The following is a 72,089-nucleotide window of genomic DNA, read 5'->3' as shown; positions in this document are numbered from 1 at the left end:
GTTGAAGACTTTTGTGGTCGGTATATATAATACTTTTGACCCCATATAAGTAGTGCCTCCAAGTCTTTAATGCAAAAACAACCGCGCCTAATTCCAAATCATGCGTCGTATAACTTTGTTCGTGAATCTTTAATTGTCTAGACGCATAAGCAATCACCTTCGTTCGTTGCATTAATACACAACCGAGACCTTGCTTTGATGCATCACAATAAATCACAAAATCATCATTCCCTTCAGGCAATGACAATATAGGTGCCGTAGTTAGCTTTTTCTTCAATAACTGAAACGCTTTCTCTTGTTCATCATTCCATTCAAATTTCTTCCCTTTATGCGTTAATGCAGTCAAGGGTTTTGCTATTCTGGAAAAGTCTTGGATGAACCTTCTGTAGTAACCAGCTAGTCCTAAAAACTGGCGTATGTGTTTCGGAGTTTTCGGGGTTTCCCACTTTTCAACAGTTTCTATCTTTGCCGGATCCACCTTAATACCTTCTTTGTTCACTATGTGACCGAGGAATTGAACTTCTTCCAACCAAAATGCACACTTTGAAAACTTAGCGTACAATTCTTCCTTCCTCAATACTTCTAACACCTTTCTCAAATGTTCACCGTGTTCTTGGTCATTCTTTGAGTAAATAAGTATGTCATCAATGAAAACAATGACAAACTTGTCAAGGTATGGTCCACACACTCGGTTCATAAGGTCCATGAACACAGCTGGTGCATTAGTTAAACCAAACGGCATGACCATAAACTCGTAATGACCGTAACGTGTTCTGAAAGCAGTCTTTGGAATATCATCTTCTTTCACCCGCATTTGATGATACCCGGAACGTAAGTCAATCTTTGAATAAACAGACGAGCCTTGTAGTTGATCAAATAAGTCATCGATTCTCGGTAGTGGGTAGCGGTTCTTGATGGTAAGTTTGTTCAACTCTCGGTAGTCGATACACAACCTGAATGTACCATCTTTCTTCTTGACAAACAAAACAGGAGCTCCCTACGGTGATGTGCTTGGTCGAATGAAACCACGCTCTAAAAGTTCTTGTAATTGGCTTTGCAGTTCTTTCATCTCGCTGGGTGCGAGTCTGTAAGGAGCACGAGCTATTGGTGCAGCTCCTGGTACAAGATCTATTTGAAATTCAACGGATCGATGTGGGGGTAATCCCGGTAATTCTTTCGGAAATACATCGGGAAATTCTTTTGCTACGGGAACATCATTGATGCTCTTTTCTTCAGTTTGTACTTTCTCGACGTGTGCTAGAACAGCATAGCAACCTTTTCTTATTAGTTTTTGTGCCTTCAAATTACTAATAAGATGTAGCTTCGTGTTGCCCTTTTCTCCGTACACCATTAAGGGTTTTCCTTTTTCTCGTATAATGCGAATTGCATTTTTGTAACAAACGATCTCTGCTTTCACTTCTTTCAACCAGTCCATACCGATTATCACATCAAAACTCCCTAACTCTACTGGTATCAAGTCAATCTTAAATGTTTCGCTAACCAGTTTAATTTCTCGATTCCGACATATATTATCTGCTGAAATTAATTTACCATTTGCTAATTCGAGTAAAAATTTACTATCCAAAGGCGTCAATGGACAACTTAATTTAGCACAAAAACCTCTACTCATATAGCTTCTAACCGCACCCGAATCAAATAAAACGTAAGCAGATTTATTGTCAATAAGAAACGTACCCGTAACAAGCTCCGGGTCTTCCTGTGCCTCTGCCGCATTAATATTGAAAACTCTTCCGCGGCCTTGTCCATTCGTGTTCTCCTGGTTCGGGCAATTTCTAATAATGTGGCCCGGTTTTCCACATTTATAACAAACTACATTGGCATAACTTGCTCCGACACTACTTGCTCCGCCATTACTCGTTCCGACACCATTTGTTCCTTTCGTTCTATTAACCCCTGGTCCGTAGACCTCACACTTCGCCGCGCTATGACCATTTCTTTTACACTTGTTGCAAAATTTGGTGCAGAACCCCGAGTGATACTTTTCACACCTTTGGCATAGCTGCTTCTGATTATTGTTGTTGTTGCGGTTATTATTGTTGTTGGGATGATTGTTGTAGTTGTTGTTGTTGTTGTTGTTATTGTTGGGCCGTTTGTTGTAGTTGCGATTGATGTTGCGATTGTTGGGATAATTGTTGCGATTATTGTTGTTGTTGTATTGGTGATTCTTATCACCGTTTTCCTCCCACTTTCTTTTGCTTGCTTCACATTGCCCTCTTCAGCAGTCTGTTCTTTAATTCTTTCTTCAATCTGGTTCACTAGTTTGTGAGCCATTCTACATGCCTGTTGTATGGAGGCGGGCTCATGTGAACTTATATCCTCTTGGATTCTTTCCGGTAATCCTTTCACAAACGCGTCGATCTTCTCTTCCTCATCTTCGAACGCTCCCGGACACAATAGGCACAATTCTGTGAATCGTCTTTCGTACGTGGTAATATCAAATCCTTGGGTTCGTAACCCTCTAAGTTCTGTCTTGAGCTTATTGACCTCGGTTCTGGGACGGTACTTCTCGTTCATCAAGTGCTTGAATGCTGACCACGGTAGTGCGTACGCATCGTCTTGTCCCACTTGCTCTAGATGGGTATTCCACCATGTTAACGCAGAACCTGTGAAGGTATGCGTAGCGTACTTCACTTTGTCCTCTTCAGTACACTTACTTATGGCAAACACCGATTCGACCTTCTCGGTCCACCGTTTCAATCCGATCGGTCCTTCGGTTCCATCAAATTCTAAAGGTTTGCAGGCAGTGAATTCTTTGTGGGTGCATCCTACACGATTTCCTGTACTGCTAGATCCAAGGTTATTGTTGGTATGTTGCGCAGCCTGTACTGCGGCTATGTTTGAAGCTAGAAAAGTACGGAATTCCTCTTCATTCATATTCACGGTGTGTCGAGTAGTCGGTGCCATTTCCTTCAAAATAGTTAAATGGAACAAGTTAATCATACAGAATATTAAGAGTAGTTAATAGTATTTCGTAGCATAATATGAACTCATTTATAAAAGCTTTTTCTTCATATTAGCGTTTTATAAGTTTAAATTCGGGTAGTACCTACCCGTTAAGTTCATACTTAGTAGCTAATATACAATTCAACTACTACAATTCTATATGAAAAACTGATTGTAATAATATTTCGCGTTCAAACTTTTATACAATATTTTACAAACTTACAATACCGCTTATTTTACATAAAGCATGAAATATAGCACACAATAACTCTGATACAAGATAGTTGTGAAGATAATTCTAGCTAGTACACAAGTCGTTCAGCAAAGGCAATAAAGACACGTAATTCATACGTCCAGAAACAAGTCATGCATTCTGGTTTTACTAGGACTACTTCCCATCCTTGGTCTTGTGGAACATAACCGTTATGGCCGTTGATAAGACAGCGTGTTGTAACGTCGTCAAAGGGACGAGGGTTACGTAATGTCCAACAGTCCCGTAACAATCTAAAAACCTCATTTCTTACCCCAATTACCGACTCCGTCACTTGTGGAAACGTTTTGTTTAATAGCTGTAGCCCGATGTTCTTTTTCTCACTTTGGTGAGAAGCGAACATTACTAACCAGTAAGCATAGCATGCTTCTTTATGTTGCATGTTAGCCGCTTTTTCTAAATCATGAAGTCCTATATTCGGATATATTGAGTCAAAATAATTTCTTAACCCGTTGCGTAAAATAGCATTTGGGTTCCCCGCAATATATGCGTCAAAGTAAACACATCGTAACTTATGGGTTTCCCAATGTGATATCCCCCATCTTTTAAACGAAAGTCTCTTATAAACCAAGACATTCTTGGAACGTTCTTCGAATATCTTACAAACTGATCTCGCCTTAAATAGTTGTGCCGAGGAATTCTGACCGACTCTAGACAAGATTTCATCAATCATGTCTCCGGGTAGGTCTCTTAAAATATTGGGTTGTCTATCCATTTTGTGTTTTTAAACTGTAAAATAGACAAGAGTTAGATTCATAAAAAAATACTTATTAATACAAGCAATTTTTTTTACATATATCATAAAGCATAAGCACACTATATTACATATATTATACCACACGAATACAACTATCTTATTCCGACTCGCTCATTTCTTCTTCTTCGGTTTTGGTTCGTTTTGCCAAGTTTCTAGGGATATATGATGTTCCCCTAATACGAGCCGTCGTGATCCACATTGGTTTAGAAAAACCTGGTGGTTTAGAGGTTCCCGGGTCATTGTTACAACTTAAGGACTTCGGGGGTTGACGATACATATAAAGTTCATCGGGGTTGGAATTAGATTTCTCTATTTTTATGCCCTTTCCCTTATTATTTTCTTTTGCCTTTTTAAATTCAGTTGGGGTAATTTCTATAACATCATCGGAATTCTTGTCGGAATCCGATTCATCGGAGAATTGGTAATCCTCCCAATATTTTGCTTCCTTGGCGGAAACACCATTGACCATAATTAACCTTGGTCGGTTGGTTGAGGATTCTCTTTTACTTAACCGTTTTATTATTTCCCCCACCGGTTCTATTTCTTCTTCCGGTTCCGATTCTTCTTCCGGTTCCGATTCTTCTTCCGGTTCCGACTCTTCTTCCGGTTCCTCTTCGGGAACTTGTGAATCAGTCCACGAATCATTCCAATTTACATTTGACTCTTCATTATTATTAGGTGAGTCAATGGGACTTGTTCTAGAGGTAGACATCTATCACATAATATCAAACACGTTAAGAGATTAATATATCACATAATATTCATATGTTAAAAATATATAGTTTCCAACAAAAATGTTAAGCAATCATTTTTAAAGAAAACACGGTCGAAGTCCAGACTCACTAATGCATCCTAACAAACTCGATAAGACACACTAATGCAAATTTTCTGGTTCTCTAAGACCAACGCTCTGATACCAACTGAAATGTCCCGTTCTTATTGATTAAAAACGTTCCATATTAATTGATTTCGTTGCGAGGTTTTGACCTCTATATGAGACGTTTTTCAAAGACTGCATTCATTTTTAAAACAAACCATAACCTTTATTTCATAAATAAAGGTTTAAAAAGCTTTACGTAGATTATCAAATAATGATAATCTAAAATATCCTGTTTACACACGACCATTACATAATGGTTTACAATACAAATATGTTACATCGAAATCAGTTTCTTGAATGCAGTTTTTACACAATATCATACAAACATGGACTCCAAATCTTGTCCTTATTTTAGTATGCAACAGCGGAAGCTCTTAGTATTCACCTGAGAATAAACATGCTTTAAACGTCAACAAAAATGTTGGTGAGTTATAGGTTTAACCTATATGTATCAAATCGTAACAATAGACCACAAGATTTCATATTTCAATACACATCCCATACATAGAGATAAAAATCATTCATATGGTGAACACCTGGTAACCGACATTAACAAAATGCATATATAAGAATATCCCCATCATTCCGGGACACCCTTCGGATATGATATAAATTTTGAAGTACTAAAGCATCCGGTACTTTGGATGGGGTTTGTTAGGCCCAATAGATCTATCTTTAGGATTCGCGTCAATTAGGGTGTCTGTTCCCTAATTCTTAGATTACCAGACTTAATAAAAAGGGGCATATTCGATTTCGATAATTCAACCATAGAATGTAGTTTCACGTACTTGTGTCTATTTTGTAAATCATTTATAAAACCTGCATGTATTCTCATCCCAAAAATATTAGATTTTAAAAGTGGGACTATAACTCACTTTCACAGATTTTTACTTCGTCGGGAAGTAAGACTTGGCCACTGGTTGATTCACGAACCTATAACAATATATACATATATATCAAAGTATGTTTAAAATATATTTACAACACTTTTAATATATTTTGATGTTTTAAGTTTATTAAGTCAGCTGTCCTCGTTAGTAACCTACAACTAGTTGTCCACAGTTAGATGTACAGAAATAAATCGATAAATATTATCTTGAATCAATCCACGACCCAGTGTATACGTATCTCAGTATTGATCACAACTCAAACTATATATATTTTGGAATCAACATCAACCCTGTATAGCTAACTCCAACATTCACATATAGAGTGTCTATGGTTGTTCCGAAATATATATAGATGTGTCGACATGATAGGTCGAAACATTGTATACGTGTCTATGGTATCTCAAGATTACATAATATACAATACAAGTTGATTAAGTTATGGTTGGAATAGATTTGTTACCAATTTTCACGTAGCTAAAATGAGAAAAATTATCCAATCTTGTTTTACCCATAACTTCTTCATTTTAAATCCGTTTTGAGTGAATCAAATTGCTATGGTTTCATATTGAACTCTATTTTATGAATCTAAACAGAAAAAGTATAGGTTTATAGTTGGAAAAATAAGTTACAAGTCATTTTTGTAAAGGTAGTCATTTCAGTCGAAAGAACGACGTCTAGATGACCATTTTAGAAAACATACTTCCACTTTGAGTTTAACCATAATTTTTGGATATAGTTTCATGTTCATAATAAAAATCATTTTCTCAGAATAACAACTTTTAAATCAAAGTTTATCATAGTTTTTAATTAACTAACCCAAAACAGCCCGCGGTGTTACTACGACGGCGTAAATCCGATTTTACGGTATTTTTCGTGTTTCCAGGTTTTAAATCATTAAGTTAGCATATCATATAGATATAGAACATGTGTTTAGTTGATTTTAAAAGTCAAGTTAGAAGGATTAACTTTTATTTGCGAACAAGTTTAGAATTAACTAAACTATGTTCTAGTGATTACAAGTTTAAACCTTCGGATAATATAGCTTTATATGTATGAATCGAATGATGTTATGAACATCATTACTACCTTAAGTTCCTTGGATAAACCTACTAGAAAAGAGAAAAATGGATCTAGCTTCAACGGATCCTTGGATGGCTCGAAGTTCTTGAAGCAGAATCATGACACAAAAACAAGTTCAAGTAAGATCATCACTTGAAATAAGATTGTTATAGTTATAGAAATTGAACCAAAGTTTGAATATGATTATTACCTTGTATTAGAATGATAACCTACTGTAAGAAACAAAGATTTCTTGAGGTTGGATGATCACCTTACAAGATTGGAAGTGAGCTAGCAAACTTGAAAGTATTCTTGATTTTATGTAACTAGAACTTGTAGAATATATGAAGAACACTTAGAACTTGAAGATAGAACTTGAGAGAGATCAATTAGATGAATAAAATTGAAGAATGAAAGTGTTTGTAGGTGTTTTTGGTCGTTGGTGTATGGATTAGATATAAAGGATATGTAATTTTGTTTTCATGTAAATAAGTCATGAATGATTACTCATATTTTTGTAATTTTATGAGATATTTCTTGCTAGTTGCCAAATGATGGTTCCCACATGTGTTAGGTGACTCACATGGGCTGCTAAGAGCTGATCATTGGAGTGTATATACCAATAGTACATACATCTAAAAGCTGTGTATTGTACGAGTACGAATACGGGTGCATACGAGTAGAATTGTTGATGAAACTGAACGAGGATGTAATTGTAAGTATTTTTGTTAAGTAGAAGTAGTTTGATAAGTGTCTTAAAGTCTTTCAAAAGTGTATGAATACATATTAAAACACTACATGTATATACATTTTAACTGAGTCGTTAAGTCATCGTTAGTCGTTACATGTAAATGTTGTTTTGAAACCTTTAGGTTAACGATCTTGTTGAATGTTGTTAACCCATTGTTTATTATAACAAATGAGATATTAAATTGTTATATTATCATGATATTATGATATATAATATATCTTAGTATGATGTATATACAGTTAAATGTCGTTACAACGATAATCGTTACATATATGTCTCGTTTTGAAATCATTAAGTTAGTAGTCTTATTTTTACATATGTATTTCATTGTTAATACACTTAATAATATATTTACTTATCATTTAACATAATTAACCAAGTGTATCAATATCTTAATATGATTCATATGTACCTAGTAAGACGTTGTTATAACGATAATCGTTATATATATCGTTTTCGAGTTTCTTAAATTAATAGTCTCATTTTTATGTATATAACTCATTGTTAAAATACCTAATGAGATACATACTTATAATAAAAACATGTTAACTATATATATAACCATATATATGTCATCGTATAGTTTTTACAAGTTTTAACGTTCGTGAATCACCGGTCAACTTGGGTGGTCAATTGTCTATATGAAACATATTTCAATTAATCAAGTCTTAACAAGTTTGATTGCTTAACATGTTGGAAACATTTAATCATGTAAATATCAATCTCAATTAATATATATAAACATGGAAAAGTTCGGGTCACTACAGGTTATACCACCTGAATTATATTTCTGTAATCTAACTTTTACTAACTTCACTAACATTTATATTTATGTTATTTAAGTTATATATGGTCGGTTATACCACCTGAATTATATTTCTGTAATCTAACTTTTACTAACATTTATATTTATGTTATTTAAGTTATATATGGTCGGTTATACCACCTGAATTATATTTCTGTAATCTAACTTTTACTAACTTCACTAACATTTATATTTATGTTATTTAAGTTATATATGGTCGGTTATACCACTTGAATTATATTTCTGTAATCTAACTTTTACTAACTTCACTAACATTTATATTTATGTTATTTAAGTTATATATGGTCGGTTATACCACCTGAATTATATTTTCTGTAATCTAACTCTTATTAACTTCACTAACATTTATATTTATGTTAATAAGACCTCATGATTGTACGCAACACGTCATTTGACAACACGGTACATTATGTACGCAACACGTCATTTGACAACACGGTACCATGGGTCGAGATTAATTCCGATCAATACGAATACGACGGGGTCTTTATATGTTATCTAACATTTATGATTACTTATGCAATTAATCATTATTTATTTCATGCATACTAATGTTTATTCTTAAATTTATAATTTTAAAAGTTAAAATAAAAAAATAGTTTGTATTTTTATTAAAAGTAAATCTTAAAAGTTAAAATAAGAAAAAGTAGTTTATACTTTTATTAAAAGTAAATCTTAAAAGTTAAAATACAAAAAGTAGTTTGTATTTTTATTAAAAGTAAATCTTAAAAGTTAAAATAAGAAAAAGTAGTTTGTATTTTTATTAAAAGTATATCTTAAAAGTTAAAGTAAGAAAAAAAAGGGGATGGTAAAATGGAATAGTTTTTTGTCAAAAATGAAGTATTGAAAATGAAGTGGTCTCCTTCTATAACTAAAAAAAATATATACTTTTACCAAATGAATTTTTTTGTGGCCGACAATTTCAAACACGAGTCCGTGTTTAGTTTATCAAGAATATCTCTTGCTTTGGTGAAAGGTCACGATCACGATATCAGGTGTTGTGAAAGAATTAAAAAATTGGTCAAGTGGCCTTTTAAAAACTAGAAAAAAAAATTTAAACAAAAAGTTTTTTTTTATATATTTATAATTTACGGGTAACGTAAAAAAAGGAAGTTTTTTTTTAAAAAAAAAAAAAAAAAACAAAGAAAGTGTTTAAATGAGTTTTACAGAAAGGGGGAAAGCAAAGTAAAAAAAAAACTTTTTTTCCAAACAAAGGTAAATGAAAGTAGGACTTAATACAAGAAAAAAGTAAACATCTCCTAGACGTGATAAAATCTATCAATGATAAGTATTAGACTTGATGAGCTAAATGTGACAAAAATGTTTCAACATGTCTTATGTTAATTTTCTAAAATAAGTTATTATTATTCCGAGTTTAACACATATACATATGTTAATTAAAAACAACCTTTTTGTTCTTATGTAGTGTTGGGTTGCAATTTTGGTTGTATGCCATAATTCCATCCAGTAGAGTGACAATAGAAAACTTTTGATGATAATCAATAAAAAACTTTTTTCCAAACTTGTCAAATGTTTTGTTAAAAACGTGACCGTTGAAAAAAGGAGGTTGAATAATAAAACTTAAAAAACAAATTATTTTTTTAAGAGTGTGCATCAAAATGGCCCGTTTAATAATGGGGAGTAAAAATATAGTCAAATTGTTTCAACGAACAAGGGTTCAATTGGATGTCTCTTAAAAAAAATCCGCGGGTACGGGTGATGGATCCAATGGATCCGCATCCACGACCCGCGGGTGCTATCCCTAATTGTGACAAGTACAAATCAACTAAAAGTCTAAAAAATAAATGCTCTTATAGGGACCAAATGTTCACAATAATTGCCTAAGCTAGATATGAAACAAATAGTTCATTAAAAAAAAAAAAAAGGTCGTTGTGCGTTTTCGGGATGATAGCCGAAATACACTTATAAAAGTAGGTCAGCCGTCAATTCTTTATGGCCATATCAACGTAGATCAATAAAATCATTTATGGTTTTGATAAAAGATTAATTAAAAATTAATTGTTTTTTGATCTTGGATTCTCGGTAACAAAAGCAAAGGTTGTTTTTGGTTGCCACAACAAACAAGACAGAGGTTGTTGACTTTTGTTGTTAAACATGGCACAAGTGAACAATAACAATAGATTATTGTTTTTGAAAAGAATAATGATGCGTTAATTTTATTGTATAAAATAAAATTAAAGAAAATGGTTTTCATTGATGACTATGAACAAACACAAACAAAGTGTTTGTGGTATTTGGTGATTAAAAAAAAGTGCATCTAAAGCTTCTACTGAAAATAATATGCATCTAAAGCTTCTACTGAAAATTAATGTGCAAGGTACAACGTATAACTATATGGTCAAATTCATTTGAGCCTTCGGAGTCACAAGTATATGATGTATATATATATTACTCAATTAACAAAATAGTAAATCTAAATTAATTCATATGAATAGTAAAACGAAATTAATTAATTTACTATTCATATAAAAAAGCGCATATGATAAAAAGCGCATCGCATATGATAAGCGCATATGATAAAAAGCGAATATGATGAAAAGCACAACGCATATGATGAAAATCGCATATGATTAAAAGCGCATATGGTGAAAAACACAGCGCATATGATTAAAAGCGTATATGGTGAAAAGGATATATGATAAAAAAAAAAACACATATGGTGATTTATAAAAAAAAAAAAAAAAAAAAAACACATATGGTGATTAATGGAAAGCACATATGGTGATTAATAAAAAGTATATTGTGAAAAAGAATCACAAATGTTTCTTGAAAGAATTCAAGGTAAGATATATGAACCAATTCATCCATCATGTGAACCATTTTGATATTTCATGATTCTAATAGGCGCATCTAGCGGATGGTCTCATATTTGTATGTTATCAAGCCGTAATATGGCATTTGCAAAGTTTCTTGCACAAATTATTAAATTGAGAACACATTATTCTGATTACACCATTAAAAGGATGAGACTTGATAATGCTGGTGAGTTAACATCTCAAGCATTTAATGATCATTATATATCTACAGGGATTGTGTAACGACCCGACCAAAACCGTTATTGACGGCGCCGTTAACTTAGGTCCCGTTGCGTGGTCGTAGTCCCTATATGAGACTCGTTTGACCAAAATTATGTCGCATTCATTTGAAAGGTACAAGACTTGCAAGTTTAGTTTACAAAACCGTTCGACAACAAGTCTAAGTTTACAAAAGTCATAAAGTATAAATGAAATAACTTGTGACATAATTAGTTTAAAAACACAGTTGCTATAAATAGTGTAAGTATGTAAACAAAAGTTTGAATCCAAAAGTGTTATCCCTAGCGTATGCATGCATGGTTGACTCCAATCAAGTAATCAAAGAGTGCGGAAGCATGTATCAAGTAGCCAAGTATGAACCTGAGAAAACATGTAGAAAACTGTCAACGAAAAACGTTGGTGAGATCATAAATGTATTTGTAAAAGTATATTTTGAACCACAATAGTTTGTATAGATGATTATCCAAATCGTATTTATTCCGAAGAATGTAGTTTGTATTGCGAGCACCCAATTACCAAAGCTTAACTGAATCTTCCCTCTGAATTTTGAATATAGTGTTAGAACATACACTATGCACGTTGAAATTATATTTCATCCACTAACGATAGCGAACCGTCTGAATGAGGGTTCGTTAAACCCGTATGGCCACACAACATAATCACTCGCTTACACTTACACCCTGCAAGTGGAACTAATGATAATTGGATTGAGGACTTTTGTTCTAACTCGTCTGTATCTTTGTATTCGTATTTGTGTTCAAAGTATAAAAGTATGAAAAGTATATATACATGTGAAATGTATATAAGTATGTAATGTATATGTTTCTCAGCCCACGATTTAAAAGAATAAAAGTTGTTGAAAAGGTGGGACTATGATCTCACCTCGAGTGCACGAGTATAAAAGTACTTCACAAAGTAACGTATGCATGAAAGTTGCTTAGCCTTGACCTAAACAAGTAAGTTATATCAATTAACCGGTTACGACACAAGGTCGGGTGAAATGTGTTCAATTAGTCCTATGGCTCGTTACGACTCGATTAAGTATAGCATGTGAATCACGTTGTCAAGTTTCATACAAGAAACAAGTATAAAAGCATGTTAGAATGATTGTATAAAAGTTTGGTTAAGTTTGACTAAAAGTCAAACTTGGTCAAAGTCAACGAAAAAGTCAACGCGTTCGGGTCGGGTCCCGAACTATTTTTCTATGCTAGTTATTCATATATAAGCATATTAGAACAAGTTTCATGTGAATCGGAGGTCGATAGCTAGTCAAACATTTCGCGTGAAAAGTGACAAAGTGAGCAGAATCTGGCCAGACCCATTTGCGCGCCGCGCGGGGTGAGGTGCGCGCCGCGCACAATGCTGTTCAGCTATTTTCTGCAGTTTTCAACTTATGCACGAATCCAACTTCAAAAATTCCTAACTCACAAACCGCAAATCTCCTAAACATGTATCTTATATCGTTGGAAAGGTATTTTGACAAGGAATACAACTAAACACTTTTCATAGATCATAACCGACAATTTCCAAATCGAAAACATCATCAAAGTTCATCATTTTTAACCAAAAATCAAAGAAACGCATTTTAAGTTTCAGGAATCCAATTCACACATATGATATGCCGTTTTGAAGGTAATGAAGCATACATTACTACTAAACACTAACAATTAACATTTCATGGCATTCAAGCATCAAAAGTTCATGTCAAGAACTATCAAACCCTAGTCAAACATCACAAAATCATTAATCGGGTTTTTGAAGTTTTCTTAATCAACCTACACATCAAAATGTGGCTAATGATACTAGTAACACAATTAAAACATGCACTTTAACAATCTAACAACATTAACTCATCCAAAATCAAGGATTAAGCAAACCCATTTCAAAAACTCAAACTAGTTACTCCAAACCACAAATCGAGCAAACAAAACATATATTCATATTATACACGAGCCATAGACACTAACTAACACAATTTCAAGTCAAAAACACGAATTTAAAGAAAATTAGTGATTTTAGAAAGTTACCCAAAATGGATGAAATTGGTACCAAATCGAAGAGGATGATGAGAGGATCACGAATATGTAATTTGTTTTGTTGTAAGCCTCCTAGATCGAATTTAGATGATGAATGATTGAATTGAGTGTTTGTGTGTGTGTTCTTGCTAGAGAGAAAGAGAGAGAGATGGAGATGATTGAATGGTGGTGATTGGGGTGGACTAGTTGACCTAGTCAACTAGTTTGCCCCGTGTCAATTTTAGTCCCTCGAGTTTAGAAGCGGGTGCGGGATTTAACCAAACGAGATATTTTTAAAACGCTCGAGTAAACGGGTGATATCAAAATTAAATAGCGGGAATATAATGAACGTTACTCACGGAAACTATTAATTTAAATACGAAAGATTATGTTTAAAAAAAAAAGACGGTGTTAAAATTAAATTTAACGGAAAAACGCGGGATGTTACATTATCCACGCCTCAAAAGAAATTTCGTCCCGAAATTTAGTTGGAAGTAGTAGTTGTTGAATCTTCCTCGAGATCTTGCGTTGTAAATTCTACGGATAAGTGAAGGTACGTCCTTGGGCATTTCAACGAACTTCGACGGTCGGGATTTTTACGTTGGGTTGAAGTTTGGTTTCACGATTCATAATTTCAACCGGTTCTCCTAGGAAGTGGAGTGTACCATCGATAGCAAGCTCATCGAAGGGAATAGCAAGTTACGTCTTCAGGTTCTATGTAGGATGAACGGAGACTCAAATGAGTCGAAAAATCTAAACGGCTAGTAACGGGTCCGAAACGCCCCCAGGATTTTAAAAGGTTTTGTGTATCGCGGATTTAGCTTTCTATGTTTCCCGAAACGGATTACACCTCCTCAAAGTGCGACTTTTAACGTGACGCGGTTTCCCATGGAATTCGAAAGGTTTACGTGTAACATCGGCATAGCTCCTGGTGATTACGAGTCGCGTTGGGTCTTGCTTGAATATGAATAAATCCTCTCGATTGCTCATGAATAAGCTCGGCCCCGGTGAATTGATCATCGTTTACTTGGTTTCGACAAAAAGGAGGATGACGTTTCCGGTCACATGTGGTTTCAAAAGGTGTGACGTTAAAACTCGAATGAAAATCATTGTAGTACGAGGATTAAGCTAAAGGAAAATACTTTTCTCAAGTAAATTTGAAGTTAGTAATACAACTCGTATTATGGATTCTAAGGTTTAAATCGTATGTTTGTTCGGTCCGTCGGGTTGTGGATGGTACGCAGTACTCATGTCTAAACGTGGTCCCGAGGCTTTTTGTGAGGCACTCCGAAGTCTAGAAATGAAACGAGGATCTCGGTCCGAAATGGAGTACATTCCGTAAGGTATATTTGAACAAATCCGTTAGGACTCGAAAACGTTAGTTAGAACAAGTTTCTCAGGAAATTTGCGTTGCGGAAGATTTATCGGTTTCCAAAAACGTTCGTCGAGACTATTCACCCTCAAGGCGAATACTAGTATAACGTGAAGAGTCTCTCTCCATTGAGAATTTAAAATAAAAGATTTCCTGAACCAGAATTACGAGTGTAAGGCGAGAGAAGTTTCCGCCTCGATGCGAGCATAACGAGTAAATTGTAGTTAGTCAATAAGACTGTGCGAGGACGAGATAGTATACACGTGTAACATACGGTTGAAGTCGAAAGGAATCGGTAATTCATTCAGAAGCATAAGTATAGTTCGACAAAAATCGAAGGTGTGTCCCCGGTATGGTTGTTATCAATATTCTCGGAGTTTTCAGATGTCCAACATGAATAGATGAAGTCATGTACATGGCTCATGGTGGTGTTTAGGTTGATCGAGTCTAACCACCATCACGTGTCACTAGAACTTTGGTATGTCTTACCGTAATATAACCACGTTGATCGAGTGTCGTTATATTACGCTAACTCATACCTCCATTCCCACATCACTCTATAGATTCAAGTTCGTGTAATCGTGAAGTTTAAAAAATAAACAAAGTGTAACGACGTCTCTAACGTGACTCGTATTGAATCGAAAGAATTAGTGCAACTATAAAGAAGCGTTCCCCGAGGGAAGTGTATAAATGATTGTTCACGTCAATGTGGTTCGAGTCAGACAATAAGGTATTCAGGTATGAAAAGAGTAACGAGTCATGATAACGAGTAGCACGCAACCGTAGTGATAAATGTTGATGACGATACTCACCTAGAGTAGTGATGGTAGTAACACCAAAAAGTAGATAGTAAGAAACACCAGCGGGAAACCGATAGTAAGTCGAAACGGTGGCAAATAACAATCCGGGAGACAGAGTTCCCGAACAAGTGTGACTAATGAAGTCGTCGTCATCCATACGTGTATGAATCATGAATTTACGTGTGTTACCAAAAAGTGGCGGAATACGAGTTCGTAGGATGAAGGTTGGGTACCATTAAAAAGTTTGCCTAAGAATGATTCAAGTATAATGCACAAGTAGTCAAGTAAGTGCTATCTATAGCAAATGTATGTCAGAATGCAAATGCTAACTATCCGGTTGTAGTCTAGACTCACTAATGCGTCCTAACGACTCTGTTAGACACACTAATGCACGTCCTAGTTCCCTACAACCAACGCTCTGATACCACTTGTAACGACCCGACCAAAACCGTTATTGACGGCGCCGTTAACTTAGGTCCCGTTGCGTGGTCGTAGTCCCTATATGAGACTCGTTTGACCAAAATTATGTCGCATTCATTTGAAAGGTACAAGACTTGCAAGTTTAGTTTACAAAACCGTTCGACAACAAGTCTAAGTTTACAAAAGTCATAAAGTATAAATGAAATAACTTGCGACATAATTAGTTTAAAAACACAGTTGCTATAAATAGCGTAAGTATGTAAACAAAAGTTTGAATCCAAAAGTGTTATCCCTAGCGTATGCATGCATGGTTGACTCCAATCAAGTAATCAAAGAGTGCGGAAGCATGTATCAAGTAGCCAAGTATGAACCTGAGAAAACATGTAGAAAACTGTCAACGAAAAACGTTGGTGAGATCATAAATGTATTTGTAAAAGTATATTTTGAACCACAATAGTTTGTATAGATGATTATCCAAATCGTATTTATTCCGAAGAATGTAGTTTGTATTGCGAGCACCCAATTACCAAAGCTTAACTGAATCTTCCCTCTGAATTTTGAATATAGTGTTAGAACATACACTATGCACGTTGAAATTATATTTCATCCACTAACGGTAGCGAACCGTCTGAATGAGGGTTCGTTAAACCCGTATGGCCACACAACATAATCACTCGCTTACACTTACACCCTGCAAGTGGAACTAATGATAATTGGATTGAGGACTTTTGTTCTAACTCGTCTGTATCTTTGTATTCGTATTTGTGTTCAAAGTATAAAAGTATGAAAAGTATATATACATGTGAAATGTATATAAGTATGTAATGTATATGTTTCTCAGCCCACGATTTAAAAGAATAAAAGTTGTTGAAAAGGTGGGACTATGATCTCACCTCGAGTGCACGAGTATAAAAGTACTTCACAAAGTAACGTATGCATGAAAGTTGCTTAGCCTTGACCTAAACAAGTAAGTTATATCAATTAACCGGTTACGACACAAGGTCGGGTGAAATGTGTTCAATTAGTCCTATGGCTCGTTACGACTCGATTAAGTATAGCATGTGAATCACGTTGTCAAGTTTCATACAAGAAACAAGTATAAAAGCATGTTAGAATGATTGTATAAAAGTTTGGTTAAGTTTGACTAAAAGTCAAACTTGGTCAAAGTCAACGAAAAAGTCAACGCGTTCGGGTCGGGTCCCGAACTATTTTTCTATGCTAGTTATTCATATATAAGCATATTAGAACAAGTTTCATGTGAATCGGAGGTCGATAGCTAGTCAAACATTTCGCGTGAAAAGTGACAAAGTGAGCAGAATCTGGCCAGACCCATTTGCGCGCCGCGCGGGGTGAGGTGCGCGCCGCGCACAATGCTGTTCAGCTATTTTCTGCAGTTTTCAACTTATGCACGAATCCAACTTCAAAAATTCCTAACTCACAAACCGCAAATCTCCTAAACATGTATCTTATATCGTTGGAAAGGTATTTTGACAAGGAATACAACTAAACACTTTTCATAGATCATAACCGACAATTTCCAAATCGAAAACATCATCAAAGTTCATCATTTTCAACCAAAAATCAAAGAAACGCATTTTAAGTTTCGGGAATCCAATTCACACATATGATATGCCGTTTTGAAGGTAATGAAGCATACATTACTACTAAACACTAACAATTAACATTTCATGGCATTCAAGCATCAAAAGTTCATGTCAAGAACTATCAAACCCTAGTCAAACATCACAAAATCATTAATCGGGTTTTTGAAGTTTTCTTAATCAACCTACACATCAAAATGTGGCTAATGATACTAGTAACACAATTAAAACATGCACTTTAACAATCTAACAACATTAACTCATCCAAAATCAAGGATTAAGCAAACCCATTTCAAAAACTCAAACTAGTTACTCCAAACCACAAATCGAGCAAACAAAACATATATTCATATTATACACGAGCCATAGACACTAACTAACACAATTTCAAGTCAAAAATACGAATTTAAAGAAAATTAGTGATTTTAGAAAGTTACCCAAAATGGATGAAATTGGTACCAAATCGAAGAGGATGATGAGAGGATCACGAATATGTAATTTATTTTGTTGTAAGCCTCCTAGATCGAATTTAGATGATGAATGATTGAATTGGGTGTTTGTGTGTGTGTTCTTGCTAGAGAGAAAGAGAGAGAGATGGAGGTGATTGAATGGTGGTGATTGGGGTGGACTAGTTGACCTAGTCAACTAGTTTGTCCCGTGTCAATTTTAGTCCCTCGAGTTTAGAAGCGGGTGCGGGATTTAACCAAACGAGATATTTTTAAAACGCTCGAGTAAACGGGTGATGTCAAAATTAAATAGCGGGAATATAATGAACGTTACTCACGGAAACTATTAATTTAAATACGAAAGATTATGTTTAAAAAAAAAAGACGGTGTTAAAATTAAATTTAACGGAAAAACGCGGGATGTTACAGATTGTTGTTGAACATCCAGTTGCTCATGTGCATACACAAAATTGGTTTAGCTAAATCAATAGATAAACGCTTACAGCTAATAACTAGACAATTGATAATGAGTACAAAACTATCAATATTTATATGTGGACATGTAAATTTACATGCTGCGACATTAATTCGCATTATACCATGTGGAAGTCATAAATATTTTCACTTACTACTTGATTTTGGCTAAGAGCCAAATATTTTTCACCGTAGAACATTGGTTGTGCAGTGTATGTTCCAATTGTATCACCACAACACAATAAAATGTTTTTTCAAAGAAAGATGGTAATATATTTTGGATATAAAACATCTTCAATCATAAGATATACTGAACCCATGACGGGTGATGTTTTTACAGCACGTTTTGCTGATTGTCATTTTAATAAAACATTGTTCCCTAGATTAGGGGGGTGAAGTAAAAAAAAATAATAAAATGATGCTTCATGATGTGAACATCAATTAAGGTATATTGAACTCGCACAAAAGAATGTGAAACGAAAGTTCAAAAAATAATTCATATGCAAGAACTTGCAAATTAATTACTTTATGCATTTACAGATATAAAAAAAAAGGTGACTAAATCATATATACCAGCGATAAATGCTTCAGCTCGAACTGAAATTCCAAAAGCTGGCAATAATGTCACTGTTGAGTCTTTGCCACGCATCAAACGTGGAAGATCAATTGGTTCCGAAGATAAAAATCCTCGAAAAAGAAAATCAGCTGATAATGAGGTAAAAGAAAGTGTTCAAGAAGAACCACAAATCAATATTCCTTCTGCAGAGGATATTGATAAATGTAAATACTAAAATTGCGATAAATTATGCAATATTATGGAACCGAAATGAAATTAAAATCTCTATGAGATATTTTCATATAATGTTACAATGACATCATGAATAAAGATGATGATCTGGAACTAAAATCTGTCATTGAATATACAAAATGGACATGATTGAGCTCAATGGAAAGGAACAATACGAGCTGAATTAGAATCGCTCGATAAAAGAAAAGTTTTCGGATCAATCATTATCACTTTTAAAGATGTGAAACGTATGGGATACAAATGAATTTTTATCCGAAAAGAAATGTGCAAATGAAGTTACAAGGAAAACTAGACTTGTAACTCAATATTTCCCACAAAGACCATAAATGAATTATGAGGAAAACTTATCCTCCTGTAATGGATACAATTACTTATTAGATACTTAATCAACCTGGTAGTTATTTAAATGCATCTCATGAATGTTGTTACTACTTATCTGTATGGATCACTTAATAATGATATATATGAATATACCTAAAGAGTTAAGGTATCATAAGCATCTAATGTAAAACCCAAGGGAATATATTCCATTAAATCACAAAGATTTCTAAATGGGTTTATACAAACGGGACGTATGTGGTATAACCGATTAGATGACTACTTGATAAAAAAAAGGGTATAAATATAAACTTATTTTGCACGTATGTTTTATAAAAACAATGTTCGGATATGAGATCGTAGTTGTTTATGTCAATGTTCTTAACATCATATGAACAAATAAAGAGATCTATGAAATCATTCAACTTCTAAAGAATTATTTTGAAATGAAAGATCTTGAAAAAACCAAGTATTACCTTGGATTGCAAATTGAGCATATGCCTAATGATTTACTTGTACATCAAACAACTTATACCGAAAAGATTTTAAAACATTTTTTTTAAAGACACTCATTGTTGTTAGATCACTCAATATTGACACTGATCTATTTCATCCCTGCGAAGATCATGAAAATCTTAACAGATCGGAAGTTCCATATTTTAGTGCAATTGAGGTTCTTATGTATCTTATAGATTGTACAAGACCTGACATTTCTCTTGCAGTTAATTTGTTGGCAAGATTCAGCTCAAATGACAATGGAGCGGGATCAAACACATATTTTGATACCCTTGAGAAACTGCTGATTTAAAATTATTTTATTCTAACGTTTCAAAACAAGATTTGGTTGATTATGTATATACAGGTCATTCATCAAATCCTCATAAAGATAAATCTCAAACTCGATATGTATTCCTAAATGGAGGTACCACAAAATCATGGCGTTCTTAAAACAAACACTTGTTGCAACATCATCAAATCATGCCGAAGTGATTGCATTACATGAAGCTACTCGGGAATGATTTTAGTTAAGATCAATGATACAAATCATTATTGATTCTTGTGGACTAGAACGCTATAAAAGCGTAACAACTATCTATGAAGATAATACAGCTTACATAATACAAATGAAAGAAGAGTATTAAAAGTGACTGAACAAAATATAAATACTGACGAGGCGCCAAAGCCATAGACGGTCTTAATGGTCATAAGTTTGATGGAAAAGAATGGTATATTGGTAAGGCTCAGAAAAGACTACAAGGGAATAGGAATTGAAACAAGGGTTTGAGCAAACCATGAAGGAGACTGTAGACAAATCACAGGGGCTAAACTTGTACATAAAAGATTTAGATGATACAGTTTCAGATGAAAACCTCAGATTCTTCTCATATACTCAAGATCTCGTAAAAGACAACCAGATTAAAATGAGATACGTTCAATCAACAACTCTGCTGATCTTTATACCAAAGCACTGCCAACTGCTATTTTCAGAACACACGTTCATAATATTGGCATGAGGCATGTTCAGAAGATGTAACAACTCAGGCGTTGCCTACTTGAGGGGGAGTCAACTCTATACTGCACTCTTTTTTCCTTAGCTAAAGTTTTATCCCAATGGGCTTTCTTTAGCAAGGTTTTTAACGAGGCAGTACTAGTTATTCTCTAATAAAATTGTCATCCAAGGGGGAGTGTTATAAAATATCTAGATTGTGTTATAAAATATCTAGATTGGATGTTAATTTTATTATTATTATATTTCTTGCATAGTAATATTTTATACTATAAATAGACTTGTATGGTAACCATTTAAGGTGCATCATTTCTCTTGAAATATCAATATCAATATTTCTTCTCTCCTTCTTCTCTCTTTTTCTCTCTTTGTTCTTATAACCATTAAAGGTAGTTATAAGCCTACTGAATTATAACAATATCATATTTCTTACGGAGTATTATCATTTATCATAATATAATATTTTATTATATTATTTATTTATAATATAATATAATATATTAGTATAGTATATACTTATTATGGAATCCTCTATCCTCTATATATATTTTATACTATATTATATTAAGTATATATAATATATAATATATATACTTATATATACTTATGGTCTTATGGAATCCTCTATATATTTTAGCTCTTTGCATGCACGTAAACAATAAAAAAAACCCAATCTTTTTAATCAAGATTCATCTGTAATCCCTTCATTCTTGATATATAGTTGCATTGAACATACAATAATTTCAAACAGAATTTCAAAAACTCTCGATCCACCTCTTTGGCCTTAAAAATTTCCAAATTCCTTCCTAAATTTCTGAAAATTCAAACCGCCATTGATTCACGTGTGATTTATTAAACCTAATTCTTCGTTCAAACTCTAACAACATATCACACCTGTAAGTTTGATTCAGTCTCCCATTTATATCTCTCGTTCATATATATCATTGTTTCTTGAAATTCATAAAACTTCTTGGCAAATTTTAATAAGCTTTGTATATTACGTACATTAATTTTTGTATATTACGTACTGATATTTGAAAATTGGGGTTTAATTTTTGGGTAGAGGAATTTAGAATTTTATGGAACAGAGTATGATGAAAGGAGATTTAGATGATCATAGTTTAGAGAGTGAGCTTGAATTAATTTTCAACCAGAGACAAAATCGGGTCGCGATCGGCGATCAAGAACGGGGTATGAATATGCATAGGAGTGGTAGTGCCCCACCAACGGTTGACGGGTCGTTAAGTGCAGTTGGAAATTTGTATAGAAACAATGGTGATGTGCATATTGAAGGTAGGATTAATAATAATGGTATAATTAGTACTAATGATCAAGTGTTAAGTGAAGAAGAATTAATTAGGTCTCATCCAATGTACTTATCATATTATTATGATCATGGCAATTTTAACCCAAGACTTCCACCGCCATTGTTGTCGAAAGAGGATTGGCGCGTTGCTCAAAGATTTCAAGTTAGTGGATCTTCGTCTTCTGATTGGTGGAAGACGAATCTTGGTAATGATCATACTGATCATAGTGGTAGTTCTTCGTTGTTTTCGATGCAGCCCGGATTAGGGTTACATAAGGATGCAGAATCTGAATTGATTGAAATGAGGAAAGCTCAGAAGAATAATCGTGAATCGATTGTTAGAAACGATGGTTTGATTGGTTTACCGACTCCTACGATTGGTGGTCGAAGAAAAAGCTTTGCAGATATTCTTCAGGTAACTATAGTTAATCATCTAGGGTTTAGAATCTTAGCTGACCCGTTTTGACCCGTTACCTAAACCGACCCAACCTGACCTATTTGGACCCGTTTAAAAATTTGACGCGTTTGGCCCATGACCCATTTCAACTCAAAACCATTTTGACCCGTTACCCAAACCGACCCAACCTGACCCATTTGCCATGTATTGTTTAGATCAATTAAAACTTATATTGTGTGATGTAATGTAGAACTTGTTGATTCTAATTGCAGGTTTTTTTTTGTGATTTGTTTAATGTAGGAAGGGCTTGATGAGCCTGAATGTTCTTCGAATCGAATTTCTCGACCTGCAAGCCAAAATGCAATAATATCTAATACTCATTCATCAGTATTATCTAATGAAAAAGAAACTTCAATAGTTCAACATTCTTTTACGCCAGTTGTGGGCCCGTCCAGTAAAACACCTGGCCTTCCTCCTATGGTTCGCCCTGCTGACGTTGCGTCTTCATTATCTAACTTAAGTCTATCTAGAAACCGTCTTCCAGATGGACAAAGTTATTCACGTTGCGATTATCTCGATTCTATAAATGATCAGAGGTTAAGTTTTCAGCGTGATAACTCGAGGAATAATAACCTTGGACCGATGAACTTTCACAGGAGGGCAGTTTCTTCTGCTGATTTAAATTCTAACAGAAACACGTTTGACTTTTCAAAATTTGAAGGTCCCAGTATACGTAATCATGTCGATAGTTACCCTGGAATGGATTTGTCAGGTCATATGCCTACTAGATATTCAGCTGCACATAATCACACTGCTTCAGGTAAACTGTAATTTCTTGTTCTTCCAGTTGCATTGTTCGTTATGCTTGTGAAAATATTAGTAAACGGCCACTATGGTTTTCAGAATGACCTACTTTAGATAATTGTATGATTGCATAGATCATTGTAATTAGTACTTTCCTTTACCAAACTGTCGATGCTTGCAAAATCGCTTAGTGTATATTACAAAATTGATGTTTAGTTGCGTTAAAAAGCCACGTAGGATGGTACAAAAACTAAATTATTACAACAAAATATGCAGATTATGCTTTTTCTCTGTTGACACGTTTGTTACCCAACCGCTCGACGCACCTCTATAAAAGAGATCTAGGTGTTTGCTTTTTACTGATATTTTTTCCGCAGACTTTTTTTAAGACATAAATCAAATAATATCTTACTTTGTCTGCAGTCGCGCATCATTAGAAATATGCTTTCAGACAAAAACATCTTAAATAACAAACAACAGCTTACACTTATTTCATTGTTTTGTACTATGTATATTCAGCTTCAAGTATAAATACTGCTGGATGGGAACAATATCTGAGACGATGTAACTACCCACCAACTGCAATCGATTCTCGACATGGTAATCTTCATCAAGGAAGAAACAATTACGTTTCAAACGCGCATGAAGATATGCGAGCTCTTCCCAAAGTGTATCTCGAGGCGTTACTTGCTCAACAGAATCAACAAAACGGTTCACCACTTTTTGGTAGATCTGGTAGCTTAAATCATATACACGGGAATCATACATACGATCGTGGTGTGGCGTATCACGGAAACTTATTGGAAAAGACTAGACCTTTGTCAAAACAAGAACGAAAGATGCAATTTTCTCCTGTTTTAAGAAATTCAGTGGCTGGATCAGTAGCTGAAATCAGCTTAGATCGAAGACCTGTTTTATCGTTGTTAGATGAGCTCAAGAACAATAAGAACAGATCTTTGGAGCTATCTGATGTTGTTGGTCATGTCATTGAATTTAGGTAAGCTAAAGAGTTCTTTGGATCATTAAAAAAAAGTATTTTTGTTTCTATACATATTCATAATTGCGTGTGTGTATATATATATATATATATATATATATATATATATATATATATATATATATTTTGGCTGCAGTACGGATCAATATGGAAGCCGATTTATTCAGCAGAAGCTTGAAACAGCAACAATTGAAGAAAAGAATTTAATATTTCCAGAGATTATTCCTCATGCTCATGGTTTGATGACTGATGTCTTTGGGAATTATGTCATACAGAAGGTAGTTTCACTTATTAATAATGTCTTTCATTTTAATGGCTTTTTATAGAATTTAAACCTTAAAACTTTATAATATCAATTTGCAGTTCTTTGAGCATGGAACTGAGAGTCAGAGAAAGGAGTTAGCTGATCAACTTATCGGTCATGTTTTGCCTCTTAGTCTTCAGATGTATGGTTGCAGAGTCATTCAGAAGGTGATCTTTCTAGCTAATTTTGTAATTTTTTATGTTAAAAACAATATTTGCGACGGTTTTATCTTTATATGCATTATTTTTTGTAGTAAATATCCTAAATCTTGATAAAGAAATTTAGTATTTAGCCGTTTAACCATGAAAGATCCTATCTTGATTACTATTTTGTAGTAAAGATCCTATTTTGATTACATTTTTTGGGTATTAGTCCTGTACCCATGATTAGTTTGTAAAAAGATCCTATCTTGATTACTATTTTGTAGTGAACATCCTATCTTGATTACATTTTTTGGGTTTTAGTCCTGTACCCATGATTAGTTTGTAACAATGATCATATCTTGATTATAACGTTCTCTTAGGGATAAATAAATAAATAAATAAATAGTCGTATATAACGAATCTTTATCTATTCAGGCATTAGAGGTGGTTGATGTTGATCATCAAAAGCAAATGGTTGACGAGCTTAACGGTTCAGTGATGAAATGTGTTTGTGATCAGAACGGTAATCACGTTATCCAGAAATGTATCGAATGTGTCCCACAAGATCAGATACAGTTTATAATTTCATCGTTTTTTGGGCAAGTTGTTTCTCTTTCGTCACATCCTTATGGTTGTCGGGTCATACAGGTAAAAAGGTGTATGTATTACTGTAGTCTATTTCTTCTGTTTATATCATCAATTTTCTAATATATAAACGTTATCCGATATCGACAGAGGGTTTTGGAGCATTCTGATGATCAAAATACACAAGTGGTAATGGATGAAATCATGACCTCGGTTTGTTCTCTAGCGCAAGATCAGTACGGTAATTACGTTATCCAGGTACTCAACCTTCTTATGAACATAGCTCTATTTAACTTTTTAATAGTTAAATGTCTTATTTACCCCTTGATAACGCTGACGTTTTGGTATGATTAGCATGTACTGCAACATGGTAAGCCACAAGAACGATCTGCTGTTATCAGTAAGCTTGCAGGACAAATAGTAACGATGAGTCTTCAGAAGTTTGCGTCAAATGTTGCCGAAAAATGTTTGACTTACGGCACCCCAGAAGAACGTCAACTTCTCGTGAAGACGATGCTTGGTTCCACGGATGAAAATGAGCCGTTGCAGGTAAGAAACGTTCTTTTCTTATTTCCGATATTACCCTTCTGTCCTTGTCTAAATCATTTTATTTGCATGTTGATATATCCACCGCTCTGATTGATAAATCCACCACACTTGTGCATTAAATACTTGTACAGTACACATATTTAATACACATGGACGGTTGATCTATCAATTTGAGTGGTGGATATATCACCATCGTTTTTTTTTTTTTTTTTGAAAGGCAAATTCACAACACTCATTAACACGAATATTTACAATCACGTATATCACCATCGTTTTAGTAAACTTTTGTATGGGTCAATATACAGGCAATGATGAAAGACCCTTTTGGGAACTATGTGGTGCAAAAGGTTCTCGAAACGTGTGATGATAAGAGCCGTGAAATCATACTGTCGCGTATAAAAGTCCACTTGGCTACTCTGAAACGATATACGTATGGTAAACACATTGTTTCTCGTGTAGAAAAGCTCGTTACTTCAGGAGGTGAGAAAAATATTTATAAAGCTCATAACTTTATGAAAAATCTACATATTCTTGATTCTTTTATGTAACTTTTTTATTACTTCTGTTTGCAGAAAGGCACATTGCATCATCAACTTCTTACAGTTCTTGAGATGTCCTGTTTTGGTAAAGAAATAATAATGTGGTGTCACCATGAACTTTGCTAGTTTTATTTCTATGTGAATATGAGGTCTGATTTTTTTGATCCGATAGAGGTTTGTAGATGGAGTGTTGATTTTGATAGTTAGTCATATGTATCGTTTTTATATCTTGTAAAGAGTGAGTGTAAATGATCGCTGATTGCTTTTGGTGAGAGTCAGATTACTAAATGCCCTTAAAGTTTTTGTTTCATTCGTGTAATCTGGTACTAGTACATAACATAATGACCATCCACGTGAATTTTTGACATTAAAGGAACATGGTATGAAGCTATCATAGGACCTGGTTTATATGTAAATGGTATGGATCTTGATTCTGAAGAAATATACATTTTTGGGGCCTAATTTCTGGTTTATTTTATTGTGATTCTTGATGAGAACAAACTGCTAGCAACTGGTTTTGAGCATTATATTCTATTTGTTCAAAATACATTGCCATCTTAGTAATCTGCTCCCAAAATAAAATATCAAGTAGTTAAAATACTACTCCCTCAGTCCCATACGCTGGGCAAACCAAATGAAGGATTTGCGGATTCGCACTAAAGCTTCGTTCGCATGAGCCGGCCAAACTAAATGTTGAAAATTACAATTATTTAAGGTGGTTAGTGGGTGGTGCTAGTTTCTACTGTAACTCATTGTAATATGTTAATCAAGTAAAAGCAGTCATGTACCTCTGGTTCAGTTGTTTATTTTAATTTTGCATATCAAAATGTAAAAGAATGAAATTCATTCAAAATATTTTATTGACAAAATTGATCATTTCGTCCCTGTATTTTTCACTTTTTGCCCATTTAATCCATGTGTTTTATTTCTTGCATTTTTCATCCTTAAAATCATATTAAAGTCCCAATTTCATCCCTCAATTTAACGAAGGTTAAATATCCGTTAAGTATGGACAATCCTTGTGAAAAAAGAGAGTATCAGCTCAAAGCTCAAAACAGAAAAGAAAAGGAAAATCATTTGGTAACTCAAATAGTAATAATTTCCCCTTTCCCACTCCTTTCTTCCTTCACAAATATAACTTGGTAAAAGAGTTCGAGCATCCTAAATGAAAGTATGCAAAGAAAATGGTATTATTAATATCCATGTGTGACCGATCCTCATATCTGTGTACAACACATATGACCTCACTTGAAAATATTAGACTATTCCTAAACCTGACTGTGACGTCAGAGTCGGATTGTGCACTTTTTGGTGAAAAAGTGAGTTTTTGACTGTGAATGTATCTGACCCTCGTTAACCTAAAATGTCAAGTTTTTGTGTCAAATATTTGGAGGGTGATGTGGTAAAATTTGATTGAAAATTAGGTATGGAAAAATAAATAAATAACAAATATATATTCTCTCTCTCAAGCTGATTGGTCTCCTCCTAGCCTCACGCTCCCTCTCTCTTCCATCAAATAATCGACTGACGCCCTCATCCGTCACTTTCTGACGCTGCGATGGAGGCGTCAGATGCCGTCAGTCGCTGCCACCTCACTTGACGAGATGAAAGTGACGCCGCTTTATGGATTAAAAAAACAGTCTAAGCAAGCATTTGTTCTTGATAGGAAGGATAATTATCTCTCATTTTCACCAAAATGTTTAAAGGTTCCCTCCCTTTTTCCTCTTCTCCAAAAAAACCTCTTAAAATGTTACGAGTACCTAACATTTATTCTTAGTTTTTCCCTATCTGCAACCTCCCTCATTCTTTTTTCACAACCCACTACACACGGTCACGAACCACGACATTCTCTTGTGAATCTCGTCTCTCATATCTTAAATTTGCTTCTTGTTGTATTTCAGTTTCTTCATCGTAAGGTAAAAATTGATTATTTTCAGTTAATGTTTGCAAATTAAATATGAAAGGTATTAAATTAGGGCTTTTTAATTGTCTATAGTGAACTCGAATTAATTGATTATGTTTTTCTCATGATGAATCCTTAGCTTAACATCCAACAAAAACACCAAAGATCACCTACTTTTCACGCGAACAACACTCTTTCGTGACCTTGATGTAATTTATGATATTCAGATTTATGATTAATTACAATCAGATTTGTGGTTTAGATTTATGAGTATTTATAATTTAGATCTAGATTGATTAATGATTTGCAGGTTTGTTGAAGCTTGAAAGTGGGTATTGTAATAGAGGAAGTTGAAGAAACAGTGTGAATGACATTTTTCCAACATATAATTGGGTTCATCTTCATGTTTTTTACTTCTTCCAGAATCCATTGAAGACACATGCTAATATTGGAAGTTGCAGACATGTTAGAATTTTGATTTTGGTTTCCTGCATATGTGTATTATATTAAAGACCCATCAATTTTTACAAGAATGGTCCATACTTAACAGACATTTAACTTTTGTTAGGGTGAGAGATGAAATTGGGACTTTAAAATGTTTTTAAGGATAAAAATGCAGGAAATAAAATACAGGTATGAAACGGTTAAAAAGTAAAAAAAAATAGGGACGAAATGAGCAATTTTGTCTATTTTATTTTTTGTGTTAATTTGTGTCTATAAATGACATATCCAACAACATTGTTCAGTACTCACGTTATTATATGGTATTCTCCTACGGGCAATTCGCACACTCGCGAACACGAATTCTCAGACGAAACAACAAGAAGGCATGAAAAACCGGCCATTCATTGTGATCCTTGATAACAATTTGGTTCGCACAGTTTCACACGCGCACGAACGTAACGAAGGGTGTAAATTAGGAAAAAATTCAAAATATTGTATTTTAATTAATTTAATTAAAAATTTTACAATAGAAGAGATATAAATTTTATTAAATGATCACTGTTGAAAAATATGTATATTGTTCCCAAATACTCCGTAGATATTAAGAAATTACATAATTTATGTTATATTTTCATTATATAAAAAAAAAACATATAATCATATGTTAAAGGTGAATTTCAGGCTTTTTTCAAAATATAAAACATAACTGAATTTGGCTTATTACATTTAAAAATATCTACGAGTATAATTTAAAAATTCTGTACAGTAAACACCTGGTGGCGTGAACTTTAACGCCACGTAATCACAGTTAAACGGTGCCGTTTAAGGATCAATCTCCTTCTGTTCATCTAAAAAGGGTCCCCACACACGTAACCGATTTTCAGGAATGCCGCCGATATGACCGATTGGGGCCGAACTTCCGCCGCATTTTTCTATACTTTTTGTTTTAATTACACATTCAAATTTCTTCACGATTAATTTAGAAACAATTCTATGGTGGCGCGTTCACACTACGCTCCTTATTCCTTCCTTCTGCCTAAAATATTTGCCGGATAATTTAAAGGTATTTTTAAATTTGTTTCGAGTGCTAAATAATCATAATAACGGTATTCATTTCTGTATTTATTTAATTATATACGCGGTGATTACGTATATATTTCAAAAGTATACAGTTAAATATTAGGTGCACTTACTCCGCGTTGTTGAAAATTAGTTTTGAATTGAATTAGGTTAGGGTTTCTATAATTGAGGGAGGGAGATAAATAAATGAATTTACAATTAGCTGATTAGTGAAGCTTGTTAAATTTAGGTTTAAAAATTGTAGATGAAGATGGCTGTTCAGGAACAGGATCCAGATGTTGTTAGATGGGGACTTCATCATCTTATGGAAGTATGCCCGGTAACGAACAGAGGACCGCCTGGCGTTTTTACTCGTTATGACGTAGATTTATCTAGTGTTGAGTATGTGAGTGAAGGTTATTGCGAGCCGAATATTGAGAACAATGAAATTTCAAATTATGATAGTGTTGTTGAGAATGATGAGCATTTGAATAATGCGAATGTTGAGAATGATGAGATAATTGCACGTGCGTTTCAAGAAGAACTGTCGAGACTTGCGGTTGAGGAGGATCACGGATCATCGTCCGGGGAGAATCATCAAAAGGAGTCTGTACTTGCACAGAATTGGGTTGCTCCTTCAAAAAGACATGGTAAATTTTTGTTCTTGCTAAAATTAGAAATCGCGATGTATTGTGCATTCTGATGTATGTGTATGTTATGAACTGTAGAGCTTGAGAACAATCAGGAACAAGAGTTGGTTAATGAAGAGCGATTATATTATGACGAGGATCAATCGTGTTCGCCTGAGATGGCAGACGAGTCTATTCTTGATGGTGAAGTAGGAAAGAGGATAAATAAAATGTTTCCCATTCGTGTAAGTTTATGCTTCAGGATATGCAAAGTTGAACTCGTATTAGGTTTCATTCAATTCACTTGTTTCTTTTGCTGTTCGGTTGTTTTCCTTGTAAATGACTTTCTTATCTTTTTTTAAGCATTTTGTTAGATCATTTTCAAAGTTATGTAGTTTATATGTATGAGGGTACATAAATCAATTGTCTTTTCGTTTCGAGTATTAAAGTTGATTGTGTAATGCAGCATGTACCTAAAGTAAATGGTGAAATGCCCACTGCTGATGAAGCAACATCGGATCATCAGAGGCTAATGGACAGGTCTTTTTCTTGTACTTATCCATTACAGTGTTAGGGTTTTGCAGGTTTTTATTATTATAACTTTTGTTTTCTGTTATGCAATATGTCTTCCTCTGGTAGTTATTTTATTTATTTATTTTTTATTTTTCAGATTGCAAGTCTATGATTTAGTTGAGCTAAAAGTTTCGGGTGATGGTAATTGCCAGGTTTGATACTAATTAGCTTTCACTTATATAGTTTGCATGTACCATTTAATATATAATAATATAATTGTAGGAGCAAGATACCTATACATTTTATAATTGAAAGTTTCTCTAATCATACATCCTTGTTTCTTGTTCAGTTCCGGTCCTTGTCAGATCAAATATACCGTTCCACTGAGCACCATAAGCTTGTGAGAGAACAAGTTGTTTATCAGGTAGGTTGAATAACTAGAATATTATGTCCACTGAGGACCATAAGTGATGTTTTGCTGTTCCATTATTTTATATTTATGGTCCCCTTTTGTCTTTGTTGGCAGCTTAAGCTTCATCCTGAACTGTATGCGGCTTATGTTCCCATGGCATACGATGAATACTTGAAGAAAATCAGCACGTATGTTACAGATTTAATTGATCTTTTACTATTTACTTTTCTCCCTTTTCCTTTCTAATTTTTTAAACAAAACCATGATAGGGTTGGCGAATGGGGAGATCATGTCACATTGCAGGCTGCTGCTGATGTGGTATTAATGATCATCTTCTATACAGAAGTCACTCTAAAAACACCATTTCCCTTATTGCAATTGATCTTATGTCACTTAAATGTTTCTGATGACCGCAGTTTGGAGTCAAGATATTTGTCTTAACTTCATTTAAGGACACTTGTTACATCGAGATTCTACCATGTGCTCAAAAGTCAAATAGAAGTAAGTATTTGGAAAAAGTTTCATTTTATTTTGAATTGTCAAACCATGTATTGATATATCAGCAGTATTTAAAAACAAATTCTATCTAGTAGAAAATAACTAATAATTGAATAGAACGCATGCATTTAGGGGCTTTTAGTTGCTCCCTGAGTTATTCATCTTTCATTCTTTCTGATAATTAGCTTGTTTCACTAAATACCTTGTGTCCTGAATTATCTGCAGTTATCTTCTTGAGTTTTTGGGCCGAGGTGCACTATAATTCAATATATCCTGAAGGAGGTAAGCTGCAATCAGTATAAATTATACCTGGAAAACGGGTCATGTTGGGTCATTTTGGGTAACAGGTCAAAACGGTTCTGGGTTGAATCGGGTCATGGGTCAAACAAGGTTAAACGGGTCAGTTTGGGTCGGTTTGGGTAACAGGTCGAAACGGGTAATGGGTCAAACAGGTCAAACGGATCATATACTTTTACATTTATCATACTATAAATCACCATCCCCAAGTGTTTATGAATTATTCATCTTGCATTCAAAGACAATGTTTGACTTTTTTATACTGTTTAAGACCATAGTTGTATTATGGTGTTATACTGAATTCCTTCATCATACTTTTTCATACACAGAGCTACCAATTATGGAGTCCAAGAAGAAGAAAAAATGGTGGATGCTTGGGAGTTGAATCGCATTCGACATGAATAGTGCACACTAACTATTAGCATACGAGTATTAGGATATACCATGTATAGATTTCATTTTCTTTTGTAACTGTTCCCATTCTTTCAGCTATTTGTACGCTTAACCGTTTTTAATATATTGAGCTGGCACTTGGTTGTTAGTACTACCAGTCTACCATAGTAAGTTTTGCAGAACATAGGAAAAACTAAAATATTGTATGTTAATGTTGGCTTACTTGTTACAGGTGGACATGAGATTTTTTGGTTTCACATACTATACATCATCTGTCCTTTAATTGCCACACTAATTTATAATGTATATTTAGATCAAACAAATTTAGTTTTGTTATAAAAGTTAAATTGGATATTAATTTTATTATTATTATAGATATTGTATAGTAGATTTTTTGAGTATAAATATGTGTGTTATGAGTTTATAAAACACACACTAAATATATTCTCTCATATTCTCTCTATATACTTATTAGTCTACAGTCAAGAACTAGGCCACTAAAGGTAGTTATAAGCCTACTGAATTATAACAAGTTTACAGTTTAAAATGTTTACATATATTCAAATGATATTCTCAAATATACATTTACATTTCAAAAGTAAAATAACCACTCAAAATACATATACTAAATATCATTTAGGGGTGTTTGGATTTACGTTTTGAAAATTGATTATGCGTTATAGATAATTGTAATCAAATAATGAGCTGTATCAAAATGTGATTTTGATTAATGGTGTTTGTGTTATGACAACTTGCCCAACGCACCCACACTAGCGGAAGCGAGGATATAATTGTTAACTTGCGAGAAATAAAAGAAAGCAAAATAAAGTAATTGATAACACGACGATTTAACGTGGTTCGGCAAAACCCTGCATACGTCCACCCCAAGAGTTCCCTTTATTCTTATAATATAAAAGAACCCGATACAAGAAAAAGTACACTATGAGTTAAACCCAAACCCAAGCCTCTTAAATTTTAGTTTAAAATCTAAGTTTCCCGTACACTCTTTTTTACAATCCTTACAAGAATAAACTCTCGGCCTCACAAATAAACACACTCCGTTGATAAACCTATCAACTATGTTTTTCTTTCTCTTTGTGATGCTCTCTCCTTTTTCCACTATCACCTATTTATAGATGAAGATATACATGCATACACTTTACTTGGACATTTCTAGCCACTTGTTGCATTCCTTCTTTGACTTGTAGGAAAACCAAATCAAACTTTGCTACATCAACAACCAACTTGACATATGAAAACAATAAACAAGTTGCCACCATGCAGAATCCCAAATTACTACCATCTTTGACTACATAACCATGCAAAAGACAATTTGTATTTGTCTACTAAATGTGAGTCACAAATTGTGAGCTAGCAAATGTGGACTAATGTCCAACAATCTCCACCTTGACGAACATTTATTTGCCTCATCACCGAAAATACTATCACCTAGTACTTTCACCATTGGCCTCCTTATCACCGCTGCACACACCTTGAATCACCTCGGTCCTGAACCCAGATTCAAATAAAACGGTCAATATTCATGTGCAGCTGACCCTGTCAACTTACATGGTTGACTCCGGAGAGGAGTCTCGAATCACCTCTCCTTCCGTAGGATTTCCTTTCTCACCATCATCTAACTTGATCAAACATGTCGTCACATGTTCCCGATCAATTTCCCGTGTGCACACTTTCCAAACCTTCGAGACACGAGTACATTTGGTACTCGCCACCAGACGATATAAACCCTCATACTTCTCTCCAATCATCAGGACCTTCACGCCACGTGTAATTCTTATAACTCCACCTACAGCCGAATAGCCGTATCCTTGAGAATTCAACTGGCTTAGGGAAATTAGATTCTTGCACATCTTTGGTGCGTATGCCACACCACTAAAAGTGTAAGCAGCTCCGTGAAACAATTTTATTTTCACCATGCCAACACCCTCAACATCACATGTTGAACCATCACCTAAAGTCAGCACTCCAGCCTTCTTTAATATTAGCTTATCAAAATAAGCTTTCTTGGAACACACATGCATCGTACAACCCGAATCTAAAATCCATTCATCTTGAGCAGAAGTAGAACTTTTGGAGATTGTGAGAACATCTCTCAAATTAACCGACTCATTAACTGCTACTGCAGCTGATTAAACTCCAGATTTATCTTCACCATTCTTCCAGAGTGGACAACCTTTCTTGTAGTGACCCCACTCTTGACATTTGAAGCACTGGACACCCTTCATTCCGTCTCTTGATCTGGACCTACTTTTATCACCAGATCTTTTTTCGAAAAACCTTCCCTTTCCATGACCAACCATAGCAAATTCATGCTCAAAACGGTCATCGGATCTTCGTCTCTTATCCTGAGATAAGAGTGCCGGTACTACCTCCTCCATCTTTACAGTAGCTTTTCCGTAAAGAATCGTAGTAACTAATATATCATATGAACTAGGAAGAGAGGTAAGAAGAATAAGGGTCTTATCTTCTTCCTCAATATTAACATCAACTTTTGCAAGTTGATCAACTAGACCATTAAACACATTCATGTGTTCAATGATATTCCCACCTTCCTCCATCTTCAACCGATACAGATCACGCTTCAAGCTTAGCTTTGTAGTCATGTTCTTCCCGAGATATAACTTTTCGAGGGCCACCCACAACCCCGTCGCGGTTGTCTCGCCACTGACATTATTAATGATCTTATCACTGATGGATAGGCGAATGGTACTGACACATCTTTCCTCGATGTCATTCCAATCGTCATCCGTCATCTTTTCTGTCTTTCCGTCCTTTTTACCCTTCAACGGATTTGCCAAGCCTTGTTGAACCAGGACATCCTCCACCCTTGTTTGCCACAAGGTGAAATTCTCGGTTCCATCAAATGGCTCCACCTTAAACTGCATACCGCTATTTCCCGCCATCTCAAACCAAAAAATATCCGATAAACCTGGATACGCTCTGATACCACTTGTTATGACAACTTGCCCAACGCACCCACACTTGCGGAAGCGAGGATATAATTGTTTGAGACAAACTTGCGAGAAATAAAAGAAAGCAAAATAAAGTAATTGATAACACGACGATTTAACGTGGTTCGGCAAAACCCTGCCTACGTCCACCCCAAGAGTTCCCTTTATTCTTATAATATAAAAGAACCCGATACAAGGAAAAGTACACTATGAGTTAAATCCAAACCCAAGCCCCTTAGATTTTAGTTTAAAATCTAAGTTTCCCGTACACTCTTTTACAATCCTTACAAGAATAAACTCTCGGCCTCACAAATAAACACACTCCATTGATAAACCTATCAACTATGTTTTTCTTTCTCTTTGTGATGCTCTCTCCTTTTTGCACTATCACCTATTTATAGATGAAGATATACAAGCATACACTTTACTTGGACATTTCTAGCCACTTGTTGCATTCCTTCTTTGACTTGTAGGAAAACCAAATCAAACTTTGCTACATCAACAACCAACTTGACATATGAAAATAATAAACAAGTTGCTACCATGCAAAATCTCAAATTACTACCATCTTTGACTACATAACCATGCAAAAGACAATTTGTATTTGTCTACTAAATGTGAGTCACAAATTGTGAGCTAGCAAATGTGGACTAATGTCCAACAGTTTGAATTTAATTATATTGTTTAATAACGTAATAATCAGTTAATCAAATTATCTAATAACTTAACAGGTAAAATGACCAAATAACTCTTCTTCAAAAATAAAATGATATGTACGTCCAAGATTAATAACAATAGTAATCGTAATACTCCGTATAACATTTGTAGTGTCATAACAACACTAATGAATATGTAAAATTCTGTGTAGAGGTATGTTTCTTTTATATGTCTATTATTATTTTTAGTTCTCCTGAATTTATTATTCAGCTTTAATATAAAAAAATAAATATGTAAAATTCTGTTTTACCAAAAATATGAATGAAATTATTTCTTAAATTTGACAAAAGAATTCCAAGATATTATCAAAGTCATGGAACTTATTGTTATATTATTGACAATTTTAAAATGCTTAAATATCGCCGGGTCTAGAGATAATAATTTTTATTATCGTTAATAATTATAAAGTCCTACACTTAAGAATTTTGAATATTCATTGTTTTCGCCCTCCTAATTATGAACTTCAAGTTCCGCCACTAACCTTTTTTTTTTTTTGAAAAGCAAGCAATTTTATAAATAACCAAAAGAAAGATTACACAAAGAGTACATAATTACAAAACAACAAGAAATCTCGACATAGGTTGCAAAGAGAGCAACCGTAAAGCTAAACTAACACGAAAGATAAACGCTCGGACAACTTAGCCAAGTGAGCCAATCGAACTTTTTTCCTTTAGCTCTAAGGGAAATCCATTCAAAAGACTTGACTTGGATTTTGTTAGGTGTTACCGAGGCACTACACGACGATCCACGAAAGACTTTATTATTTTGATTCCTCCAAATACTATAAACACTAATCCACTCGATGGCTTGCCATATATTCCTCCCATACGACGACATTGGGACACCGGAATTTCCTATTAACAATTCGTGAAAACTTAGATTAGAAAAAGCACCTAAGCCCCACCAACGGAAAACCCGGTTCCAAATGTCAAACGCATAAGAACAAAAAATGTAGGCGTGATCTGTTGATTCAAGATCATTGTCACAAAGAGGACATCGAACACTATTTAAATCAATGCCTCTTTTGTCTAAATCGGGCATTACTGGAAGCCTTTTCTTCATTAGACGCCATACAAAAATCTCGATTTTTTTTGGAACAAGATTATTTCTCAATGTACTTGATGAGTTGGTGTCCAGAGCCAATATAGCTTCATCACATAAACAAGATAACTTACGAACCGTAAATTTTTTGTTGCCGTCGAGAGACCATTCCCAAGCATCTTCCTCCTCGCTCAAACTTACGGATGCTAACTGTGCTTGCAGCGAATCCAATTCTCCCAGGCCTCGGCCCAATGGATCTCTGGCCCAGGCCCAGTTAGGCCTTCCATTTGAGAGCCTGCAGCGAACAGAAGCTTTTTTATCTGTTTCCAAGCAATATAAACGCGGGTACACTTCCTTGAGCAGCCTGTTTTCGAGCCACCTATCTTCCCAAAATGATGTCATTTCCCCATTACCGATCACCTTTTTGAATGAATTCTTGAACTCGATCCCCCGCTCTTCTATGGAATTTCCTGCAATAATAATGCTATACCACGTACCTAGAGACGGTTGGTAACCTAAGTCACCTCCCGACCCTAAGCCGCCACACGAACCATAAATGCTACGAATAACTTTAACCCAAAGTGAGTTAGTTTCGTTTTAAACCTCCACCACCACTTTGCGAGCAAAGCCAAATTTTTTCCCTTTAGAAACCCAATATTTAAACCCCCCTCCCCGTAAGGTTTTAGAATAGTGTCCCATTTTACCCATGAAATTTTTGAGCCCGAATCATCCCCACCCCAAAAGAACTTCCTTCTCACACACTCTAATAATTTTAACACACAATTCGGAGCACGAAAGAGCGAGAAGAAGTACAAAGAAAGACTCGACAACACCGATTTAATAAGAACAATTCTTCCACCAAAAGACATCGATCGCATTTTCCAACTCGAGAGACAATTTTTCATTTTTTCAATAACCGGATCCCAATCTTTTAATTTCTTCATTTTATAACCAATTGAAAGACCGAGATAAGTAAACGGGAAAGATCCCACATTGCACCCAAATTGATTAGCAATCGCATCCAAATCCTCATGTTTGACCCCAACACCATATAGACAACTCTTACGAAAATTTACTTTTAAACCGGAGGCATACTCAAAACATCTAAGGGGATTATGGAGACTTCTAGCATTTTCCAAACTACATTTGTGATGACCCGGAAATTTCTGACCAAATTTAAACTTAATCTTTGTATGATTAACATTTCCGACACGATAAGCAAAGTCTGTAAAACTGAATCTCAAAATTTTTGAACTACTTTTATATATTTAAATACCATTCGGTTGTTTTCGACGATTCGCGAACAATTATATGTAAATAGATACATATATACTATAACTTAAAAAGGTAACAATGTATTAATTATTTGATACCGTACATTAAACTTATTGGTTTAAATATCTATTTGAATATATATGATAAGTTGAAATATTTATTATTAAAATTTATTTATAAATAACTTCCAATGTGTATTTAAAAACTGATTTAGTATATTAAAAAGATATATACATATATATAATTTCAAGTTATTTAGTAAACGTTAAGTAACATTTTCAAATTGCTACAGTACCCAAAATGCTACAGTGTTTTCGAAAATCACTATTTGCTACAGTGAAATTGACTTTGCTACAGTGGGCAAAGTGAATTGCTACAGTGGTATAGTTTAGGGATAATTTAAGGCTATATTTTGACAAAGGTACGAGTCACGAAATGTAAAATGCAAGTTTTCTAAGCGTACGAAAATGCGTTCGAGAAACCGGAACCGGGACATAAGTCGAGTGACGACGTACGACATATCGGAACAAAAATTACAAGTCAACTATGCACGTGAATTTAATATAATATATAATTAATTATATAAATTATATATTATATATTAATATTTATATTATGTCGACAAAGATAAAAACAAACGAACCAGGCTGGTGACAGTTGGCCATGCGATCGCATGGCCATATGCCCATGAAACCATGCGATCGCATGGAAGGAGAAATCAGGCCACACTATAAAAGCTCGACCATTTCTACTTCTGATTTAATTTAATTTTACTCCGTATTATTTAAATTATTTATATTATTATTATTATTATTATTATTATTATTATTATTATTAATAATAAGATTATTAATAATCTTATTATTTTTATTATTAGTGTTATTATTTTTGCGATACAAAAATAATAATGTACATAAAATATTACGACGGAGTGCTGTCCAAGTAATTTTCAAAACGAATTTCCGAGCGAGCTAGAGCTAAGGAAAATATGGGTTATTACCAAGGAAATTATGGGTAATGTTCGGGGGTATTTTTGTGAATCAAACCTCGTATTTATCATCTCCGTTACGTCTACGTACTTTCCTACAATATTGAATCTCAATATTGATACGTTGAGATCTACGGTTATTTGGTAATCCGTGTTTCGATCACATTTTGGTGAACGACTTTATATGCTGCTAAGGTGAGTTTTATTTGCTCCCTTTTTAATTGCTTTTGCAATATATATTTTTGGGCTGAGAATACATACACTTTATTTTAAACGCAATGGATGCAAGTACATACTAAATTCTACACCGAGTTTGAACCGAAAATCCCTTAGCTTTGGTAACTAGTAACTGCCGGTTATAAGAACTGGTGGGCGCGAGTAGTTATATATGGATCCATAGGGTTTGATATCCCCGTCCGAGCTAGAGCACTAGCCTTTTAACGGACGTATGCTATTTGAGAAGCGTACACGTTGGTTTGCGTGTATTATTAAGATGATTATACAAAGGGTACAAATTATATACACGTTAAGTTTAGTTACCAGGGTGCTCAATTTTGTAGAATATTTTGATAAACGTTTCTGGATGAAACAACTGAAATCTTGTGATCCACCTTTATATACAGATTATACGAAACATTAAAACTATGAACTCACCAACCTTTGTGTTGACACTTGTTAGCATGTTTATTCTCAGGTTTCTAGAAGTCTTCCGCTGTTTGCTTATACGTGATACAAGATATGTGCTTGGAGTCATACATGCTATATACAAGAAACTTGCATTCACCAAACCATTACCATGTACCTTATTTTGACTGTATTGTCAACAGATGTATTATTGTAAACCATTTAAATGGTGATTGTATATACGTAGGAATCATCAGATGTTAAAAACCTGGAATTTATATATTCATTTATGAAATACCTTCTCAAACAAATGCAATGTTACAAAACGTATCACATAGAGGTCAAAACCTCGCAATGGGACCAGATGTTGATGTATTCGTCCAGGTGGATTAGGACGGGTCATCACAACATTCTCCTAGAATAATAGTGTCGTCCGCATATTGAAGATGCGAGACACTAATCTTATCACTACCCACTTCTATACCTTTGAAAATACCTTTGTCGATAGCACTTTTTGTAAGAATGTTAAGCTCCTCCGCCGCGAGAATAAAGAGAAACGGTGATAATAGATCCCCTTGCCTAACACCCTTTTCCATAGGAAATTCTAATGTTGGTGACCCGTTAACTAGAATTGATATGGAGGCCGAGGATAAGCATGAGTGGATCCACTTTCTCCATTTTTGCCCGAACCCCATACACCTCATTACATCTTGCAAAAAATCCCAATTAATACAATCAAAAGCCTTTTCGAAGTCAATTTTGAAAAGAAGGCCTTTTTCATATTTTTTTTCAAAAAATCAATACTTTCATTCACAATTAACGCACCATCTAGAATAAATCTATCTTTCAAAAAAGCACTTTGTTCCGGCCCAACAAGGTTTGGAACAACCCTCCGAAGTCTATTCGATAGCAATTTAGCAATTATCTTGTAATAACTACTTATGAGGCTAATTGGCCGAAACTCATTTAAAAATTTTGGGTCGTTTGTCTTTTGGACAAGAGTAATAAAAGAAGCGTTACAACCTTTAGATATTTCTCCATTTTCCCAGAACCACCCGATAGCTTCGACTAGATCACTTTTAATGACCTCCCAAATTTTTTTGAAAAATCTCAAGTTAAAGCCATCCGGACCCGGCGCTTTGTTACCATCACAGTCGAACAGTGCTTCACGTATCTCATCCTCGTCAAACCTGATTTCCAGCAGGTTTCGATCATGTTCAGCAAGTGTTGGGAATTCAAGATCCTCCAGGTCTATCAATGTCAACTTCTTTGAACCGGCTAGAAAAATGCTTCACAATTTCATCTTTTAAATCCTTCGGAGAATCAATCCATGTGTCATCAATCATAAGGCCACGAAGAGTATTTCTATTGTTTCTCATCCGAACTAGCGAGTGAAAAAATTTACTATTTTCATCCCCATTTACCACCCACTTTATACGCGCTTTTTGTTTTAGCATACTCGCTTTGATGTTTTCTTTCTCAAACCACTTTTTCCTAGCATTTCTCCAACAATCTAGCTCACTTTCACTAAGATGGTGCATTTCAGCCTTTAACTCTAGATTTTGTGCAATGGACTTTTGAGCCTCGATCTCACCATCTAAATTATCAAACTTTACCTTACTCCAAATCCTAATTGCTTCCTTGACATTCTTGAGTCTATTTCTAAAAATACAGTGTTTCCTATTAATAATTTTGACCTCCTTCTTCCACGAATCTTCTATGATGCCATCTATCTCACGATCATCTAGCCACGCATCAAAAATTTTGAAAGGCTTTGGACCAAAATTTCTAATTCCGTCTTTGAGGTAAATAGCACAATGGTCCGAAAGATGTCTGTCCAATATACCCGCTGTTAAATCACTCCAAGGTTGCAGAAATTTTTCCGTAACCAAGAAGCGGTCTAATTTGCTATACTTTAGACCATCCCCACTAACCCTTGTAAACATACGACCCGACATAGGAAGATCAATTAGACAATTATCGGCAATGAACTCGTTGAATCTTTTTGCCTTGTATTCCACAAAATCACAATTAAATCTTTTCGTTTCAAACCTAACTTCGTTAAAGTCCCCACATAGCACCCACGCCACCTCTACATCCGAATCGATAACCCTAGATAATTCAGCCCAAAACCTATCTTTACCTCTATCCTCATGTGGTCCGTACACGTTTATAATGTTACAATTCTGACCCGTAATCATCCATTTACCTTTTACCCCGATAAAAAATTCCCCACTAATAACATCATCTGCAGCAAATTGGGATGAATCCCAAATGAGCAGCTGCCCCCCCCCCCCCCCCCCCCCGAATTACCTACCTTCTCCTTTTGAATAAAATCACAATTAACCGAACCCCAAACGCGTTGGATCCAACTAAAATTCACCGTGTTTAGTTTCGTTTCTTGTAAAGCTACTATAGAAGGAGATTCTTTTCTAATCAGGTTTATGAGATGGCCCGATTTGTCATCTTTTGTCCCCATACAGAATCCTCGAATATTATAAGCAATGATCTTCATAATATAAAAATCGTTTCGTTATGCAAGGCTGATGGTATAACAAATTGTGTTGTTAAATATTTGGGAGGTCTGAATTTCTTGCTCATATTTCAATCAACTGTTGAGGTTAAACAGGTCATTAATAACAAAAGCTTAGCCATTCATAAATGGAGTGAGTGCAAGCTGATCGGGAACCAGGAAATCAACAATAGTAGGAGGTTAGTTTGGCTGAATGTGCGAGGGGTACCGGTTAGAGGATGGAATGAGAAGTCTTTTCAAAAGATTGCATCCATATGGGGGGGATGTCCTGGATTATCATAATTGTGAGATCACTAATGATAACCAAAACCTAGTTGTAGGTAATGTTCTTATTCATACGAAAGATTCACATATAATAGACGAGGAAATCAAGTTCAAATTTGGAGATTGTATATCAAGAGTTCATGTTAGTGAAGGCAATGATATCCCCTTACAATTAGAGGTGGAAGTAAGTCATGTCAACGAATGCTCAGTCGACCAAGAAAAAGATACTGAAGAGGATGATGGGTTCATTGAAGATACGTTTGAAGATAATGATGATGATGATGATGTTTCTGATTACTATGAGTCGGACGAAGAGGTTTTTGAATTGCATCAACGGAATTGTCCAAAAGAAGGAGTGACTTCTCAAGTGAATAATCCAATAGAAGGAGTGTCTCCTCCAGTGATGACCGGAGTTGATGCCGGTTCCGGCCATAAACACCATAAACAGGCTTCTTTGTAAGACGAGGAAACGAAAAGTCCAGAGTGCATGGGGATTAAAAATCTTTTTGTTCTCAAAAATTATAATGATGATAAATATCTTGGGGAGACAAAAAGTACTGCAAGAGAAGATAGGTTTTCGCATATTCCCAAAAACAACGGCTCTGTGATGAGTCCCAAAATCTACACACCTCAAAGTAACTCTTCCAATTCTTTATCCAAAAAAAAAAGTAACTCTTCCAATTCCAGTTCCTATAACGATGAGAATAATAAGAAGTCCAGTTTTAATTCCCCAATTGGGCCTGTTCAAGCCCAATCTGGCCCAACAGAAGACTTGGCTGATATGGATAATGATATGGTTAAGGAAACAAACGTGGCTGATTCTGAAAATGAGGGACCAACAAGTATTGGGCTTGGAAACGATAATGGGCCATGTATGGTGGAATTAAAAAAGGATGGTGGGCCTAGCAAGGGTAAAAGATATACACGGCAGCAAAAAGAAAAAAAGGGTTTCAAAGCAGAAACATCAGATACCTTCAACCTCATCAACGAGCACGCCTATCCAGAAACATTCAAGCTCGTATTCGGTCAGAAAGAATTGCTGCTGGTCAAACATGAAAAGATGGAAATCCACATCTATTATCCTAAACGCTAAAGGAAGAGCAAGGAACATAGGAACAAATAATCAACCAATTCGTAGCACTTGTACTGTGTGTAAAGGTAATTCGAATTCGAAGAATGATGGCTGCCCCCAGGTACCGATTGCATCTCAATCACAGGAGGTTAGGGAGTACGGACAGAAATTGGGGCTCAAGTGGAAGCGCAAAGCTCCCATTCAGTAAGTTCTGTTTTGTGCCACTGATCTTTAGCTTAGCGAGAATTGCAAGTAAAGAACATTTTGATATGGGCTATATATGAGGTCTGTTCATGTGTATCGTTAGCACCTGATATATCTTTTAAGTTCAATGGATGGCACGTTACATAATTGCGTGCTTGCTTAAATTTTTGGAGTTTGATGTACCAATTATTTATTTGTTCAACCTTTTCATTATGATTATTATTATTATTATCATTATAACTGTCATGTAGCCTGAATATCATAGAAAGCATGTGGATGATATTTGTTAGTTTCTAATATCCTTATTATTATATTTCCATGATTGAATCTTTGATAGTTTGCTTTGGCTAATCTGATTAAGGAGTGATCAAATCAGTTTCTAACAATAACAGACATGGAATCAATGATTCGGGATTTCATATTCTTCTGTTGGTAGTTTTTCTAATACTTTTATACTTCATGTTTTGATTTCTGTTATCATAATGTTGATTGCACGAGTGTTGGTCTTAAATTTTACTCGGACCAGACATCTTTGTTCGATTTCAGCTAGCTCACATTGATCAGACCGAATTTATGTAATTTAAGACCTTTTAACGAGTGGATTTCAGCAGTATGGGGCTTCGATGAAGGTGATAACACATCTTGTGTATGCACTTGTGACTTGGTTACAAAAGTTTTAATGCATAATGTAACGACCCGACCAAAACCGTTATTGACGGCGCCGTTAACTTAGGTCCCGTTGCGTGGTCGTAGTCCCTATATGAGACTCGTTTGACCAAAATTATGTCGCATTCATTTGAAAGGTACAAGACTTGCAAAGCTTAGTTTAACAACGGATCGACACAAGTTTAAGTTTACAAAAGTAGTAAAGTAAGAGTGAAATAACTTGCGACATAATTAGTTTAAAACCACAGTTGCTATAAATAGCGTAAGTATGTAAACAAAAGTTTGAATCCAAAAGTGCTATCCCTAGCGTATGCATGCATGGTTGACTCCAATCAAGTAATCAAAGAATGCGGAATGCGTGTAACAAATAGCCCTGTATAAACCTGAGAAAAACATAGAAGAATCTGTCAACGCAAAAACGTTGGTGAAATCATAGGTTTAAGTAAGTGAGTAAAGGTAAAGTAAGTCGAACCACAAGATTTTGCAAAGTTGAAATAATAGTAGTACATTCTAAAAGTTAATATTCACGAGCACCCAATTATCAAAACTTAACATTCCGTCCGTTGAATACCCCATCAATAGTGCTAGAACAAACACTGATTCTCGAAAATATATTTCATCCGTAAACGGTAGCGAACCGTCAAAGATGAGGGTTGTCAAACCCATATGGCCATATAACATAAGTTCTCGCTTACACCATCTGATGTAACTAATGATAATCGGATTGAGGATTTTCGTTCTAAACTCGTATGTAGAATGTTTGTTTTCCCGTTCTTGTGTTCACTCAGTTCAAAAGAATCGTTTATGTTTTCTCATCCCAAAAGTAAGTTTAAAAGAGTAAAAAGTGGGACTATGATCTCACCTCGAGTGCACGAGTATAAAAGTACTTCAACAAGTAAACGTGTGCATGAAAGTTGCTTAGCCTTGACCTAAACAAGTAAGTTATATCAATTAACCGGTTACGACACAAGGTCGGGTGAAATGTGTTCAATTAGTCCTATGGCTCGTTACGACTCGATTAATATAGCATGTGAATCAATTTGTCAAGTTTCATGCACGATACAAGTAGTTAAGTATGTTAGAACGATTGTATAATCGTTTGGTTAAGTTTGACTAAAAGTCAAACTTGGTCAAAGTCAAAGTCAACGGGGTCGGGTCGGGTATCCGACAATTTTCCCAAGACGAGAAGTCATATAAGAGCCTAATAGTCAAGTTTCATGTTAAGCGGAGTTTTAGTTAAGCGGAAACATTTTTGTGACATTTAAAAAACAAAAGAGAGTGGCCTGGGGCTTTTGCGCGGCGCGCAATGGGTTGCGCGGCGCGCACCCAAGTGTAAAACCAGGTCAGAACTTGACTTAAAGGGCCATTCATCTGGGTTTTTGGATTCGCGCGGCGCGCGGTGGTATGCGCGGCGCGCATACCTGGGAAAAATGCTGTTTGCAGAAAATAGACTAAGTCTCGAACCAAAACACAATTTAACACATTTCATCCACCGAAAACATTTAAAATGCATACCATATATCGTTGGAAAAGAAATTTTACAAGGAAAATAACTAAACGCATTTCATCAAACAAAAACATCATTTTCAATAACCGATTTCACGTCAAGTGAACAATAAAAGTTGATTTTCAAAGCTTCAAGTTCACACTATGCATTTTAAGTTTCGAGAATCCAATTCACACATATGATATGCCGTTTTGAAGGTAATAACGCATACATTGCAACTAGACGCATATTCCAAGTTTCAATAAACATTTACTACGTCAAAATCACTAGCCACGTTATCGTTTCAAAATCAATTTCGACACAAATGAGACTTATGATTCACTAATCAAACGCTAGCATACATCACACCATTTCGAAGCTATTTACGCATACAATTTAACTAGTTAACTAGCATACATTCAAACAAGTGTCTCAACTAGCATTCAACCGCATCAAGTTCCTACCAAAACGATAATCGATTCACCAAAAACACATTTCATGTTATTGAGCTAGTTTTTCATCATCCAACATATCAAAACGAAGCTAATGAAGTAACTAACACTTTTAACACATACACTTTATCTTATAACATCATTTGAGCAACCAAAACTCAAGATTAAGCTAGACCCATTTGGGTGTTCATGTCATATTTTCAAAACACGAAGAACGAGCATACAAATTACATACACGACATCCCTACGAGCCATAGACACTAATTAACCACTTGACAAGTCTAAAAACGAATTTAACAAGTTAGGGTTTCATGAGAAATTCTTACCCCATGCCATGAGACTAGTATCAAATCGAAGAGAATGAAACGAGGATTCCAAAAGTACAATTTGTTTTGATGTTTGATTCCTTGCTTGAATTTGGATGATGATTGAAGATGATAAAGAATTTAGGATGGGAGTTTTTGGTTGAGAGAAAAGAAGAAAGAAAAAGAAATTAAATGTGGAGGATGGTGGAGAAGTAGTTGACTTAGTCAACTACTAGTGAGTAGTTTGGCCATTTGGTAAAAATGGTCCCTCAATTTTAAGCCGGGTGCGTAATTTAACCAAACGAGATATTTTAAAACGCTAGAGTAAACGAGTGATGTTAAAATTGAATAGCGGAAATATTATGAACGTTAGTCAATGGAAACTACGAATTTAAATAACGAAAGATATTATAAAAAAAAAGAAGACGGTGTTAAAATTAAATTTTAACGGAAAAACACGGGATGTTACATTATCCACACCTCAAAAGAAATTTCGTCCCGAAATTTAGTTGGAAGTAGTAGTTGTTGCTTCTTCTTCGAAACCTTGCGTTGCAAATTCTACGAATGAGAGAGTAGTACGTCCTAGGGTATTTCAACGAACTTGACGGTCCGGATCATATGTTGTTTTAAGATTTGGCTTCACGATTTATGGTTTCAACCGGTCCTCCTAGGAAGTGAGGTTTATCGTCGATAGTGAGTTCATCAAAGGAGATAACAAGTTCTCGTTTCGCAAAACACGTCTTTGAGTTGATACATCGAATGTAGGATAAACGGAGACCCAAAATGAGTCGGAAAAGTCTAAACGGCTAGCGACGGGTCCAAAACACCCCAAGAATTTAAAGGATCAAAATATCGCGGATTTAGCTTCCTACGTTTTCCCGAAACGGATTGCACCTTTCCAAGGTGCGACTCTTAACGTGACGCGGTTTCCCACGTGGAATTTAAAATGTTTACGTCTAACATCGGCGTAGCTCTTGGTGATTACGAGTCGCGTAGGGTTTTGCCTGAATATGAATAAATTTTCTCGGTTGCTCATGAATAAACTCGGCCCCGGTGAATTGATCATCGTTTACTTGGTTCGACAAAGGAGAATTACGTTTCCGGTCACATGTGGCTTCAAAAGGTGTGACGTTAAGAATCAAATGATAACTATCGTGGTAAGAGAATTTGGTTAAAGGCAAGACTTTTCTCAGGTGAATTGAAGTTGGTAATACAATTTCGTATTATGGTTTTCATGATTTAAATCGTATGGTTGTTCGGTCCGTCGGGTTGTGGATGGTACGCGGTACTCATGTCTAAACGTGGTCCCGAGGCTTTTTGTAAGGCACTCCGAAATCTAGAAGTGAAACGAGAATCTCGATCCGAAACGAGGTACATTTATGTAAGGTATATTGAACAAGTTTGCTAGGAATTGGAAACGTTAGCTAGGACAAGTTTCTCAAGAAATTCGCGTCGCGGAAGATTTATCGGTTTCCCAAAAAAAACGTTCGTCGGAACTATTCACCCTCGAGGTGAATACTAATATAACGTGGAGAGTCCCTCCCTCCATTGAGAGTTTAGAATAAAGATTTCCTGAACCGGAAGTACGAGTGTGGTGAGAGAGAAGTTTCCGCCTCAGTGCGAGCATAACGAGTAAATTGTAATTAGTCAAAAAGACTGTGCGAGGACGAGATAGTATACACGTGTAACATACGGTTGAAGCCGAGAGGAATCGGTAATTCATTCGGAAGCATAAATATAGTTCGACAAAAGTCGAAGGTGTGTCCGCGGTATGGTTGTTAACAATATTCTCGGAGTTTTCGGATGTCCAAACATGAAAGGATGAAGTTATGTACATGGCACATGGTGGTGTTTAGGTTGATCGAGTCTAACCACCATCACGTGTCACTAGAACTTTGGTATGCCTTACCGTAATATAACCACGTTGATCGAGTGTCGTTATATTACGCTAACTCATACCTCCATTCCCACATCACTCTATAGATTCAAGTTCGTGTAATCGTGAAGTTTAAAATAAACAAAGTGTAACAACGTCTCTAACGTGTCTCGTATTGAATCGAAAGAATTAGTGCAACTATAAAGAAGCGTTCCCCGAGGGAAGTGTATAAATGATTGTTCACGTCAATGTGGTTCGAGGTAGACAATAAGGTATTCAGGTATGAAAAGAGTAACGAGTCATGATAACGAGTAGCACGCAACCGTAGTGATAAATGTTGATGACGATACTCACCTAGAGTAGTGATGGTAGTAACACCAAAAGTAGATAGTAAGAAACACCAGTGGAAAACCGATAGTAAGTTGAAACGGTGGCAAATAACAATCCGGGAGACAGAGTTCCCGAACAAGTGTGACTAATGAAGTCGTCGTCATCCATACGTGTATGAATCATGAATTTACGTGTGTTACCAAAAAGTGGCGGAATACGAGTTCGTATGATGAAGGTTGGGTACCATTAAAAAGTTTGCCTAAGAATGATTCAAGTATAATGCACAAGTAGTCAAGTAAGTGCTATCTATAGCAAATGTATGTCAGAATGCAAATGCTAGCTATCCGGTTGTAGTCTAGACTCACTAATGCGTCCTAACGACTCTGTTAGACACACTAATGCACGTCCTAGTTCCCTACAACCAACGCTCTGATACCACTTGTAACGACCCGACCAAAACCGTTATTGACGGCGCCGTTAACTTAGGTCCCGTTGCGTGGTCGTAGTCCCTATATGAGACTCGTTTGACCAAAATTATGTCGCATTCATTTGAAAGGTACAAGACTTGCAAAGCTTAGTTTAACAACGGATCGACACAAGTTTAAGTTTACAAAAGTAGTAAAGTAAGAGTGAAATAACTTGCGACATAATTAGTTTAAAACCACAGTTGCTATAAATAGCGTAAGTATGTAAACAAAAGTTTGAATCCAAAAGTGCTATCCCTAGCGTATGCATGCATGGTTGACTCCAATCAAGTAATCAAAGAATGCGGAATGCGTGTAACAAATAGCCCTGTATAAACCTGAGAAAAACATAGAAGAATCTGTCAACGCAAAAACGTTGGTGAAATCATAGGTTTAAGTAAGTGAGTAAAGGTAAAGTAAGTCGAACCACAAGATTTTGCAAAGTTGAAATAATAGTAGTACATTCTAAAAGTTAATATTCACGAGCACCCAATTATCAAAACTTAACATTCCGTCCGTTGAATACCCCATCAATAGTGCTAGAACAAACACTGATTCTCGAAAATATATTTCATCCGTAAACGGTAGCGAACCGTCAAAGATGAGGGTTGTCAAACCCATATGGCCATATAACATAAGTTCTCGCTTACACCATCTGATGTAACTAATGATAATCGGATTGAGGATTTTCGTTCTAAACTCGTATGTAGAATGTTTGTTTTCCCGTTCTTGTGTTCACTCAGTTCAAAAGAATCGTTTATGTTTTCTCATCCCAAAAGTAAGTTTAAAAGAGTAAAAAGTGGGACTATGATCTCACCTCGAGTGCACGAGTATAAAAGTTCTTCAACAAGTAAACGTGTGCATGAAAGTTGCTTAGCCTTGACCTAAACAAGTAAGTTATATCAATTAACCGGTTACGACACAAGGTCGGGTGAAATGTGTTCAATTAGTCCTATGGCTCGTTACGACTCGATTAATATAGCATGTGAGTCAATTTGTCAAGTTTCATGCACGATACAAGTAGTTAAGTATGTTAGAACGATTGTATAATCGTTTGGTTAAGTTTGACTAAAAGTCAAACTTGGTCAAAGTCAAAGTCAACGGGGTCGGGTCGGGTATCCGACAATTTTCCCAAGACGAGAAGTCATATAAGAGCCTAATAGTCAAGTTTCATGTTAAACGGAGTTTTAGTTAAGCGGAAACATTTTTGTGACATTTAAAAAACAAAAGAGAGTGGCCTGGGGCTTTTGCGCGGCGCGCAATGGGTTGCGCGGCGCGCACCCAAGTGTAAAACCAGGTCAGAACTTGACTTAAAGGGCCATTCATCTGGGTTTTTGGATTCGCGCGGCGCGCGGTGGTATGCGCGGCGCGCATACCTGGGAAAAATGCTGTTTGCAGAAAATAGACTAAGTCTCGAACCAAAACACAATTTAACACATTTCATCCACCGAAAACATTTAAAATGCATACCATATATCGTTGGAAAAGAAATTTTACAAGGAAAATAACTAAACGCATTTCATCAAACAAAAACATCATTTTCAATAACCGATTTCACGTCAAGTGAACAATAAAAGTTGATTTTCAAAGCTTCAAGTTCACACTATGCATTTTAAGTTTCGGGAATCCAATTCACACATATGATATGCCGTTTTGAAGGTAATAACGCATACATTGCAACTAGACGCATATTCCAAGTTTCAATAAACATTTACTACGTCAAAATCACTAGCCACGTTATCGTTTCAAAATCAATTTCGACACAAATGAGACTTATGATTCACTAATCAAACGCTAGCATACATCACACCATTTCGAAGCTATTTACGCATACAATTTAACTAGTTAACTAGCATACATTCAAACAAGTGTCTCAACTAGCATTCAACCGCATCAAGTTCCTACCAAAACGATAATCGATTCACCAAAAACACATTTCATGTTATTGAGCTAGTTTTTCATCATCCAACATATCAAAACGAAGCTAATGAAGTAACTAACACTTTTAACACATACACTTTATCTTATAACATCATTTGAGCAACCAAAACTCAAGATTAAGCTAGACCCATTTGGGTGTTCATGTCATATTTTCAAAACACGAAGAACGAGCATACAAATTACATACACGACATCCCTACGAGCCATAGACACTAATTAACCACTTGACAAGTCTAAAAACGAATTTAACAAGTTAGGGTTTCATGAGAAATTCTTACCCCATGCCATGAGACTAGTATCAAATCGAAGAGAATGAAACGAGGATTCCAAAAGTACAATTTGTTTTGATGTTTGATTCCTTGCTTGAATTTGGATGATGATTGAAGATGATAAAGAATTTAGGATGGGAGTTTTTGGTTGAGAGAAAAGAAGAAAGAAAAAGAAATTAAATGTGGAGGATGGTGGAGAAGTAGTTGACTTAGTCAACTACTAGTGAGTAGTTTGGCCATTTGGTAAAAATGGTCCCTCAATTTTAAGCCGGGTGCGTAATTTAACCAAACGAGATATTTTAAAACGCTAGAGTAAACGAGTGATGTTAAAATTGAATAGCGGAAATATTATGAACGTTAGTCAATGGAAACTACGAATTTAAATAACGAAAGATATTATAAAAAAAAAGAAGACGGTGTTAAAATTAAATTTTAACGGAAAAACACGGGATGTTACACATAAACCAATTATTTCTTTCAATTTTTAGGAACAAAATTTCTTTTAGAAAACATAAGCCGAGTCTTGCACCGTTTTGAATGCAACTGCTACATCGAAAGGGTATGTGAATGTCATTTTCCTAAGACAGACTAGTTATGCATAAGGTACATGTTTTCTACTACATTTATTCGTATAGTATGTAATAAAGTTTGTTGCAAGTAGGATGGAGTGTTCCTTTTGTGTGGTTCTACAACTGGTGTCCAATTGTTTTCAATCTATAATGTCTTTTCTAACATATTAGAGACGGGAATGTTGATCAAGTTTGTTTCACTTCGTCACTAGAGTGTTTGTTTTTTATGCCTTGCTATCATGGATTTGATATAATTTTTATGAATTGTGGAATTCGTATTTACACGATGAGCATTTTATAATATATATATATATATATATGAGTGCTTTTGATCGTCTCATTTGAATGACGAATGATGTTGAACCGTTCAACAACTTGTGTTGAACTATTTAGAGTTAAAATATTTCTTAACTATTCAGCACCTCTATTTCTTTTATCATCATAATTAAAGTATATCTTGAATCTTGAACATTTACCAAACAATTCACAATTGTATTCTTTTATATTTTCATTCAAAAGGTTAATACATTATATTTGTATATTTTAATAGAGTTCATGTGTAATTATTATTAATCAGGTTACCGATTACTGTCATTCAAGTTATTTAGAATTTGAACCCTTCAATTCATATATACACGATTGCATTTGTATGGTCGCTGCTTTCCAGTGTGAACACGTAAATGCTCGGCCCGAGCCCACGCCGACGCCCACTTAAATGTCATATTGCAGCAACCTTCCCAGGTGCACTTTAGAGGTCTGTTCGTAAATGGAGCACTGCATATCTGTGTGAACTGAACTTCTTCCCACACCCTTCATGAGTAAAAGCACCTGTTTTGTCGGTGCAAACTTAGCTCCGATTTAGTCTTGAAACTCATTTTGCAACCTTCATGATCACACATATAAAACCTTTGTGGATATTTCACATTTGAAACCTTTAATTTCTTTGCGGTTTCTTCTGCAACAATGGAAGTTTTTGTGTTCTTCGAGGGTTTTTCTGTGATCCAGGAGATCGCGCAACTCTTTGTAATTCTAACGACAATTCAAAAGCTTCCATCCTAAAAATCCCTTGAACTCATGACTATCGCCCAAACCATTTTGCATAGGAACACGTTCTGGCAATTTATTTAGCGAACTCGTATCACCTGTATCTTTCTTTATATTATCTACCGAATAACTAATTCACTTTTTTGGTCATCACATTTGTTCATTTTATTGTATCTATTACACGACCTTCTACTCCGATGTCTATTCAAAACCTTAGATGAGTCCACCAGTTCACCAAGTATAAAACAAATAGGCGGTTACAGATTATGGTTGTGGACAGTGGCTGATTTGTTGCATCTAGCAGTTATGGTGCCAAAAGGGTGCATTCAACAACCACATTACAGGGTACAACAAAGTTTATTAATTAATTGCTGTAAAACGTATATTGTGAGGACAACACACCACAACTCAGGCTTCGAAAATAAACAGCAATTCAAAATTATAAACTGAAACAATAGTAGTATTGTAGATTTGTAGTTTAAAAACACCTCAACTTTAACCAACTATTTTGGTTAGGAAGCTAATCTCAATGCAAATCAAAAGATAAATAACAATAACGCAACCCTGAAAAAGCAGCACAAGAAAAATGGCCCAACCACATTCAACTGGGCGAGATTAGCAGCATGAAATGGATAGGATCTAACTAAAATCGGGATTCTCAGGGTACGTGCACCCTGATCTTTGGATGATCACATTGGATGCGTAGCAACCGGCTCTCACACATTCGGCAATCGGCTTCTCTAGAACCAATTGAGATAAAAATCCACCAACGAATGCATCACCTGAACACATATATCACAAAAAGATGAGAATTTAGACACCAATCGTCATAATTACTCCAACAAGTACACCATTGAAGGATGATGATAATACAAACCTGCTCCGTTGGTATCAACGAGTTTCTCCTTTGGCAAATAGATGACGGGATATTTTGAAACTTTACCGTCCTGAGCAACAACTACAGGATCGGCACCCTGAGTGATCACGGTAATCCTCTTGTGGGTCCCAGATGCTTTTGGTAACTGAGAGATCTTGATTGCAATCTCCTCCACATTATCAGTCTGGAAAATAAGTAATTAACTCTTTATAAAAGTTTGAGACTTTTTATTGATTTATGGTTATGTGATGATTGTGTTCAACAACCAGATAGTTCGTTTCTTACCTCCCAACCATGCACCTTTGAGAATGTTCTAGCTTCGGTTTCATTTCCAAAAACATAATCAACATACCTGCATAATTATTTAATACACAAAGGTTTAGAATAACAAAGTGACAGATAACTTAAATAGGGAAACAGTATGATTGAACTCACGGTAAGGCTTTATCTTGAGCATCCTTGAAGAATTCACAGATGAACGGTGCAGATAAGTTCATTGTGAAAATCTACAGGTTTTAAGGAAGTCAGAAATTATACAATAAACTATATATTTATATGGGTGTCGATCATTTTATCATTTACCTTGTTGTTTGCTGCTGCATGTTCAGCTACTAGCTGAATTGATTCAGGGGAGACAGTAAGGAAAAACCCAGCAATATAGATGTATTTGGCCTTTTCAACTGTCGCAAATAGTTGTACTTAGCAATTTTGACCACGCATGAATAAAGTGATTAATCATGATGTCAGAAATCAGTACCTAGTGCCCAATTCTCGGGCTTTTTTAAGTGATCTGCCTTGTAGCAGTTGGCAGCAGACAAATTGGCAATAAGTGACCTGTTCAAATCAAAACATTGGAAATTTTTAAAGAACATATATTGACCCTCAGAATAAACAATAGGTTTATAAATCTATTCAATTCAATTCTATTTTTAGCAATGAACAAGATGAAAATGCCTAGACAAAGTTTCCATACAACAAGATCATTAAATTAGACTGAGCAACGAATACGTGCACAAAAATATATATACTAACCTCTCTCCACCAACAACACAAACGGCACATGTACCGGTGGGTGCGGATTCGTCCTCACGATAATGTACCTGATAGACATCAACAATAGAAAAGGCATTAATTCATCCACTGCAGATAAAAAAAAAAAAAAAAAACAAACAGACTACTAAAGAGTGTTGGGATGTGCATTCTAACAACTAATTATGTGATTTTGTATAAATGTTTGTTTTTTAAGATGTTTTGTCCAAAGATCTGCGGACCATGTCTAAGAAGATGTGATCTAAAGGTCTGTATATGTTGAATACTGAAGACTGACTGTTTTTATGTCTGCAAAATAACATAATCTTGTACGCTTAGAAGCACATTTCTAAGTCTGCAATTGATTGCAGACAAAATAAGACATTATTTTATCTTATGTCTTCAAAAAAACAAGCAGTCTGCAATAAAAACATCTGCGAGCGTGCAGACATAAATACCAGTGTTTATTCATTCAACCTTATTAAACTGATTATTGCAACTTGAATACTACAAAATAGTTAAAAGCAAGAAGATTTATACATTAACACCGGCAGCTTTCGAGTTCTTGGTCATCTCCTCACCGTACTTGTCCTTTCCAACACAGCCCATATAACTTGTTGCACCCGGGATTTGTAGCATCCACTACAGAGCAGTGTAAAAATGGTAAATGAGTGTTTTACTCTCATAAATCCATATTAGACAACTATAAAGGGATACAGTTACTTACTTGAGCAACACGGATTGAGTTCTGAGTAGCACCTAAAAGGATAACTTAAAATTAGTACCAGCTACCACATTAACAGTAAATATAGATGAGTAAAAACACAAAAATCAAAAGTATTTAGTAACCTCCAGCAATGTACTCTACAGTGTATTTGGAAGACATCTCATCATACCTGAAAAAAGAAAAAGAAAAAAAAAAAAACATTAAAAGTAAATAAAAACTGATAACATTATAAAACATAATGTGACATGTGTTCATGTAAGATCCTTGAAAACCTTGATTGTGTTTGATACTAAATCCAGCAAAATCAATGTAACTATTCCTAACTACTCCATACACCCAACTTACAAAATAGCATCTATAAGGAAGTAAACGATTTATGTCGCATGCGTAGGATTAACGAGATGAATACTTACATAGACAAATGCTTTTCTTCAGCAAGGATGGCATCATTCAGCTTAATACCGTATCTGAAAATTCAAATAGCTATATTAAGCAACAAATTAAGCTGATCCACATTGAATTCTAAAACTGTACAGCCGTACAGGTACAAGCAATCTCACAAAAAAGGTAAAAAAATGATACTCAAGGGAGTTGTACAATACATACAGTTATATATTGAAAGACATAAAACAGGGTAGTGCTTAAATTTCTAACCAAAAAATAGATACAAATATAGTACATATGTAAAAATGTAAGAGCAAATTTATACAAGAACTAGAGGTGTTGTATATAACTCATAATCTAAACAGTAACTCTCAATTCCAAAAAAAAAAAAAAAAAAAAAACAAAAAAATTAATTGAAGTATTTAAACTTACAAAGCAACTCTTACATAAGCACAGCACTAAATTCATAACAGTATAAAAAACCCTAGATCTAAAGCCCTAAAAAAACAAAACACCGGCTACAGTAACACAAATCATAATCATCATAATTACTAATATAATATTTCTAAAATTTAATCTTCAACAGATCTGTAGCTTAAACTATAGTAGGTCAGATGAAAATGAAGCAAGATCCGAACAATTACGTAATGATTTAAATCATGAAATGGATATAAAATTAGCATTATGTATTTATTAGATTATAGGTATAAGAGAAAGGGATAATGATGATGATTACTTGGTGAGGAAATCATCGTCGACTACTGCTGAAATGTCGAGAAGTGGGTTGCCCATTCCCAGGAGGATTCCTTCATAATCCGCCATTTCAAGTTAAGATTAGGGTTTGAATTGAAAATGAATGGGAATTAGGGTTTAAATAGAGTAGACGTAAGCACGATCTGATCTGAGGATGAATGGCGAAAAGAGAGTGAAGGGAGTGATGAGTTTTTATAGTGAAAAGTTTGGGGGAATTGGGGTTGGATTGTTAGTTAGATATCGGTATGGGGCATGTTTGGCTATCAGCTTTTTGAAGCTGTGTAGCTTTTAGCTTTTATCTTTTATGAAAAAAAACTTCCATATAATAAAAAGTTTTGTTTGGTTAAGAAGAGTTTAAAGCTTTTAGGGTTCTGAAAAAGCTAATTGTTTGAACGCTAATCTATCTAGCGTTTAGGGGTATGTTTGGTAAAACTAGCTGGAAGCTGCAAGCGTTTAGCTGCAGGTGTTTAGCTGCAAGCGTTTAGCTGAAAGCGTTTAGCTGAAGCTTTTTAAGTGTATTTAATTGTTTGACAAAGTAGCTGTAGCTGTAATAAAATAAGTAAAATGACAAAAATGGACACTAAAAAAAATACTTAAATATCATTATTTTAGTTTAATAAAACATAGTCATTACCAAATAACCGAAAACATATATAATACTACTAATAACCGAAAACATATACAATACTACTAAATTATTAATGACGATCATTCCATATTGAAGTAGCAATATTATTACTAACATGTTCTTGTATATAGATTTTAAATTGTTACATGGAAAACAAGAATCTTGAATATTATATATAATTTAGTTAAAAAATTTAATGGCATATAATATTTGCTAAAAATTATTATTTTAATTTAATGAAACATAATATATAATATCAACAAAAAGTTTGAGATTTGAGAATAATAATAATAATAATATAATAATAGAGGAAAATAATATATAACTAGTTAAATGACCCGTGAAATTCACGGGATTGATTAACTCAAATTGTAAATTTACATTATTAAGTTTAGGTTTGAAACACTATTACTTGAAATGTAACTTGTATGTATAAAAATACACTATGTAATACAATAGATATGTAAGTATTAAATACTAATATTACACTGAGCATACTATTTTATCCATAAAAGCTTTCTAACATCTACAACAAACTCATGCATATCTCCTTTCACCACTTGTGATTCTGTCTTTTGTTTGCATAAAATGAAATTTGAATAGTTAGCACAATAATGCACCGCAAATATTATCATTTTTCATGCGTTTGTAGCAACAAATCAAGTCCATTTTGATCCGGGTATTTTGGAAGTTGAAGTGCTTTCATGCTTCTTCAGCTATCTACACTTACGAATCGATTAATTTCTTCAAACATGATACTTCACACACAGGAAAAATTCAAAGAAACTCTAAAATCAAAATCTCAACCAACAAATAGAAACAACATAGAGAAAGAAATGTAGTAGATAGAAAAAACCGTTTGAATTACCTTGGTTGAAAATTTTGATCCGAAAAAAAAAAAAAGATGAAAAGAAAACGAATAACTACATAAATGGGTTTAGATTGAATGATCAAAAGCTCCTCACAACCACACTATTTGGATTGATAAATATGACTCGGATCTGCACAGTGGCCAATAATAACCAAATCTTAGAAATGACTTCAAAAGAAAACTAATAGTATGGGTCACCAATTTGTTTGATTATTTATTTACAGATTGATCAAGTTTGAATGAAAAAAACAAAGGAGGAGAGAAACTCTAACAAAAGTAAATAGCTTTTTAATAACACAAAATATTTAGGATCGGAATGATACGAATAAATAAATAAATAAATAAATATAATAAATAATCATATAGAAATAGCTACCTGCACCAATGCTCCACCTCACTAATTTTCATAGCATGTATGGTAAGTCATTCATTAATCTCATATAAAACTTGCATTATATGTCCTGCACCAATATACAAAATATCAAACCAACAATAAAAGAATGAATAGATAAGAACATTTGAATTTTCAAACTTAAACCTACAGTAGGCTGAACGCTTAAACCCACATTCTTAGCAACCTTCAAACTTTGCATGTACCACTAATAAACAATCATTGACTTAATGTATCATATGTCCTTAAAAATGTGGGTTACCATTTACAGGTCCTTAACTCTTGTCACCCACATTTACAGGTCCTCAACTACTTGAGTATGTAGTTGTATGCCTTAAAAATGCCACAACAATATGTAGTAAATAATAAAGCAAAAGCGATCAGTAAAGTTATGTACTTACTCCCAATAAACTTATAATGAAAAATTTATGAATTTTTTTGTTGCAACACCATCTTCCACCATCTACCTGCGTAAAAATTTAACTCGAGGCCAACCAACTTTTTTCACCCTGCAAAAACCCAAAATGATCGTATTTTATAACGTCAATTCATCATCTCTATAAGGCGAGTCATCATTGCTCCGGAGGTACAACCCTTTATGTTAGTTTGACGAAAAAGGGTTACATTGTTCTAAATTGCTCAAATTCAGTTATCGTTTCCCATCGAAATGAAATGATTAAAATTTTCTTATCTGACATGATATTAAAAATATGGAAAATGCTAACGACAACCCTAAGGGTTGTCGTTAACATGCATTGAGTATTTGTACATGACGGTTATTAGCCATTTTCATAAAGGCGGTTATCAAAATTTACAATATTTTAAAGCGTGTTAACGACAACCCTAAGGGTTGTCGTTAGCATTTTCCTAAAAATATATATGAAAAGTGTATTTTACCTTTGGAGTACCATGAGTAAATCGACCTAAGCATAACTTTGTACCTAGATTCACGAGAGACTCTTGATATGATCAATAAACAATATTAAAATTTATACTAAAATGATAAAAGGTTTCAAGCTTTTTGATGAAAAGAATAAGAAATAAAGAACAAAACCTGTTGCTTAACACCAAGGTGAGGTTGTGATGTAAGTTGCAATGCAGTTAATATATAAAAGGGCCTCGTGCAAAAGCAAAATAATATAAAGTCACAAAAGACATCAAAATAACTAACTATTTACAAAATCAAAGAAAAAACTCACCAAATGATAATCAGGAAGTAAGCTGCATATCATCTGAAACCCACCAAACCATAATTAGGCAGTAAGCTGCATATCATCTAAAACACTTTAGGACAACCCACAACCGCTGTAATCGGCTGCTGGTCGGACCACCTTTACCAAATGCACACACCAACGTATCATGAAGTAAATAAAACCATTGGACTATATTCATTTTGGCATTATCACAAACACCATTTCATGCAATTACAAAAATAAAAAAAACAGACATGATAATAAAACTCTTACCATGTAAAGAAAATATAAGCATACACTTCTTTCAACATAAGGCCACACAAATCTTACGCGCAGGTGTTAATACTAATAACAGCACCACCACATCCTTACTATAATCCATCCATAAACCAAAATAGCTAATAATATAAACAGAGGACATCATATGATAATACTAACGGACGACGTGATTTGTGTGATATTGAAAGATGGCTTTTAGATTACATACAACTAAAATATAATGCATGATAATTGCGAAAAAAAATTTGAAAATTAAAAAGGACAACATGCTTAAAAAACTTGCAATCACTACATGCTTTGGAAATTGAATGCTTTCTGCACTTCTTTGAGGCATTTAATCAAACAGTAGGTGTGCATCAATCAAATGAACAATAGTTCACCTCATCATCTCCTCGAAAAGTTTACCAGGTTCTTCATTATTGATGTTGGTTTCAATTTGTAATCAATAATCAACAAATGAACAGAAAATTACTACTTGATCAAATACGATGAAAAAGTAAATAGAAGAGCTCACCTCATTTCACAGGCTTAAACATCTAACGTGCAACTTCTATCATATATTTTTGAGGTTTCAATATCTTCAAATGCTTCACGAACAGTCGTATGCAAAGGGCAGTAACTTCGGTTCAAATACGATCGAAGAGATTTTTTGTCAATTGCAGAGCTTTTTGAGATGTGATATGCAATTGATTTAGCAGAAGCGTGCAATTGAATTTTGATTTCATGATAAAAGAGACATAGAAAAAAGAAGAGGCGTGAAGAGTTTAAGGCTCGAGGTCACACCTGTTTTGTTTCAGGAACGCGTGGGGTTTTAGGGTTTTTGATTTTTTGTCAGGCATCAGTAAACTCATACTCCGTATTTGTTCAAAAATTTGACCAGAGTTAATTCTTTAATTTTGAAATTAATAACATTTTTAATTAAAATATTACTGTATTTTTGATGACATCATCCGCATCGCCTAAATTTTTTTCTTTTTTCTTTTGATTTTTTTTAAGGAAGGAAAAATGTTGTTTAATGATGTCATCAAAATAGCCTTTTATAAGATAGTATAGATTATAGATTGAATCAAAAGGTGGGTATATATCTTCTTGGATATATTACAAAGTTGCTGCTCCAAAATCTATTTATTTTACGTAGGAGAATTTCTTATATTTTGGAAGGGTATTAAAGTAACATAAATATCAAACGCTCTTCTTAATCTCAAACGCTATCTCAAGAAGCGTTTTATAAAGGAGCTTTTTCATGTCACTAGAATCTTTAAATTTGTACAACCAAACGGAGCTATTTAATAGATAGGAGCTTTTTCTTAAAACCTAAAAGCTAAAAGCTTCAAAAAGCTTGAAAAAGCTCCTTGCCAAACATACCCTGAATCCCATATAGCGTTTGATTTTTTTTTTACTCAAATACCCTTGCAAGATATTAGGATTTCTCACGTAAAATTATAATGTATTAATCTGCCTTCAATCATTCAATACAGCCGCAACATATATGAGATACAAAAAATTATTCAAAGTTTAGTAACCTGTGCATAGAACCTTTTAATTTGATTCAAGTCATATTCATTAAAAGAAATTAATTAGTCCGTATATTCATTTGCTAAACTTTGAATAAACATAGGAAGAGAAACTTTTTTTTCTTAATTGATGGCAGTGGAAACCATTTTTTTTTTTTTTTTTTTTTTTTTTTTGCTTGTTGCTTTTTGCTTGTTGCCTCGTGTATTCTTTATTTTTATTTTTTTGAAAAGCAGTAATATCATTAAACTCATAAAAAGTCGCATACAGGAAGCTGTAGCCAAGTTAAAAGGCTAACAGATACAAATCTCAGAACATAACAACCATAACTAACAAGATGTAAGCTATGAACCACACACTATGAAATGTCTCGTTCATATTGATTATAAACGTTCCATATTAATTGATTTCGTTGCGAGGTTTTGACCTCTATATATGAGACGTTTTTCAAAGAATGCATTCATTTTTAAAACAACCATAACCTTTATTTTATCAATAAAGGTTTTAAAAACATTACGTAGATTATCAAATAATAATAATCTAAAATATACTGTTTACACACGACCATTACATAATGGTTTACAATACAAATATATTACATCGACATTTGTTTCTTGAATGCAGTTTTTACACAATATCATACAAACATGGACTCCAAATCTTGTCCTTATTTTTAGTATGCAACAGCGGAAGCTCTTAGTATTCACCTGAGAATAAACATGCTTTAAACGTCAACAAAAATGTTGGTGAGTTATAGGTTTAACCTATATATATCAAATCGTAACAATAGACCACAAGATTTCATATTTCAATACACATCCCATACATAGAGATAAAAATCATTCATATGGTGAACACCTGGTAACCGACATTAACAAGATGCATATATAAGAATATCCCCATCATTTCGGGACACCCTTCGGATATGATATAAAATTTCGAAGTACTAAAGCATCCGGTACTTTGGATGAGATTTGTTAGGTCCAATAGATCTATCTTTAGGATTCGCGTCAATTAGGATGTATGTTCCCTAATTCTTAGATTACCAGACTTAATAAAAAGGGGCATATTCGATTTCGATAATTCAACCATAGAATGTAGTTTCACGTACTTGTGTCTATTTTGTAAATCATTTATAAAACCAGCATGTATTCTCATCCCAAAAATATTAGATTTTTAAAAGTGGGACTATAACTCACTTTCACAGATATTTCCTTCCTCGAAAATAAGACTTGGTCACGGATCGATTCACGAACCTATACAAATATGTACATATATATCAAAGTATGATCAAAATATAATTACAACCATTTTTATTATGTTTTAAAGATTTGAGTGTATTAAGTCAGCTGTCCTCGTTAGTAACCTACAACTAGTTGTCCACAGTTAGATGTACAGAAATAAATCGATATATATTATCTTGAATCAATCCACGACCCAGTGTATACACGTCTCAGGCTAGATCACAACTCAAAGTATATATATTTTTGGAATCAACCTCAACCCTGTATAGCTAACTCCAACATTACTGCATATAGAGTGTCTATGGTTGTTCCAAATAATATATATACATGGGTCGATATGATATGTCAAAATATTTGCATACGTGTCTATGGTATCCCAAGATTATATAATATATTAGAATACATGCATAATACAATATAAGTTAGCTAGGATATGATTTGTATAGATTTGTTAATGTGATGACCCGGAAATTTCTGACCAAATTTAAACTTAATCTTTAACATTTCCGACACGATAAGCAAAGTCTGTGAAATTGAATCCCAAAATCTTGAACTATTCAATTACCCATCGACTATTCTCAACGATTCGAAAACAATTATATGTAAATAGATATATATATATATATATATATATATATATATATATATATTATAACTTGAAAACGTAACAAAGTGTTGAGTATATGATACTGTGTATTAACCTTATTGGTTTGATTATCTGATTGATATTTAGATAAGTTAACTAAAACGTTTAAGATGAACCAGTAAAACACTAATTTGCTACAGTATTTTCGAATTGCTACAGTACTCGAAAAGCTACAGTGTTTTCGGAAATCACTATTTGCTACAGTAAAAAAAAACTTTACCGCATTAACTTTGCTACAGTAAACGCTATTTTAAAATGTATTTTAACAAATAGCGAGACGATGATTTATAGAAGTAAATTACCAAAACACTCAAATGTATAAGTTATATTTCGAGTGATATAATTTAGGGATAATTTAAGGCTATATTTTGACTAAGGTACGTGTCCCAAAATGTAATGTACAAGTTTTCTCAGCGTACGAAGGGACATTCAAAAAACCGGAACCGAGACATAAGTCGCGTGATGACGTACAACTTATCGGAACAAAAATTACAAATTAACTATGCACGTGAATAAAATATAATATATAATTAATTAATTTAAATTATATATTATATATATATATATTATAAAAATATGTCGACGAGCTAGTTGCCAAAATTTTGTGAGCTGTAAAAGTGTGCCATGCGATCGCATGGCCATTGGCCTTCAGAACCATGCGATCGCATGGGGTCTGGGGACAGGCCACAACTATAAAAGCTCGATCATTTCTGCCTCTGAATTCATTTTATTATTACTCTGTAAGTATTTATATTATTTATATTATTATTATTATTATTATTATTATTATTATTATTATTATTATTATTATTATTATTATTATTATTATTATTATTATTAAGATTAATATTATTATTAATCTTATCATTAATATTAGTAATATTAGTAATATTATTACATAAAATATTACGACGAGGTTATGGGCGTGTCACTTTCAAAACGGGTTTTCGAGCGGGATAGAGATAAGAAAACTATGGGTTATAGCTATGGAGGTTATGGGTAATGTTCAAGGGTATTGTTCTCAAGTCAAACCTAGTGTTTATCATCTTCGTTGCGTCTACGTACTTTTCTGAAATATTGAATCACAATATTGATACGTAAGCATTTATATTTTATCTTTTATAAATTAATAGTGTATCAATGTCTAGTGCTCGAGTATATATGTTTATGCATGCTTGTATACTAAATTTCGTCGTTAAACAGTTTATAATGAATCACTAATTAAATACATATACTACTGGTATAAGGTATATGATATACATGTTTTTGGAAAGCTGGCGAAAAATCAATAACTTTTCATTTAGATATCGAATAGTTTTGATGAACGGATTAAAAGATATGATCAACTGAATTATGATTGACGTTAATTGAAATTGCTTTTGAATCTACAATTAAGATTTAAACAACTTGTTTACGAGATTGATAAATTGGATTTTTGAATATTACCAACCGAGTAAATGACTACTTATATAAGGTATGTCTCGTTTTGTTGAACTATTGTCAAAATTGACTTTTTGAAATGACTTTGGATAACTTTTATATGTCGACCTCGAGCATTAGGATTGTGATACACTATGACCAGACCTAACTTGATAGACATTTATTGACCAACATATGTTCTCTAGGTTAAGATCTACGGTTATTTGGTAATCCGAGTTGCAGTCACATTTTGGTGAACGACTTTATATGCTGCTGAGGTGAGTTTCATTGCTCCCTTTTTAATTGCTTTTTGCAATATATTTTTGGGCTGAGAATACATGCAATTTATTTTAAACGCAATGGATACAAGTACATACTTAATTCTACGCTGAGTTTAAACCGAAAATCCCTTAGCTTTGGTAACTAGTAACTGCCAGTACATAGGATATGGACTGGTGGGCACGAATAACAGTATATGGATCCATAGGGCTTGACATCCCCGTCCGAGCTAGAGCGCTAGCCTTTTAACGGATGTGTGTTATTTAAGTTTAGGACACGATGGTTTACGTGTATTAAAACGAATGGGGTATTTATCATTATAACGTTAAAGCTTAGTTACCAGGGTGCTCTGTTATGTAGAATCTATTGATAAACGTTTCTGGATGAAACAACTGAAATCTCGTGATCCACTTTTATGTACAGATTATGCGAAATACTAAAACTATGAACTCACCAACCTTTGTGTTGACACTTGTTAGCATGTTTATTCTCAGGTTTCCTAGAAGTCTTCCGCTGTTTGCTTATATGTTAGACAAGCTATGTGCATGGAGTCGTACATGGCATATTTTTTTAAGGAAATGTTGCATTCACCAAATCATCACCATGTATCTTATTTTGACTGCATTGTCAACGGAAGTACTATTGTAAACTATTATTTACGGTGATTGTCTATATGTAGAAATCATCAGATGTCAAAAATCTTTGATTTAAATATTCATTTATGGTGTGCCTTTTCAAAAGAATGCAATGTTTACAAAACGTATCATATAGAGGTCAGATACCTCGTAATAAAATCAATGAATGACGTATTGTCCATATGGATTTGGAGCGATCGTCACAGTTAAACATTTCCCGTAGCTAAAAAGATCAAAAATATCCAATCTTGTTTTACCCATAACTTCTTCATTTTAAATCTGTTTTGAGTGAATCAAATTGTTATGGTTTCATATTGAACTCTAATTTAAGAATCCAAACAGAAAAATTATAGGTTTATAGTCGGAAATTTAAGTTACATGTCAATTACTAAAGAGGTAGTCATTTCCGTCGAAAGAACGACATCTTGATGACCATTTTGAAAAACATACTTTCACTTTGAGTTTAACCAAGATTTTTGGATATAGTTTCATGTTCATATGAAAAATCATTTTCCCAGAAGAACAACTTTTAAATCAAAGTTTATCATAGTTTTTAATTATCCAAACCAAAACAGCCCCCGGTTTCACTACGACGGCGTATATCCGATTTTATGGTGTTCATCGTGTTTCCAGGTTTTAAATCATTAAGTTAGCATATCATATAGATATAAAATATGTATTTAGTTGATTTTAAAAGTCAAGTTAGAAGGATTAACTTTTGTTTGCGAACAAGTTTAGAATTAACTAAACTATGTTCTAGTGATTACAAGTTTAAACCTTCGAATAAGATATCTTTATATGTATGAATCGAATGATGTTATGAACATCATTACTACCTCAATTTTTCTGGATAAAACTACTGGAAATGAGAAAAATGGATCTAACTTCAAAGGATCCTTGGATGGCTTGAAAGTTCTTGAAGTAGAATCATGACACGAAAACAGTTCAAGTAAGATTTTCACTCGAAATAAGATTGTTATAGTTGTAGAAATTGAATCAAAGTTTGAATATGAATATTACCTTGAATTAGAAAGATAACCTACTGTAAATAACAAAGGTTCCTTGATCTTAGATGATTACTTGGAATGGATTAGAAAGCTTGGAAGTAGACTTGTAAACTTGGAAGTATTCTTGATTTTTATGAAACTATACTTATGGAATTTATGAAGAACACTTAGAACTTGAAGATGTAACTTGAGAGAGATCAATTAGATGAAGAAAATTGAAGAATAAAAGTGTTTGTAGGTGTTTTTGGTCGTTGGTATATGGATTAGATATAAAGGATATGTAATTTTGTTTTCATGTAAATAAGTCATGAATGATTACTAATATTTTTGTAATTTTATGAGATATTTCATGCTAGTTGCCAAATGATGGTTCCCACATGTGTTAGGTGACTCATATGGGCTGCTAAAAGCTAATCATTGGAGTGTATATACCAATAGTACATACATCTAAAAGCTGTGTATTGTACGAGTACGAATACGGGTGCATACGAGTAGAATTGTTGATGAAACTGAACGAGGATGTAATTGTAAGCATTTTTGTTAAGTATAAGTACTTTGATATGTGTCTTGAAGTCTTTAAAAAGTGTAAGAATACATATCAAAATACAACATGTATATACATTCTAATGAAGTCGTTAAGTCTTCGTTAGTCGTTACATGTAAGTGTTGTTTTGAAACCTTTAAGTTAACGATCTCAATTAATGTTGTTAACCCAATGTTTATTATATCAAATGAGATGTTAAATTATTATGTTATCATGATATTATGATGTATTAATATCTCTTAATATGATATATACATTAAAATATCGTTACAACGATAATCGTTACATATAAGTCTCGTTTCGTAATTCTTGAGTTAGTAGTCTTGTTTTTACATATGTAGTTCATTGTTAACACACTTAATGATATATTTAAATATCATTTTATCATGTTAAATATAGTGTATCAATATCTTAATATGATACATATGTATTTAGTAGACGTTATCATAACGATAATCGTTATATATATCATTTCGAGTTTCTTAACTTAGTAATCTCATTTCTTATGTATATCACACATTGTTAATATACTTAGTGAGATACTTACTCATCATAATCTCATGTCAACCATATATATATGTCTATATATACCACAACATGTAGTTTTTACAAATTTGTAACGTTCGTGAATCGCCGGTCAACTTGGGTGATCAATTGTCTATATGAAACTTATTTTATTTAATCAAGTCTTAACAAGTTTGATTGCTTAACACGTTGAAAACATTTAGTCATGTAAATATCAATCTCAATTAATATATATATAAACATGGAAAAGTCCGGGTCACTACACACTATACAAACAACTCAACGAAATAAGCTTTGAGGACTATGAAGCCAATTATGCCAATCAATCGTCTTCGCTTTACACCTCTTCGCAATCCATTCAAACACCTCTTCGAAATAAGCTTTATTTAACTTTTGTTCTCGAGCTTGATCTAGACTCTGTTCTACTTCTACAATTCTAATTATGATTATGATGTGTTTATATGACCGGTACTAATAGTCAAGAATATATCATGTTTGCAATAATCGATGAACATCCAAATTACATACCAAGAGATGAGCTTAATGATGTTAATAATCATGAAACATGCACCGAATGACTATTTGAAGGAAGAAGGAATGAGATGAAACATGTTCGTAACAATATTGCTACTTCAATATGGAATGATCGTCATTAATAATTTAGCAGTATTATATATGTTTTCGGTTATTAGTAGTATTATATATGTTTTCGGTTATTTAGTAATGACTATGTTTTATTAAACTAAAATAATGATATTTAAGTATTTTTTCTAGTGTCCATTTTTGTCATTTTACTTATTTTATAACAGCTTCAGCTACTTTGCCAAACAATTAAATACATTTAAAAAGCTTCAGCTAAACGCTTTCAGCTAAACGCTTGCAGCTAAACGCCTGCAGCTAAACGCCTGCAGCTTCCAGCTAGTTTTGCCAAACATACCCATGATCTCACTAATAAAAATACCCAAATAATCAAATCATAATCCTATTTTGTTTTTACTAAAAAAAACTAAGTCTTTTCGTTAGAAGACGAAAAAAGACGAACAAAAATACAATCATAATTAAAAGTGCTACTAGTGTCGAAAGCATTAAACGAATCCTAGAACACTAAAACAGTGCAAAAGCTAACTAGTCCTAAGCCAATAACAAACTGAATCACATATGTGATCCCGAGACACAACCTAAACAAAAGAACTAAAACAACACTTACATTGATATGAAAATAAGAAAAACAAACTAAAACGAACCGAATACACCCAATCGAACTACCTAACAACCGATTTACCTTTTCGAGCCTTGATGATTGGTTTGACAACTACCCCGTCATCTTTCAAACGGTTGAATTTCATACCCGCCTGATTTTCAATCGCATACGAGGAAACCTTTCTCGAGAAGCTACCTATAAAAATACCCAGCACGGATGGAGGAAGTGATTCCTTCATTCCTTGCTTCTTGAGATCCTTAAAATACTGGCCATCCTAAAAAAAATTAGTAAGAAATGTATTTTGTAGTTTTTTTAGTTAAACATATTTTGTATATTGAATTAACTAAACTGGTGTTCGTATAAAGGATATATGACCAACCTCATATCATCTCTACTTTAATTAATTCAAAAGTCTAAATGTAAGTAACTTAAAGGACTAAAATTTCAATTTTATTGTTACCTGTAATTCTATAAATAAGAGTCTTACACACGAAACCTTTATACTTTATAGTTTATTCACCATTTTTATTAATTGACAAATACATATATATGTTATCTAACACACAATATTTTATGCTAAGATCATTAGATATTTACGATAAAACAAGTAATGTTTGCCCCTCCAATGAGATTGTTCAAGACCACGACTGAATACAACTATATTACGACGATCATTTTCAATTCCTTATATTATTGTATAAATGTAATTTATGTATAATACACCCTTTTAACATCATTAGTTTAATAATTTAACCTTTTACTTTCTTATATGAATTATAGAAAACATTAACTTTTGATACGATTGTTATAACGGTAAACATAGATGATATGCTTCAATTTTGATTATAAGAGAAATGTAATATACATTTGATCACATATATGAAATCTACATGAATAAAAATATTCAAACTTTTAAAATTTTTAAATTTTACATGTCGATGACTAGAGTTGAGATATTTGTCTTGGATTCGAATCACTTGATTAATTCACATCTAGATGCACCATAGTTAAATATTGTTTGTCAATAAATTTAGAAGTAAATAATACTAACAAAAAGTCTTATATTAGATGCAAAACGTTGAATTTTTTGGTCAAAAATGGTTAACCGAGTGAACCCTTATTAATCAAATTAACCAAATCAACTAATCCGTTATCAACCAAACATAAACATTTTTAAAATAATCAAAGTTTTGGTGATTTGGTGGTTTCCATCCCTAACCTCTCCAACTGGCCATGTTCACCCCTACAATTTCATTACTATTTTATTTTATTTATTTATTTATTTATTTATTTTTATTTTTATTTTTTTTGTATCATCTAAAAAAATTGGTACTTATTGAGTTATTGTAATAACCAGCATTTTAGATGTCTACTTAAGTTGTTATTGACAATTTTGGAGACGAAATTAGTTTTAGGAGGATATGTTATAATTGTGACGACCCGGAAATTCCCGACCAAATTTAAACTTAATCTTTATATAATTTCGACACGATAAGCAAAGTCTGTAATGTTGAGTCACAAATATTTTGAACTATTTCATGAAATCATTTGACCTTGACTATTCCCGACGATTCACGAACCATTACTTATAGATATATGTACATGTATATATATATAATAACTTGAATTAAATTAATAAATTATTATTATATATATAGATATAAATATATATATATATATATATATAAATATATGAATGTTACTTGTATATATATATATTGTTATATTAAATTTAAATACTTAACATATATAATTAATGTATTCATTTGTGTGATGAAACTTGCTATTTAAAACTATTTATATATAGAAAGAGAATATATTAAAAATAATGGATTCCGAGCTATATTAGTAAATGTTAGTAACACT

The 72,089-nt window shown here is 34.0% G+C and overlaps 3 protein-coding genes across 4 annotated transcripts; 2 read left to right on the top strand and 1 right to left on the bottom strand.

Moving 5' to 3' along the window:
• Positions 1-22,306: 22,306 nt before the first annotated feature.
• Positions 22,307-26,910, top strand: LOC139861992 (pumilio homolog 4-like). Its single transcript, XM_071850529.1, has 10 exons — positions 22,307-22,936; positions 23,219-23,738; positions 24,242-24,719; positions 24,856-24,997; positions 25,083-25,190; positions 25,602-25,814; positions 25,902-26,009; positions 26,106-26,300; positions 26,606-26,780; positions 26,873-26,910. Exons 1-10 carry the CDS (start codon positions 22,307-22,309, stop codon positions 26,908-26,910), a joined length of 2,607 nt encoding a protein of 868 aa, XP_071706630.1.
• A 3,144-nt stretch (positions 26,911-30,054) lies between these two features.
• Positions 30,055-33,239, top strand: LOC139862373 (OVARIAN TUMOR DOMAIN-containing deubiquitinating enzyme 12-like). 2 transcript variants are annotated; one of them, XM_071850967.1, is made up of 11 exons: positions 30,055-30,249; positions 30,511-30,895; positions 30,974-31,119; positions 31,341-31,414; positions 31,545-31,599; positions 31,737-31,811; positions 31,914-31,987; positions 32,069-32,117; positions 32,216-32,300; positions 32,523-32,579; positions 32,924-33,239. In XM_071850967.1, exons 2-11 carry the CDS (start codon positions 30,511-30,513, stop codon positions 32,977-32,979), a joined length of 1,056 nt encoding a protein of 351 aa, XP_071707068.1. In that variant the 5' UTR covers positions 30,055-30,249; the 3' UTR covers positions 32,980-33,239. The 2 variants fall into 2 exon arrangements, with proteins under 2 accessions (XP_071707068.1, XP_071707067.1); XM_071850966.1 differs by having other exon boundaries at positions 30,496-30,895.
• Positions 33,240-54,700: 21,461 nt separating this feature from the next.
• On the bottom strand, positions 54,701-58,038 carry LOC139862159 (adenosine kinase 2-like). Its single transcript, XM_071850720.1, has 12 exons — positions 57,833-58,038; positions 57,126-57,179; positions 56,835-56,881; positions 56,713-56,744; positions 56,526-56,627; positions 55,989-56,056; positions 55,714-55,790; positions 55,539-55,636; positions 55,392-55,462; positions 55,242-55,308; positions 54,957-55,140; positions 54,701-54,861 (listed from the first exon to the last, which is right to left on the bottom strand). Exons 1-12 carry the CDS (start codon positions 57,916-57,918, stop codon positions 54,719-54,721), a joined length of 1,029 nt encoding a protein of 342 aa, XP_071706821.1. The 5' UTR covers positions 57,919-58,038; the 3' UTR covers positions 54,701-54,718.
• Positions 58,039-72,089: the final 14,051 nt, after the last annotated feature.

Source organism: Rutidosis leptorrhynchoides, chromosome 8 (assembly GCF_046630445.1).
Source record: "Rutidosis leptorrhynchoides isolate AG116_Rl617_1_P2 chromosome 8, CSIRO_AGI_Rlap_v1, whole genome shotgun sequence".
Classification (NCBI taxonomy): Eukaryota; Viridiplantae; Streptophyta; class Magnoliopsida; order Asterales; family Asteraceae; genus Rutidosis; species Rutidosis leptorrhynchoides.
Note: the sequence above shows the minus strand (reverse complement) of the source record. Positions and strands in the feature narration are given on the sequence as shown.

Bases quoted from the DNA above. Each gene is read 5' to 3' on its own strand.
- LOC139861992 (XM_071850529.1), top strand. From the start codon at position 22,307: ATGATGAAAGGAGATTTAGATGATCATAGTTTAGAGAGTGAGCTTGAA. The intron at 25,815-25,901 runs GTAAAAAGGTGT...CGATATCGACAG, and splicing joins ATGGTTGTCGGGTCATACAG to AGGGTTTTGGAGCATTCTGA. The intron at 26,781-26,872 runs GTGAGAAAAATA...TTCTGTTTGCAG, and splicing joins AAAGCTCGTTACTTCAGGAG to AAAGGCACATTGCATCATCA.
- LOC139862373 (XM_071850967.1), top strand. From the start codon at position 30,511: ATGAAGATGGCTGTTCAGGAACAGGATCCAGATGTTGTTAGATGGGGA. The intron at 31,988-32,068 runs GTATGTTACAGA...AAACCATGATAG, and splicing joins TACTTGAAGAAAATCAGCAC to GGTTGGCGAATGGGGAGATC. The intron at 32,301-32,522 runs GTAAGTATTTGG...AATTATCTGCAG, and splicing joins TGCTCAAAAGTCAAATAGAA to TTATCTTCTTGAGTTTTTGG.
- LOC139862159 (XM_071850720.1), bottom strand. From the start codon at position 57,918: ATGGCGGATTATGAAGGAATCCTCCTGGGAATGGGCAACCCACTTCTC. The intron at 57,180-57,832 runs GTAATCATCATC...TTGAATTTTCAG, and splicing joins GACGATGATTTCCTCACCAA to ATACGGTATTAAGCTGAATG. The intron at 56,628-56,712 runs GTAAGTAACTGT...ACTGCTCTGTAG, and splicing joins ACTCAATCCGTGTTGCTCAA to TGGATGCTACAAATCCCGGG.